We start from the raw sequence: 60,948 nt of genomic DNA on the forward strand, positions 1-60,948 counted from the left end.
TCAGATCTTCTTCTGCATCATTCGTGTTTTATTCCACCGGGACACAGAACAGCTGATTACGGTTTGTGATGCTTGTTCCTTGAAGGGCAGTTTATTAGATGTGAGCTGCAGCTCCTGGACCAGCAGCTCTGATGCTGCTCCGCTTTCACAGTGAGGAAAACTGACCCCGGACCAGGCGAGAGTGACATATCAGCTTTCTGAGCCAGCAGAGAACGAATAAACCAATGAGCTCCGTCAGTCAGCGGAAACAAATCTGATTAATAAATGTGAGCAGGACGGCGTCCCTGCTGCCAGCCTGCTCATAATACTGCTAATACCACTAATACTGCAATGAATACCACTAATACTGCAATGAATACCACTAATACTGGTACATTAATGCCAGTCACATTAATGTCAGTCACCTCAGAAATGGACTGAAGTTCTGCGCTCTAACAGGAAAATGCTGTTTGGCTGTGCTGCCCTCTGCTGGTCTGATGGCTTCACGTCAGAAATGTTTTGATTTTTATTCAGTTGTGAGAATCTTGAACCATGAACGATGGATTTAAGATCAATCAAACTGAAGCTTTGGCCTTTGACCTGTGCTCTTTCCTTCCTGACCTCCTGCCTTTCACTCCTCCATCACACCTCCTTCTAACATCTTCTTTCTTCTTAGCCATGATGCTCATACTCTCCTCCTCTCGCTCCTCGTCCTCCTCCTCTTCTTATGACCTCCTACGTTTTCTCTTCTTTTTCCTCCTCATGGCCTCCTCCTCCTCTTTATGGACCTAGTGCTCTTTTTATTCATCTTCTTCCTTCTTCCGGCCATCTTACTTTTCCTCTTCATCCTCCTTCACCTCCTCCAACTCTTCCTCCCTCCCCTCTCACCCTCCTATCACTGTTATCCTTCTTCTTTTTCCCCTCAACTGTTCTCCTCCCTTTCTTCTTTCCTCCTCTTACTTCTTCACCTCATGGACCACGTACTTCTGTTATTGTTCCTCCTCTCTTCTTCCTTCTCCTTCCTCCTGACCCACCTATTCTTCCTTTTCCTTCCGTCTAACCATGCTACTCCGTCTGCTCCTCCTCGTCTTCTCTTCTCTCGTAGCTCCCCGTTCTCCTCCAGGTGCTTCTTCTTCTCTTGTTCCTCCTCCTCCTGGCCCTCCTATTCCTCCTCTTCCCTGAGAGCCAGTGTCCCTCCTGGACCAGACTATTTATAGAAACAGGGCAAGCAAGTGACAAAGATAGACCAGGAAATGGGTCTGTGTAATCCCTGGGTCCACACACACACACGTACACACACACACGTACACACACACACACACACACACACAGGTCAGTGTCTGTCAGCTGGTTGTAACGAGCTGCTCTGATCGACACACTGAGACGTTTCTGTCTCTTCTCTGAGGGTTCAGAGCTGATGCTGTAACCCAGATCCTCATAAAGCTGCCAAAAAAAAAGTGTTCATCCTCTGAGGAACATGAACGATCATCTGCCGGCTGTTGAGACGTCTCGGAGGTGGACAGACGGACTGACTTTGCATTGATGGAGCGTCTCTGCTGTGATGTCTCAAAACGTCTTCATTCATCTTCATTTTCACTCTCGGGGACGATTCTGTTCTGTTTCTTCCTGCTGATGCCTGAAAATCCTCCGTAATGTTTCAATGCACCAGAACGTCACTTCCTGTTCGCCTCCACTGTTAAATGGCTTCATCTGAGCCCCGATCACACACTCACACTGATGGCTGTGAGAACCATGCCGAGGCATCGGTCCAGACACGCGGAGCTCAATGAAACCACCGACTAGTGGACGACCTGAGCAGACAGACCCGGACACACAAAACCAAAACGACTAGAAACCACAGATGTTAATGAGAAAATATGCTTTTTAATTTGGTGAAGGAGCTTTTAATCGCTGCATATAAATCAAAACCTAGAGACGTGAGGAAACACGCCGGTTTGTTGAAGACTCAGCAAGAATCACATCTGCATAATTATTGAAAATGAAAAACAAAAGTCATGATTCAACTAAAATCATGATTCACATCGAGATCACAATATCTGCCAAAATAATTGGTATTGATGCTTTATGAAGTCTTAAAACTACACTTTGATGAAGGTCCTGTGTACAAATGAGTATAAACAACGTGACACAGAGTGAAACTGTGTACTCTGATGCCTTAAGGAAGTAGTAATACAACAAAATACTCAATCACATGTTCTGATGTAAACAGCATTTACTGTACTGAACTGTCAATCATCCTGGTTCAATAAAGTTTTTAAACCTGAATGTAGGATCTACGTCTTGTTGACAGCAATAAACTGATGAGAACATGGAGCTAATTCAGGGTTTGTTTCACATCACTGATACTCAAACACTTTTCATCTTCTGTCACCTGCATCACCTGAACCAGGTGAGAGTTACTCTAACGCAGATGGTTTGAATCTTATTCAAAGGACACGGTTGACATGACATGTGGCGTTCCCCTGGGCTCCGTTCTCGGCCTCCTCCAGTAAACATCCACATGATCTACGCGCAGATTATAGAAAACAACACAATATCTTATCTTATGACGACGACACAGATGTTTCTACGATTGTGTGGAGCCAAAGAAGAAGGATTTAAAGTCGGGGTTCACCTCCAAAGACCACAAATCAGTCCACAAATCTTGGTTTAGTCCTGGACTCACACCTCAATTTTAACATCCCCCTTAAGACAATTAGAAAACCAGCTGATTAAGAGTCTATCAAGAATTGAAGGGTTTAGAAAAACAGGTCCAGTGGGTCTACAGGTGAGTGTGGTCATTTGGCCGAAAATCCTGCAGACGAGCTCTCATGAACTATTTTAATTCTAGAGAATGAGAGAAGGATGTCTGGATTTATGCGCAGCCTGAGAGACTGAACTCAGGGCAGAAAACATACTTCTGGCATGTTTGGCCCAATCAGAGATCTGAAGGTGAAAAAGTTGAACGACCTGCTGTGACATCATAATGAAGGCGTGGCCTGTGTCAGACTGGAGGAGTCTCAGTGAAACAGAAGAAGACCAGCAGTCCATTTCACACAACATTTGATCCAGACCCTGTGTGTGTGAGTGTGTGTGTGTGTGAGGAGCTCACAGTGACTGAACGTTATCAGACCGAGACGGACGGGAAACAAAAATAACTTGAAAGAAATAAAATAAGTGTCTGAGCAGCTGTTTCTTCAGCCAGATGTTGTCAGCTGACCTGCTCAAGGGATGCTGTTCAAATACTGCTTACAAGCAAAAGTACTGCATCCAAAAGTATTCGTGTCTAAAGTGAACATGCACGTCATGACGGCCGCTGTGAAGAAGTGCTTAAAAATTAGGTAATTAATCAAATAGTAAGTCAGCAGAAAAATCATCTACAACAATTTTAATGATCAAATTAAAAAGTGTGAAATATTCTGATTCCTGATTTGTAGCGTTTCCCCTTTTTTATATTTTGTAAACTGATTTTAACATTATTACATACATACTTAATGAGAGAGGAGAGATGAGGAGCGACACTACAAAACATACTGCAATGGGCTATTTTTAATATAAAACAATGAATTGATTGATCAGTAAATAACAGCTGACAGAACCATCTCACCACAGGTTCATTTATTGATGAGGTAAATATTTCAATTTCCTTTTTTATGAGCACTTCAATGACTTTGTGTGATCGTGTAAATGAAAAGCTTCAGAGCAGCGACTGGATGGACCTGAGTGGTGAAACTGGCTGTTTTAATCTCAACAATAAATATGAAATCAGCTGATTTATTAATAATGACACTAACTGTCAGCTGAGGCTCGGGTGTAAACATTTCTTTTAATGATGTGCAATGTTGTTGCTGCCAATTCATTCAATAAATCATATTTTTGAATGCCGTATGTTGTACAGCTACTTTATGTTTTGCATCTACATGAATCTGCAAAGACACGGGGCTTTCACACCTGCTCAATGAGGACTAACAAAGAGACAATACGCTGCTAATATGCCTGCTAATGAGCAGCTAGCTGATGGTGAATATGTGTGTAGCTTCACATATAAACTGAAACTGAAATTTGCTCTCACAAGCTTTGATGAGTCACTGCAGAAACTCACCTTAAATAACCAAACCTGCAGTCTGACACGACTGAGCTGAAGCTTTAAAAGTCAGACCGCAGCAGAAAAATGTCTCTCACTACTTTATAGTCTGAAAATTAAATATCTTAAAGAAAAACGTCATTGTTGCACAACCGAGTGAAAATCATTATATTTCTGGCAGAACCGCGGCGAGTATTTTCCAGCTGCAGCTTTTTTTGACGGTAGGCGTCTTGTGGTGTCCCTCAGGGGAACTGCTCGGGTCCACTTTTAGTTCATAGTTTTAGAAATGATTCACCAGATGATAAAAATGCAGATACAGTCATTTATGAACTCTGTGCCTCACCAGCATTAGTGGAGCAGAGGCAGAATCTACGTGTTGTGCTGCCTAATATTAAATTAGTGCTGAGTGTAAAAAGATGCATTTTCTGACAGAGGTTTGGTTAATCACATCCTGCAGCTAGAAGCCACTGCAGGTGACGCTGCTAGAAGCTGCTGAGCTGAGCCAGAAAGTGCAGCTTCTTCTCTGAATGTCACAGTTTAGCACAGACTGGTCCGCCTGTACGATGATGATGTCAGCGTGGCACGGGCATGACTGAGCATGAACGACACCAGACTGGTTCTATGCAGCACAGCCGACGTTCACCTGTTCACACCATGACTCACAGAGCAGCGTTCACGCGAATGTTAGCGCTCCAGATTCATCAGAAGAGGAGTTTAAACCAAACCGAGCGTGACGGTCGCTGCCTGTTGGGTGTTTTTAGTGTCTAAAAGAAGCCATGCTAGCAGCTCTGTAAGGCTGCACAGTGGTGCTTTGAGCTACATGCTAACACGAGCTAATTAGGGGTTAAAAGGTGCAGCAGAGGCTTATGGGAACGTGTTTAGCTCTGCAGTATTTGGTGATCATCTTCATCAGGCCTGAAAGAGCCTAATTATTGAGAAGCGTGAACTGTCTGCTGGGATTAAATCATACAATCACAAACCGGATTACGACGTTTAAGCCCGACAGCATCACTGCAGTGATGTCAGAAGGCGCGGATCCCGTCAGCGTCAGTCAGTGGTCACAGACTGAAGACCGACGAGCTGCCTGTCACATCTAATCAGGTTAGAGAGGGAAGCAGCAGGTCCACTCGTCATCCTCACTGTGGCTCTGACAGACCAATAATTAGTAATCTGTCCAATCAATCACATCAATCAGCCCCGTCGCTGTGGCAACACACTCTGCCACTGTGTGTCAAAGGAGTTCAAAACAGCTCGTCGTCGTTTCTTAAACCAAATGATCTTCATCGCATCGCTGTTTTTTTCCTCGGGTTACTGTGTCTTTAAATTTCATTTGTTGCGTCACATCAAACAGGAAATCGTCATGTCAGCGTCCATCGCAGCTCGCGAGCTTTCAGGAAACACGACTCGTAACATCTTGTGAAGATGACCTCACTGTTACTCTGACACACACACACATGCACACACACACACACACACACACACACTCCTGCTACCACAAACACTCACTACAGCACCAAATGTGGATTCATCCGCCGCTGAAAATAGTCCCAACAGATGCTCTATTTCTTCCTGCAGGTCTGATAAAAAGCAGCTGTTTGAGGAAATTAATGAAACTTTTTCAGATGAAACTTTGGTCCGGATGTGAGATGTGATTATAAGAAACAGACAGGACAGCAACACAGTTAAATCTTGAAGTATCTGAATCCATCGAAATATATTTGCTGATAAATGTGACGACTAAACGAGTCATTTTCCAGCTGAACACACAGATCACTGCTGTACTTTTACTGCATGAAACTGACAATACTGCTGTACTTTTACTGCACGGAGCTGGTAATACCTGTGTACTTATATTGCTGATACTTCACATACCAGTGTTCTTCATCCTTTAAAGCCCTTGACTGTTTCTAGAGAGGAGAAAGAGGAGAAAGAGGAGAAAGAGGAGCAGAGTCCTCGGAGATGTGCAGATTGAATCTTCTCCTCTGGAGTCAAATATTCCCATCAGGCTCTAAAAATGAACGCTTTTAATTAATTGCTCTGCCAATCCATTAATAGCAGCTATAATTAGAGGACCATGGGAGCTCACTTGGAGATGAAACGAACCACCTGACTGAACCTGAATCTGCACTTGTTACCTTTTAATTCACAGCGGAGCATATTTAAGATCTGACACCGGCCAGTCGAAACCTTTTATACTGTTAGTGCATGAGAGGGTCTGTGGGGGAGGAAGTACTCAGATACTTCACTCAAGTACAAGAGTCAGTACAACACTGTAGAAATACTCTGTAACAAGTAAAGGCCCTATGTTTTACTTACAAAAAAGTACACAAGTAGTAAAACCAAAATTTACCTAAAACATTAAAGTAAAAGTACACAACAGAACAGAACAGGCCCTTCAAATATTATAATGCATTATATTTTCCACTATATCATCTACAACATGGTGTATTATATTATATTATATCATTAAATATCTGCAGAGCTGAATTACTTAATAGAGTGAAAATAGCATCAAAGTATTTTCCTCTGAAATGTAGCAGAGTAAAAACATTAAAGAGTAAGCATTAAAAGGATGTAATCCATTACATTAAACTGTACTGAAGTAGAGGAGTGAAGGCACTCTGTTCATGAGAGTGCGACATGTTAGCTCGTTAGCAGACAGTTAGCAGCACTGACTAACACACACAGTGATGTTACTCACACGTCAAACAGGAAGTCAGACTGCAGCTCAGTTTGACCTCCTGCTGGAAACATGAGCTCAGCGATGATCCGAGAGCGTTTGCAGAATCTATGAATAAACCACGACTACAAACGAGGACCTCAAACGATCATCGCTCCGTCACCAGAACGATTTTAAAGAGCAGCTTCTGTCTCAGATCCACGCGCAGGTGTTGAACACCTGTTTCACTACCTGTCATCATCCTCCTCCTCTCATGATGAAGCTATGATGAAGCTTCAGCATAGCTTCATCATAGCTTCATCATAGCTTCATCGTAGCTTCATCATAGCTATGCTGAATAAAGCTAATACAGTAATAAATAACATCAATAATCCAACTAAAAATTATTTTCATTCTCAGTTAATCAATAAATTGTCTTCAGGTTTGCTTGTTTAAACATATTAAATGTATTAAGATGGAATAAAGACGAGTTAAAGCAGCTGGACTCAACAGTTTTGCATGAAAAATGACTTTTAATTAACCAAAAAAGCTTCCGATTCATTTTCTGACGATTAATTAAATCGACTAATTATTTCAGCTCCAAACAATTGATGAGAAAATGAGAAAATTATTTCCGCATGTTTCATTTTATTGGAAATATTTTGAAAAATCAAAGCAGATATTCGCCGAACAGAAACATTTCAGATTGGCAGAGTGCGAAGCAGTTCACACCTCAGAGCCAATGAGAGCTCAGTCAGCTCTGGCTTCTGATTGGTTACGATGTCAAACAGGTGGTCTGGCTTGTTGGGTCTGAACCTCGAGTAGAAACTAACAAGAAGAAGTCTATTTAAATTTGGAATATTTACACCAACCATGTGACGCGACGTGACGAGGCACCGCCGATCCGCCATCTGTGACAACAGCTGCAGCATTACAGAAAACTCACCTGCTTCACTCCTTCACACCTGAAGCTCCCGACGCAGAGAATTCTGCACCAGCATTGTGTGAGTGAGTGAAACATCAGCTGCTGTGTTCGTGTCGTGATGATCTGACAGCGAAGCGACTGACTACAGAGAGCAGCAGACGTTTTAATCAGATCAGCGACATGTGATGCTGCAGCAGGAAGCCCTATGGCCAATAATAAAAACAGATGTTATAGAGAAGTGATTCTCCACAGACCAAACAAGCACGTGTTCACATCTGAGACGCTGAATTTCACAGATTTCTGCTTAAAAAGTGACAAACACTTCATTCATTTTCTGTCACTCGACCGGATGACGGGCTGCTTCGTCTTCTCCTGCAGTTTTTCTCCAGCAGAAAAGCCAAAAATGTTTTTGATTCCTGAGTTTTAAATGTGGGAATTTGCTGCTTTTCTTGGTCTGATATCTGAAGACGTCCCCTTGGACATTTTCACTCATTTCTGATGGTTTTTAGACAAAATAATGATAATTGATGATTTAAATAAATGTCTGTCGCAGCCCTGCTCCCAAAGTCCCCTTTCAGTTTTTGCACGTTAACCCCCCAAAAGCAGATGTTGTCAGCAGGAGTTTGACCTTGAAATTAAACATCTGCAAGACGACACCAAATTAAATATAAACTGTGAGATTTGCTGCATAAATTTTTACAGCACATCTGGTTGATCATCATTGATTTGGTGTCTCAGCAAAAGACTAAAAAAAGACTAACGGTAGCCTGACGCTCACAAACGAAACCCACCAGACCGAAGAGAGAAAAACCACAGCTTCATCATTTCAGTAATCTATGTGAGATTTATTTTAGCAACACTTTCAACACAACATCCAGTAATATCCATCAAATGTCTCGTTTAGTCTGACCAACAGTCCAAAACCTAAAATCATTCTTTTGTAACATAAGACAAAGAAAAACAAATTCTCAAATCTGAGAGGCGGAAACCATCAAACTTAGTGAAAGCTGTGCAGGGACGGCTGCTGGTTCTGCTCTTTTCTGCTGTTTCTCTGTCGCTCTGGAGGTTAAATCAGTGTTTTTCTCAGAGATGAGAGCTGACAAACAGAAATGATGAAGCTGTGGCTGTTTTGTTTTGTTTCATTGTTCTGGTCCGGTTCTGACCGTCAGGCTGCATCGAGTCTTTCTCCGGTTCTTGACGATGCTGAGCTCAGCTCAGTGTCGTGATCCAGCTGTTTGATTGAACATCTGTATGAGCGCCGCTGCTGTAAACTGCTCAAATATGAAGGGAGCGTGGAGGCAGGAAACCAACCAAAGTGAAAGCTGAAAGTTAATTAATCATGCAGTGAAACGTGAAACATGTCCATCATGATCTCCAAAAGCCATCAAACGTCTGACCGACGCTGAAAGAAGGATTCAAGATTCAATTCACCAAAACAAAGAAAAGCAGCAAATTGTCACATCTGAACTGAACGAAGAAGCTCTGCAGAGCAGATCACTGCTGCTATCACGGCCAAAAACCAAAAACGTCAAAACAGGACAATCAGAACGTCTCCGGACTTAAAAGTCGTGTCCTTAAATGTCTCGTTTCGTCATTCTTCTTTTCTATTCAGCAAGCTTCTCACTGCTGCTGGAAGGAAAGAATGAATGAACTTTTCATTTCTTTTTCTTTGTGTCATGACATTAAAATGGTCCGTCCCGTCATGGGGGGTCACATGACACACAAAGATAGCACAAATAAAAACCAACTGTTGGCCAAAAACACAAATCACTGCTGCAAACCACAAACAGCGTTTCTCCCAAAGCGAAGAGGAGAAAAGAGAAAAGAGGAGTCCGGACTCTTGTTTCTCCTCTTTCTGTTTCACTCAGAAACTTGACAAACTAACTGAATTTCACCTTCACTGAGCTCATGCATCAGATCCTGTTCTTCAGTAACACATGACGCCTGTTTCCAGACCACAGCTCACTGATCTGAGACTCTCGGCTGGAAATGTGCTGCAGAATGCATCACTTCCTGCGCTCTGAGGAGCCCACTCAGCCTCATCTGGAGCTGAAGTGCTGCTGTCTGTGTGAGGAGGTGGAGGTGCGTTCAAGACACTCACCTCCTGCAGAAGATCCTCAGGCCGGTGAAGGTCCTGCCGGTGTGGTGGCAGCGGGGGGCGGGGGCCGCTGAGGGCAGCTCGGCGTTGGAGGGCGAGGAGGACGAGGTGGAGGTGGAGGCGGTGGAGGAGGAGGAGGCAGCGGAGGTGAAGGGCCCCTCTCCTCCATCCTGAGCGGGCTGCTCCTCCTCTGGCTGCTGATCCATGGCCTGCCTGAGTGAGCTCCCTCTCTGTCTTTGTGCTGCTGCTCTCACAGACTCAGCTGGTCTGAGGTCAGCGCAGAGCTCACGCCGCCTGAGCAGCGCTCAGCCATTCTGACAGCAGCCGCTGAACTTCCACTCACAGCTTCAGCGTGAGAGCGGCGACACAGGAAGTGCAGCTTCAGACCTTCCGTGTGTCTCAGCTTCAGTTCACACCAGGAAGCAGCACATTCAACACACAGCCAGCTGTCCTGCGTTACAGCCCGCGGTGGGAAGGAGAGGGAGGGTGGAGGTGGAGGTGGAGGAGAGGGGGGTAGTGTGTCTCTAAACTGGCTTCCTTACTTCCTTCCTTCTCCTAACCCTCCCAGCCTGAGGAAGCCTCTCTGCCCCTCATGCTCTCTGAACACAGCTCCTCTTTCTCCCCACAGCACACACTCACCAGCAAATCCAGGAAGTTTCAACCTCTGACAGGAAACACAAAGAGGAGTTTGTAGAAGGAGCAGCACTTCTTCTTCTTCTGCTTCTCCTCCTCCTCCTCCTCTTTGCCGACTTGTTGCTTCTCCTCTTCTCTTTCTTTGGCTTTCTCTGCTCGGTGTCGTGAGTCTCTGCCGCTCTCTTCACTCTTTACTTTTATCTCAGCTCTGTGGCTCTCCCTCTCTTTTTCCTTTGTCCCGCCCACTCCCGGCTCTCCCTGCTCTGATTGGCTGGGAGGCAGAGGTGAGCACTTTGCCACCTGCTGGAGCTTCTGAGACTGTGCAGCTGCTAAAAAAAGAGGAGGAAATGAACTAATTTTCTCCTCTCAGGAGCTGCAGCAGCAGCGAAGGACAGAGCAGGCAGGAGGCCAGCAGAGCCCCTCCTCTTCTTCTTCTTCTTCTTCTTCTTCTTCTTCTTCTTCAATTAATACAGCTGCCTAAAGAGGAATGCAGCATGTTTTTGGTGTTTAACAGAACAAATGGAACATATTGTGAACATGATTCTCACTGCAGCCTGCCTCTCACTTGGATCACATTTCTGAAGCCCTACTCTGCAATGTGCTCCCTCCCACATAGGTTTTACATAAAGATGGTGAAGCAGCCCACACCAGCAGAGAGAGAGAGTGTGTTTGTACTGCGGCGAAGCAGAGGTCGCAGGGCCGCACCGAGGCCCACGCAGAGCCCTTCAACACGTGCACGTGGCGGCTTCATCCCCTGGGTTCCCGCTCCGAGGTGGAACTGAAGGATGAGCCCGGGTTATTTTTGACAGCCAATTAAAAGGGAGGCGCAGCGGCCAAGAGGACGGTGCTGAGACTGAGTTCTGTCTCGGAGAAGGATCCATCCAGGTGCGCTTTAAAACAAATAGCCTGCTTTTAATGACTCTGCTCCTTTTCAGCACCAAATATAGCTTCCTTTAAAAACAACCAACGAACTTCTGCATCTTCTTCCTCACTGAGAAATGAAGAACGTCTCCATATTTCCACATGATTAAACCAAGGTTTAAACCGCCTGGGTCAGTTCAAAGAATTACTTTGATTAGGTTAAGAGGAGCTTTTGTCATCATTTTATTTTTATGTCTTATTTTATATCTGATCTTTTCATTTTCTTCTTTTCTTTGCATCACGCTGCTGCTGCGTGCGAGAAGATCTGAAATGATCGAGATGATGTTTGTTTGCATTGAGACTTTAATGTTTTCAGCTGCTGTTTGAATTGTCTTCTGCTTTCTGTGTGTGAGCTGTGTTCTCTGTGAAAGCTGTATTTGTAGTTGTTGTTGTTGTGTTGAGGTTAAGATGAGTGAACGATGGCGGCCATGTTAAAAAAAAGCAGCTTTAACTGGTGGCAGGAAACAGGATGTGAGCATCAGTCTCGGATGTTAAAGTCTTCTTGATCCATCCATCCAAAACGTCACGTGCCTCCCACCGACAGACGCGCATCATCATCATTACTGCGGCCACTAGAGGGCGCTGCTACTGCAACGTAAACATGTTGTTTTGGGATTGATGCTGTTGTTCTTATCAGTCTCCATCTTCACTCCTGCAGGCTGCAAGTTCCCACATCAGTCTATGTTTCATACTGAACCCTGATTGGCTGTGTTCTCAGTCCTGCAGGTAAATCCAGGTGTGTTTGTGCTTTTTACTGCACTACATTTACTTGTAGCCATAGTTACTGGTTACTTTATGAATAATGGTTTATTATAGATTAAAGGTCCTGCTCAGCTTCACAGCTGTTCTCACTTCTGTTCCAGATGTTGCCATCTGAGCTCACCAATAAGAACAATCAAGTTTGAACTTGAGCTGCTTAAATCATGAAAAGTTAGTAGTTTTTATCTGTAAAAGACAAAAGTTTATATAACAACCACATACAGGCCTTTCTGATTCTTTAATGATCTTCAGGACCTCGCAGGTCTCTGTAATCTATCACTCTGAATCATGAATACTTGTTGAACCTGAGTTCTTCCACCAATGAGCAGCCAGCACGGTGATGGCACAGCAGCTCCTGCTGGCAATGATGATGATGACTGAGTGTGAGCGCAGATGAAGGCTGACATGTTGTCCTCTGACTTGGTTTCAGATGAGAAGCTGTCGGTTCTCCTCACCTGCACACGAACCACACCGACAATCAAACCTCTTTTTATCGCTGCTGACGTCCACGTTTGTGCCTCCTCTCCAGCTTTCAACACCGAGATGCTGCTGTTGACCTTATATTTAACTTGTTTTATTTTAAAGCTAGTTGCATGCCAGCAGTGTAGCATAGGCAGCAATGTCTGTCTGTCTGACAGCCTGTCAGTTGGTCCTGAACTAAAAGGTCTCAAAAAGTATTGAATGAAGATGAGTATGTTAGCATGCAGATGTTAGCATTTAGCTCAAAGCCTCATAAAGCTGCTGGCATGGCTGAAGACTTACAAATTTATACTCACTTATATTAAATTGACACTGTAAGTTGCATTATATTGGATTGTATTGGTACTGAATAATGTGTCATTCCAGGTTAGTGAGAAAATGTGTCTCTCAGTCATTTTATGTGAACTCGTCTTTTCCTTCTCAGTCACCTTCAGATCAATACTCGGTCCTCGCAGCAGCACCAACAGACCTGCAGGTTTCAGCGGGAGCTCAGATCCTCCGGTTCCTCTCACTCACCTGCAGCTCGTAGCAGTACTTGTGATATTAGCGCTCGTGTTATCTAACACTGCGGAGGCCAAACTCTCAGCTCGGGGCTGAAGTGAATGTTCCTGATGCGTCGGCTCAGCCTCGAATGCTTTTAACCTTTATTTCTCCAGAGAAAACGTGTTCAGCGGCGGCCTCCTCTCCAGCTCCACACTCACACAGCAGCTCAGCGCCGGCCTCAACGCCACTTTCAAGTTTCCTCTTATTTTTCTTTTTTCACTTTTGCAACTATTTTTATCAAAGACGCCAATATTTGTACACAGAGATCAATGTTGGAAAAGTATAAATATGTTTAAAGCTGAATCTGCCATCACAGGAGTGACTTTTCTTACCTGTTTAATTTCACTTTAAACATTTTTTGGAGCCTGAAGAGTAAAAGTGTCGAAATATTCAGAATAAGAAGATAATATCCATGTTACAGTGAGTTGTAGAATAGAATAGAATAGAATAGAATAGAATAGAATAGAATAGAATAGAAGTCAAGGGAATGACAAGTGTTTCCACTTCGGATGAGACTGAAACGCTGCTCAGTGCTGTGAGCGCCACCTTGTGAAGGAAAGACACAACTGGAACTTCACCTCGAGCCACAGATCACAACACGTTCTGGATGAGCATCAGACAAACACCTGCTGCGTTGTGTTAAACTGTGTCTCAGCTTCTTCGGGCTGTTTTTTCTTGCTCTCTGTTGTCGCTCTTCTAGCAGAGCTGCTTGGTTTCAATTTCAGATTGAATATTTGACATAAATTTGACGTACTTGACATCGAACACGTAACACTCCTCTGAGTTCGGACGTTTACTGACTTCTGACCTTTTCATGTCGATTGTTGTGGACAGAAAATAACAGTAAATGTGATCAAAAGTACTTTGTGGTTTTTACACCCAGTTAAAAAAAAACATGTGAAACTCGTTTAAAAGGGGAAGACGTTGCTCAGGTCACTTCCTGTGTATCTGCATGCTGCTCATGCGTTACTCTGTTGCCTGGCAACTGATATATCAGGACTTGGCATTGAAGGGTTAAATAGGATCTACGTATTTACTATCAGCCAGATTCAATTGTGAAAACAGTGCATTTTAATGGCCAGTTTAATGGAGACCCATGGAGTCCATTAGAGAGGATTCTGGCTCTGAGATATTACAATCAGTGCGTTCATCAGCAGAAGAAACACCTCAGCGACAACAACACAGCATCAGTACGACAGCAGCCGGAACCGGCTTTCAAACGGGGGACAAAAGATTAACAAGTCAAACAGGTCCAGCTCCATTTCTGAGGCGGCACCTCCTCCTTCCTGCGGCCGCCCCCCCTGAGCCAGGACCAGCTGGACCAGGTTCCTGTGGCTGAGCTGGACTGGAGTCAGGGCTAAGAGGGAGGCAGTGGTGGAACTTTACTGAAGTACCGTACATAAGTACAGTTTTGATGTACTTTCCTGCTTATTTTTATTTCTACTCCACGACTTCTCAGAGTGAAATATTCGACTTTTTACTCACATTACAGATTCCAGTAAATAATGCTAATAAATGATGATGAGTAGTTAAGTTTACTAAGTAAAAGTAGTAATGCCACAGTGTAGGAATACTCGTACTATAGTAAAAGTACAAAAGGATTAAGATCAAATTTTGTTTAATGCACCAAAGTAAAAGTACTCATTATGCCTTTTTCAGAATGTAAATGTTCATACTCGTTAATGTGTTCAGTCAAATCATCATTTATCAGTAGATTTATGTGAATCTGCAAAGTAACTAGTAACTAAAGTTATCAAATAACTGTAGAGCAGTAAAAAGTACAATGCCGGCTTCTCAGATGTAGAAAGTAGCATAAAATAGAAATACTCAAGTAAAGTATTTCAAAATTATACGTAAGTACAGTACTTGAGTGAATGTACTTAGTTACATTCCAGCGCTGCCATGATGAGACGGTGTGCTTCAGTCTCTGGTTCAGTGTCCTCAGAGACTCCTCCAACAATCAAATCATGTTTTTCAGCCATGAGGCGACATCGTGTCCGGCTCCACAAACACACACCTCTGACCTGGTCTCACCTTTAACGGGTCCCAGAGCAACATGGTGATTAACATGGAGTCGTGTTTGTGTCGCCCTCTGAGCGTCAGTCCAGCGTTCTCTCTGTTCGAGCTCTGGTTTGGTCTCCTCCAGCTGTTCAGCAGCTGTTTGCTGCTCAGCAGGAAGTGAACTGGAGCCTCATCAGGGCTTGTTTGGTGGAACTGGAGCCTGCAGGACTAAAAGAGCTGCAGCCGTTCTTTGATGGTTCTTCACTAAGAGCAACATCTCTTTCTCTTTTGACTCGTTCTGAGAGAAAATATGAATTTACGAATCTCGCTGAACTTGCGTCTCAGATTATTAGACACGGTAGTTTTGTGCTGGTGAACTTCAACCAGAGCACCAATGAACATGATTCTGTTGTCGTACATGTTTATGTTCTGTTATTATTCCTACAGTCAGTTTTCCATCAGATGAAACACGAGCAGATCTTTTCAAAGAGAAAAGAATCTGTGTTGCTTCGACTCTTTGATTTGAGGAAGTCTTCATCGTCGGAGATGCAGTGAAGCAGCTCTGCAGGACTGTGGCGGCCTGCTTCAGCCTCGCTGTTGGAGGTTATGTGTCGCTGCAGAATACACCTCCGCCTGTAGAAAGTCTCCTGTAGGTTTCGGTTCACTGTCGACAGATTGTTGAGGTGTGGTTGTCTCGTGTTAACTTCTTTGGTGAGTCCAAATCACTGAATCATGAATATGACATGAGACATGGACACAGTCTGGTCTCAGTCCACATAATCACATCAGCCTGGTGGTTTTCAGGCTGATGGCCTCTCTGGCTGCTGCTGCTGCTGCTGGTTAGAGGCTGTAATAATTGGCCTGGAGGTTACTGTAATCTCATTACTTCTCCCAGTAACACGGAGGCATTATGTGCTACTGTTAGATCTTCAGTAAGTGTATTACAGATACTGACCCGGTGAAAAGGGCCACACAGCAAATATCAACAGAATTATGAATGAAAAACTTTAAAAATCAGATCCAGGAAAATGATTTGACCCCAGATCTTCGTCTGATCTGACTGATGCGACAGATGATCATCGCTGCTCACTACAGACGCTCAGCTGGTGCGTTCAGGGTGATGTGAAGTGACTCAATTAGTTCAAAAACTTTGGCAAATAAAAATATGTTTGGCGGATCAGTGGGAAAAAAGTGATAATAAATAAAGAACATCTTGAAGTGTTCTGCCTGGAACCAACAGCCAGAAATATAAACACAGAAGGAGGCGAGACGCTCTATCTGCAGCCATGCTAACAGTGCTTTGAGCTAAATGCTAACTTCAGCATGCTAACGAGCTCACCAAGACAATGCTAACTTGCTAGCATGCAATGCCCGCCATGGTCACCATCTCAGTGTAGCATGTTAGCATGCTAACATTAGCTAATTAGCAGCAAATCCAAAGTCCAGCTGGGTGTGGTGTGAACGTCATTAGTTCTGCAGGTATTTGATCATAAAGCAAAGTGTGGACAAATTAACAGGATGACCTGATGATGGCGCTGATGAGCAGAGAGAGAGAGAAACACTTTCGCTTCATTTCTCTGATGGAACGAAGAACATTTGGTGTCAAATCCCGGAGAATTTAATTGTGAATTGTGTGTTCTCTCACTGAGCCTCAGAACCTCCAACTAATACTTCAGTTTTATCCTGTTTGAGCTGTCGGACTCACAGGAAGTGACCCTGGAGGAGGTACAAATACACAACAGTGTACAAATACATACGTACATATCGAATTCATAATTGTCATAAAGTAGGGAAGTATTGTCAGATTCATGCAGTAGAAGTATCTACAGTAAAAGTACAGTAGTACTCTGAGCTGCATGTAGTAAAGGTACCAGCAGTAAAATACACACTGCTGTAATACATACAGTAATATTGTCAGCTTCATGCAGTAAAAGTACAGCAGTTTTTTTCAGCTTCATGCAGTAAAAGTACAGCAGTTTTGTCAGCTTCATGCAGTAAAAGTACAGCAGTTTTGTCAGCTTCATGCAGTAAAAGTACTGCAGTATTGTCAGCTTCTTAAACACATTCTATATAAGAGAAAATGTTGGTGACTTTTACTTCTGTGTGTGTAAACGGCTCTTTAAATGAAAGCCTGTGAGCAGCTGGTGGAGCTGGAAAACGTCTGTCAGAACTCACGAACCAAAAATTATTGCTGCGTTCCGTTAGCTTATCACGTGTTTTTATTCAAAGTAACAATCTGTAGAGTAATGAGGAGTAAAAAGTACCACTGCTGAGATCTACTGCAGTGGAAGTGAATGTAGGATCAAATTGAAAGTACTCGAGTTAAGTACCTCAAAGTTGAAGTACCTGTATACATGTACTCAGTTACTTCCCACCGCTGCAGCAGACTCAGAGCATGTGTCTGTCGACGTGCCGCTGGGGGGGGTTTCTACCTGAACCTGAGCCCGATGGAGGCGAGGCGCTTTGGATGGTTGCGTCTCAGCTCGCTGCAGCAGCTGTTGGGTGGAGCTGCAGTGGGAGTGGGCACATACAGAGGCTTCACCTCCACCTCCAAAACACTGCTGCCCTCCCTCCATCACTGCTGCCCTCCCTTACATAAAGAGCGTTACGAAACACCGTCAACAGTGTGCTTTGATTCATACGAGCGCGGTCATGAGTCACTTCCACCGCGGCTCGAAAAAGTAACAGCGGAGCTACGATTATGTCACCGGAGGCCGATATCTGACTGCACGGACTCGGCTTCACAGGCTGAAGCTCTGCAGCAGGACGAGTACTCAGGAGTACTGTGGGCCGATCTCTAGTACACTTTAGAGTCTTTTTCACTTTGCACTTCACAGGAACATTTTTATCTTACACCATTTCATAATATATCACAGAAATACTGGATATATTTGGCATTTTCAGCATTTATTTGTCATTTGTGTGCTTATTTACTGTTTAAATGTACAACTTTAAGTGTTTGCTGTTTCCCTGTTTGTGCTAATTGAAAACCTCTCGGTTTTTGAGTCTGCGCACGGCACGGCGTGCTGATAGTGCTGACTCTTCAGGCGTCGCTGCCGCCAATCATTTCCGTAACTTTCTGAAACCAATGATCTGAAATCATTCGACTCAGCTCGCTCCGGCTGACTTCAGACCGTCTTTAGCCCTCCGTGAAAAAATTGCAGCGCCCTCATTCATTTCAATCCAATGCTAATGGCTCTGTGAGGCTATACTGTGACGCTGTGGTGCTTTGGGCTGGATGCTAACATCAGCATGCTAACACGCTCACAATGACAAAGCTAACACGCTGATGTTCAGTCGGTAAAATGTTTACCGTGTTCATCATCTTATTTACCATGTCAGCATGCTAACATTAGCAAATTAGCACTAAACACAAAGTCCAGCTGAGGCTGATGCTAACGTTATGGTTCTGCAGGGATTTGCTCATAAAGCAAAGTGTTGGACGCGTTAACATGTTGACCTGATGGTGGCGCCACATGAACAGACATAAGATCAGAAAAGTTATCAGAGTTCATTCTGAGAGGAACGTGAACGTCTGAGCCACATTTCATCACGATCAACTGCTGTGGAGACGCTAACATCCACAGAGCTACGCTGCTAGCACGGCTAATAAAGGCCCTCAGTTCACTGAGCTGTGCGTCCGTGTGTGTCGTCATGATAAGTTCGAGCGCCTGAACGACATCTTGTGTCTGTTTTTCTTTCACTTTGAAGATGCTTCAGTCTGTTATACCTGCAGTTTGCAGCGGGACGGGTCTCCTGTCAGCTGACAGCCAGACGTCGCTCGCAGCAGCATGAAAGCCTCGCTGATTGGTTTAATGTGTTTAAATTCAGATCTGATCTTCCATCTGAGAAGAAGCTCCTGAGAGTAAAAAGCCAGAGCTGCTGTTCAAAGGAGAGCAGACGCAAGTGGAAAACGAATCAACACACAGAGCCGAGGAGAGCGCCGGGACATTAATGTCGTTAGCAGTCGCTAATGAGGCCGGGAAGTTATTATCCCGCAGATGATGGATTCACTGCTCTCTGATTGGGTTAAAGCATCCGGGATAACACGACTCACCTCGCACAGCTGTCAGTCACAGGACGGAGCGAGCTGATTGGTCCGATGCGCCCGGAGGAAGAAAAAAAAAACATTTCTATCGACAGAAACCATCAGAGATTGAAATAAAACATTTAGGCCACAAACAGCCAGACTCCAGATAAACGTTCAGACGCTTTTCAGCGTGGCGACTCACAACAAGTCGATTCAAACCTCGTGGGGGGCAGTTTACCTTCATGTAACGGCGATAAGTGACAGGACGGGATGCTCGTTATGGAATGAATACGTGCTAACGAACGTTGTTCAGATCTCGACCGCCAGCTCGTCATCCACGGTCACCTCCAGGTTCCTCCCGTCTGATTGTTTGTATCGCCACATTGCTGTCATGGTGATGGACGGGCCTCGGCGACGGGACCCTTGGGACCCCCTGGAGGAACACGAGCTCAGGCGGTTTAAACGCTTTTGTTGCACGAAGCTGTGTAGTTCTTGACGATGTTAATTAAAACAAATTTTCTTAAACTAGATAAAACCGCTCTGTCACATCGTTCGGCTCCGTCCAGTGTTTTCAACTTGCTGCAGATCAACCGTCGCCCAATCAGAGTGTATGAACAGCGATCTTACAAGTTTATGTTCACACTAAACATAAATATGTGGGAATATTTCTGTCCTGGAGTCTGGAAATCACACCAAGCATTAATAACAAGTGAATGGTTGATGATTGGAACACACCATTAAACAGCACAGACACCTGGCAGCTCTGTACAGTAAGAACGGTGATGAGCAGCAGGACAGAAGTAAGTGACTCAGGTGTGTCCAGGTAGCTCACCTGGTGGAGCAGGAGACCTGTACTGAGGCTGTGTCCTTACTGCAGACATGTTGTCTCCTCTGCACTCTGTGCTCTGCTGTCTAATAAAGGCTGAATAATTAAAATGAAAGAAACACGTGGCGGCAGAGAGAGAAGCCATGATGAGTTTAAACGTGATGGACTCTTCTGTCCAGCTGTGCTGTGTCGCCCTCTGGTGGCTGCTCTCAGTCATTGATCCAAACTCAAACAAAAGCAACAGAAAGTTTACCAACCAAACAAACCGTCTTCATTAAAGACTGCAGCATATTTTACATCTGATCATCACACCTTTTAAATTATAAAAACAGATTACCTCCCTGCTCTACGCTGTGGCCATGCAGGCTTTAGGAGGACCACATCCAGGTCTGGACTGTCACAACGTGGCCTTTGGGTCATCATGATGTGGGAGAACACAGTTTCAGTAGTTTAACCAAAGTTATTAATTTAACAAAGTGAATAAATTAAAGACATCAAGGAGGCGTAGAATCAGGGTGGATGTAGAAATGTGCATAAAAGAAGAAAGGAGTGGGAGGAAAGGAGGGGAAGCAGACCTATCAGGACCTCCCTGCTTCAGCCTGGCGACACCAGGACCAGGACCAGCTCGTCTGGATGATCCACTGACCAGATCACTGGATCAGCTTTGGAACAGATTCACGGTTTACCCGGGAGATCTAAAAATATCTCAACAGCTGTTGGATGACTGCGATGAAACGTTCACGTTCCTTCAGGAAGAATATTATTAACTTTATTGATCCTCTGATTGTTCATCTAGCGCCACCATCAGGTCAACATTTGAATGCATCCAGCACCTGCAGAACTAATGACATTAGCATTAGCATGTGCTTTGTGTTTGCTGCTAACTAGCTCATGCTAACATGCTAAAGTAAGATGGTGACCGTGTTTCAGGAGGTCATTGTGGATTTCAGGAGGTCCAGGAAGACGGATCACGCCCCCCTCCTCATAGATGGAGAAGTGGTGGAGCGTGTGGACAACATCATGTTCCTGGGCCTCCCCATCACATTTGATCTCTCCTGGTCCATGAACACCTCCCGCTTGGTGAAGAAGGCACAACAAAGGCTCTTCTTCTTTAGGAAACTGAAACGGGCTGGACTCTCCTCTCGGTTGCTCGTCAACTTCTACAGGGCCACAGTTGAAAGCATCCTCTGCCTCAGTGTGACAGTGTGGTATGGCAGCTGCACGGCACAGGAGAGGAAACAACTGGCACGGGTGGTTAAAACTGCACAGGGCATCATGGGCCGTCCCCTCCCTGACCTAGACTCTATATATGAAGGCCAGGTCAGGAAGAGGGCGAGATCCATCGCCACGGACCCCAGCCACCCGGGCCACAGACTGTTTGTACCGCTTCCATCAGTAAAGGTACAGGAACATCCGCACCACCACTAACAGACTGAGGGACAGCTTCTTCCCCAGAGCTGTCAGAGCTATCACCCCCAGCAGCCCCTCACTGCAGTGAGAGACTGTGAGGACTGTGAACACTGCACACCGCACTTTACACCTCCACCTCCACCTGCACCTTCTGTGTACTTAACTTTTAGGTACACACAGATACTTAACTAAATTATATACATTTTAGTATATTTCAGCTGCTGTTGGTACATCTCACTGGCATATTTTATTGTTTATTGTTTAGTATATTTTATTGTCTTAGTACATTTTCATTTCTGGTATATTTTTAATTGCATTTATGAATATTTTTACTGCATGTTGGTTTATTTTATTCTAGTATCTTAATTCTATTTTATAATCTTTCTTATTATCTTGTTTCTAACATGAGGTTACAATGCAAATTTCATTGACATGTCATGCTCAGTGACAATAAAAGATCTTGAATCTTGAACATGGTAAAGGATGGTAGGGTTAGCATGTTAGCATGCTGATGTTTAGCATCTGGCTCAAAGCACCAGTGTGTCCAGTTACAGCCAGCTGTTGACCTAGTGGTGGAGGAAGTACTCAGACCTTTGACTTATAAAGTAATTATACCACAGTGTAGAAATACTCAAGTAAAAGTCCTGCGTTCCAAATTTTACTGAAGTAAAAGCATCTTCGTCACATTAATGCTGCAGCTGGTTGAGCTAATAATAGATAATAAAATATAATTTATTGGTTAATTTTTATTTTCTGTGGATTATCTGAATCTGCAAAGTGACTCCTGCTGGTAAATAAATGTAGTGGAGGAAAAAGTGCAGCAATATTTGCCTCTGAGATGTAGTGAAGTATCATACAATGGAAACACTCAAGTCAAGTACAAGTACCTTAAAACACAGAACACAGTAAACAACTAGTGTTTCATTGTGTGTGTGTAAGACTGACAGGTAGCCATGGTAACTGGAGTGTGACGGTGCTGGCAATCAAACACATTGCACACACAGTCCTGACAGACGTGCTCAGGTAGCAGGAGAGGAAACACCTGTGTGTGTGATAATACGACGTCAGGTGTGCAAATGTGTGTTTTTGGGGTTTAGAGGAAATCTGAAATCTGTCCCAACCTCTCGAGTCTGTGTGTTTTCCATATTAAAACTTTCTGCCCACAACTCACCTCACATTTCTAACAGTCGTCAAGTTTTCTATGTGCACAACAAAAAAGTAAAAGTCTTCTTTTTCTAAAATAATCTAAAGCAGCAGCGACACAAACACGGGTCACCTGCTCGTTTTTTCCACAGATGACGCTGTCTGTCCAGTCTGTGTGGTGACAATACACAGAGTATCATACATTCAGACAGTGGTGGAATGTAACTGAGTATATATCTACTGTGAACGAGTGAGTACTGAAGTACTTTACTTGAGTATTACCAGTTTCTGCTGCCTTATATTTCTACTACACCACATTTGAGAGGGAAATATTGTACTTTTTACTGTGTTACGTGTATTTACCAACATTAGTTACTTTGCAGAAGTGAATATTAACACAAAATATAATCAGCTAATTAATGATGATGCATTATTTTAAAGATAAGACTTTATTGATCTCAGGGGGGGAAACCAGCTGTGTGATGAAAACATGAATGCATCAATAATTAGAATCCAGTAAGAATCAATGTTACTCTGAAATTCTTCATAACGAGCGCTTCTCTTGGTACTTTATGTTGTTTTCACAGTAATACTACAATACAGTAATAAAAATCTGACTTTGAGCTGTTCTCATACGGACGAGTTTGTTCAGGTTCAGAAGAAATCTGAAGACAAAACTGAGAACTTCTTATTTCTTTAAGAACAATTTGAAATAAAAAATAAATGTGTCTAAACGTGATCACAGACGAGACGCTGGAACGTGCAGAGAGGAAGATGACGAAGATGAGATTCATCTTTTATGTGACGATGAACGGCAAACGCTGCTTTTAAAATGTTCACGATCCGGATTTGGATTTGATGCCTGAGCTTTAAATTCCTTTGAGGCCGAATCTGAAGACGTCGTTTTTGTTCTGTGAACATGTTTCCGAAGCAGAGAGAAGGTGAAAAATAACTTCTGCTTCATTTTCAGTCCAGAGGATTCATTCCTGCACTGAATCACATGTACTGTGAGATAAAGTGATGCAGAAATGTGGATTTTCTGAGCTTGTTTGGGTCGTGTTTCTCTGTCTTCAGGTGTGTACTCATGTCTGTCGTTTCCAGTATCTGACAATAACAAAGGGAATAATATTGGTATAGTAACATTCGTCCATATTGTTGTTATCTCACATGACATCTCTCTCCTGCAGCAGCGACCCCCCATCTGCTGCCCCTCCTGAGGTCTCTCCCTCCAGTTCTTCTGCTTTGAATCGAGGGTCTCGCTCATTTTAACACTGTCACCTTCAGACTGTGGAAACCTCTGATGCAGATTGGTGACTTGAATAAAACACAGCAAAGATAAAAGGAGTAGTGGAGGGAGTACGCAGATCTTTTACTGAGGTAAAAGTAATAATATCACAGAGTAAAAATACTAGAGAAAAAGTCCTGCATTCAAAATTTTGCTTCAATAAAAGTATTATTAAGTGTATTTTAAAGGTCCAGTGTGGAGGATTTAGTGACATCTAGTGGTGAGGTTACAGACTGAAAACCACCTGAACACCCCTCCGAGCGCAGGAGAACCAGCAGACTGACGGAGGACGTGAACGTGTCTCTGGAGTCAGAGTTTGGTTTGTCCGCTCTGGGCTCCTGTAGAAACATGGCGGTCAGCATGGTGGGCTCTGTGGAGGCGGAGCTGCTCCCTCTGGACTCATTCTAAGGTGATGAAAACACTTTAATGTCACAGCTGGTAACTATGGAGCTGACGTCATTGACTGCTCGTTCAATCATCAATAATAATACATCATCTCTTAGAAGATGAATATATAATATGCAAATTCACTAAAGTCATCAAATCATTTGGTGGAGCGAAACATTTCCCTCTGAAAACTAGTGGAGTAGAAACATGAAGTACAACATAAAATACAAATACTCCAGTGAAGTACAAGTACCTGAACCTTGTACTTCGTCATTCCTGTGCTTGAACACCTGCGGCTCCACCTGCGGTGTCCAGAAGCTTCTTTCCAGTCTGGTTTGAAAGCTGAAGATGACGGATCGTCAAGTCTGACACGAAAAGCGGAAAAAACATGTCGACACAAACAAAACACTGAATTGAATACAACTTTATTGATCCTGCAGGTGAAGACAGGGATACAGGTGAGACTCACCTGGTTGCTTTGAAAAAACATTCCTGTTAGTTTCTCTGAGGTCTGTTGTGTTTGTCTGCTTTAACATCTTCAACTCTTTGTTGTACTTTTTTTGAAGCACCTTTAGAAACTGTGACTGTCCATCAGGATTTAAAGTTTCATGTGTTAGTTTCAGGTTAATGTTTCCTTCTGTTTCTCTCTAATTTCTCTGTTTGTCTTTGGAAACACGTTTGTTACTTTATCGATTTGTTTCTGTGTATTTTTGTGTATTTTCCTTCTCTGTGTTTGAGGCACTTTGTTAACACGTTTGTTTCATTGTGTTGTATAAATAAAGTTTCTTTGAGTCTTGCGGTCCACCTGGCTGATGGCAAAAAGCAGGACGATGACGACGAAATGACCAGAAGCAAACAAACTGAACAGAAGTGAGTTACTGAGTCCGGAGCAGCGGAGGACCTGGAAGTCTGGATGTCCTGGTGGTCCAGAGGACCACTGCACCGACCACCAGCCCAGTTTGAGTCCAGCTGGGGTCATTTGATGCTCATCATTTCACATCTCCATCCCCCTCACTTCCTGTCATCTCTCAACTGTCGACTCTCAGAAAAGGCAGAAGAAGAACTCAAACTTGACGAGCCAACGTGTTTCTGAGAACCACCTCCATCATCAGGGCTTCAGGTTTCAGTTATTCATCGTCCTGCAACACACAATGTGAAGTGCACGCAAACAGAAAGTGACTGAAATGGATGAATAGATGTAGCAGCATGACTGACTCTAACTCACAGGCCTCGTGCACACTGAAGGCCAGATGATCACTGTGTGTGTGTGTGTGTGTGTGTGTGTGTGTGTGTGTGTGTGAGAGAGAGAGTGTGTGGAAAGTAAACATTTCTCCTGCAGTCAGTACATAGAGACAGATAGATGAAAATAACTGCCTCAGGAAACCACTGACATCAGGAATGTAGTGCACTGCATTCCTACGCTCCTTGAACGCTCCTCCAGCGTTCCTGTAATGCTCCTGATCTCTGTCACTTAAATCACGACCCAAATGAAATACGTGAGCTTATTTACAAACACTGACACAGGAGCGCCACCAGGAGGCAGTCAGTGGTGGAAGATGTATTCAGATCCTTTACTTCAGTGAAATAAAGTCAAAGTTCTAGGAGTTCATTAAGCAAGGAGACTTTTCTCTGAGGAACACTTCATCCTTCAGTTTATCACAAACATCCACAGTCAAAAACACAAAATGTGGAGATATGTGGTTTTCACTGGACGGGGAGGGTGTAAAAAATAGTAATCTGGAAAGTAACAAGTAACTAAAGCTGCCAGACAAATGTGGTGGAGTGAGAAGTACAATATTTGCCTCTGAGGTGCAGTGGAGTAGAAGCATAAGGCAGCACAAAATGGAAATACTCAAGTAAAATACAAGTACCTTGAATTTGTACTTAAATACAGTAATTGAGTAAATGTACTAAGTTACATTCCATCACTACTAATCAGTATTTTTATATTAACATGGGATGAAATGAGCACATGTGATGTAAACAGTGTTGATGACGTGATGAAAGCAGACTCATATCTGACACACGTGTGAACGAGCAACACGTCATAAAGACTCGACAGCTGCAGGTGAACCAAGCGACGGATCACACCTGAGGTAAATCACAGCGTCTGATTAAAGCTGACACAGAGCGAGGACTACAGCAAACATCTCAACAAAATATAGAAACAAACTCTACAAGACAAAAAAAATGATAAAAATTCAGATATATAATATTATTTACAACAATCATTGCTTGTGTTTATATATATATATATATATATATATATATATATATATATATAATAGCAACAGAGCAGAAACACACTTCAGAATGTTATTATTCCATATTATTACATTACTGGACCTCAGTATTTCATGTTGAATTTGGTCATTGTATCTTTTTTTTGTTTTGATATAATATGTTTTCTATGTAAAGTCTTAATCTTTGAAGTAAATCGGACCTGCAGCTGTCAGATAGAAGCAGTCAAGGACAAAATACATTTGCATCTGGAATAGTGGAATAAGTATAAAACAGCATGGAAATATGTCAGTAAAGTAAATTACATATGTTCCTAAAAATGCTACTTAAGTTACTGTTCAGCATGTTTTTCTTGTGACTTTTGGGACTCACTTGAAACTAGATGACACATCTCAGGTTTATCCTGATAAAATACTACATTTGAATTGTACTTAGTTCCACTGCAGCACCGGTTTATGTATTTGTAAGGCAGGACACCCTGAAGCCACTGAGGCAGTGATGAACAGGCCGTGCCACCAGTCCTCCTCCTCCTCCACAAAGTGCAACAGCTCCAGCGGCGAGCAGCCGGACATGGAGCCTGAACAGCGGCACACTGAGGGCGGACTGCCCGGTGCTGGTTCCATGAAGGAGAACCAGAGAAGAAACGCAGTCAGTCCGTGTCACAACGCAACAAACTGCTCCGCTCCTCTGCTGAGTTGTGTGGCGTGTGTGTGTTTGTGTGTTTGTGTGCGCGTGGTATGTGTGTGTGTGTGTGTGTGTGTGTGCAGACTTTCTCTCCATAGAGTTTCACTGAGTTTACATCCGGGTTTTTTCCCTAGGCAATGGGAGTCGCAGCACCGCCGTTCCTTAGGCAAAGTGAAATAAATTCGCCGCACCGACACAAAAAGTAGTCCGCTTTTCGAACACATTTTCTCCGCACCTCGCGTCGCTGATCGGCTCGATTTAACGAACTTTAACAACAACACGCGCTAATATCAAACGCTTTGTCGCGGATAAACGAGCATTAGTTGGACGTGTGAGTAGTTTTTGTCTCCCTTCCTCCAGCTCCGGGGCGCAGGGATCTGTGCTGTGCTGCGGCTGAGCTGAATGAGATTGAAGAAGAGTTCTTCTTGTTTTGTAGCTTCAGTTTCTCTGATTTTTACACAAATTTACTAAAACTAAATATAAAATACAGCAACAAAATAAAGCTCTGCGGGAAGGAGGCAGCCGGACTGTTTATATGCTGTTATTCCATCGTGGATCGGCTTCTTATAGATATATATTTAATTAATCTAGAGGAGGACTGCTGCTGAGTAAGTGCACATTGGCTTTTTTAATTTCATAACTTTAATTTTCTGTGTTGTCAAACTTCACCTGTGCTCGGCTCTCGGCCTGCATCCATGCGTTCGTCGGTGTGTGTGAGCAGGTGTGTGAGCTGGCAGTCCGGGTTGAGCTGGATTCAGCTCTTCCTCTGTGTTTCTGTGTGTTTAGCTGGTGTGTTTCTTATTCTAGGAGTTGATATTCTGGAGGACAAGGGGCCGATATAACTTAGAGCCACCAACGCCTGCTCGGTGTCATAATTCTGAAAGATGGCGTCTTCTGGGACCATTCCCGCGCTGCTTTCTTTATTTCCACTCTCTTTTTCTTTCGCATCGCCGCCAACGACGCTATTATTTATCTTTGATGTAAGTTATCAGCGTGGCTGGTAGCGTTAGCCACAGCGGCTAACAGGATGGTTAGCATTAGCGGCTACGGCTAACGTTATCCACTTGTTCTCAGCCTCAGACGGAGCAATGTCGGATGTGTGAGGGTCGGTTTGGATGGTTTTACCAACACCGAAAACCACTCAGGACCCCGATAATCCCCCGAAACCCGCCAGTTTACCGCGCCGGGAGGATGGTACGAGGCAGCTCCGGTGAATTTAGAAGGAGAGGGTGAACCTCCGGACGGCCATAGTGGCTGAATAAGAAGGTTATAAAACATTTATTTCGCCGCCGAAACAAAAACACACTTTTCAGTATCTGGAGTCCCGCAGCAGAAGCACTTAGCGGCTCTCGTCTCGAAACCTCCATTTTAGCTTCATTTCTCGCTTTTTCGGGCCTCTGCAACGGCATGTGATGCCGATGGAAGTTTATCCAGACAAGTTCGCGTCCCACCCAGGGAGCAATTACTCCAATTAACCGGCAGCGTGTCCACAGTGCTGGGCCCCGGCGGAAGGAGACCCTGCGAGGGGCTCCAGAGGGAGCAGCTCGGCTTCAGAGGCTCCTCATCCAGCCTCGGCCATCCTCCCATCACCGACACATGGAGTTAGTCATAGAGGTCAGCCTCATGATATAACCAGTCTGGATGGTGTTCACACATGACCGCGGGTTCGTTTGCAGTGCTGACAAATACTTTTACACAAGTCCTGCACTGAAGAGTCTCCTTTAACATGCACGTTTTACTCTGCGTCTGCATGAAAACAGGTGATGAGCTGGTGAAATATATGAGAACTAAGACAGATTAAAGCCAGTTTCCAGCTGTGTGCCCCCCCCTCCTCACACCCGAGCCTCTCAGGTTTGGTCCTTCCAGCAAACAGCTGAACTTAGATCCAGAATTTCACTGAGAATCAGCCGTTAGAGGGACGATCTGTGAACCAGGACTTTGGTTTGTGAGCTCTGCAGGAAGCAGCTGAGCTCCACCAGCCGCTCACAGGCTTGCATGTCAAGGTCCGCTCATACACACAGAAGTAAAAGTCACCAGCGTTTACTAAAAACAGCAACAACGAGGGAAACGGCTAAAAAAAATCTGACGACCCCTCAGATTGATCCGGTGACCCTCTGGAGGGGCCAGACCCCCAGGTTGGGCCCCACTGGCCCAAACTAACTAACTGTAAATGACGTAGGTGAAAGTAGCTCCACCTGCAGCAGCTCCAACAGTAACATGCTGCTCTAACTTTGATGCTTCAGTATCAACAATCTAATAATATCAAATAGAATCAGAGATCAGGAGACATTTTACTGCACAGACAGTACTTTTACTGCATGAAGCTGATAATACTGCTGTACTTTTACTGCATGAAGCTGATAATACTGCTGTACTTTTACTGCATGACAGGAGAAACCAAAAAAAACAAGTCGAAACAAACAAATCACTGAATTGAATACAACTTTATTGATCCTGCAGGTGAACACAGATACAGGTGAGACTCACCTGGTTGCTTTAAAGAAATGTTCATTCCTGTTAGTTTCTCTGAGGTCTGTTGTGTTTGTGATACTTTAGCGACACGAAGCTGATAATGCTTGTGTACTTTAACTATGACACTTTAAATACATGGAGCTGAGAATACTTGTGTACTTTTATTGTGATACTTTAAAAACCCAGCTGTAGCGGGAGCTAGAATTGTTTAGAAGTACTCAGTCTTAATAAACACAGAAATACTACGAGGCTCTAAAGTGATCACCTGCCACTCGCCAGCTGCTGCTAAAAATCTACGTCAGCGATTGAAGTGGGAGGTCATCGTCGTCATCGGCAGGTCGAAACCGAAACTGGTCCGCTTCACTCTGAACTCTCATCTTCATCACAGAAGTTGATTGATGGCGTTGGTTTTGCGTCGACTCTGCACGCAGCGACGTGTGACCGTCAACAGTCGATCGACCTGAAAGCCAGAACATGGTGGAAGTAAAGAAAGTTTACTGAGAAGTGAAGGAGGAGAGATCTGGGGTCAAATTTTATGAGCTTATTATACTTTGAATTTTGCAAAGTACTAATAATTACAGTACAAATATGTACAGTACAAATATTGGAGTGAAAAGTGCAGTGAGGTGGAGTTAAAAGTGAAGTTTCATGAAGTGGAAAAAGCTCAGTTAAACTTAAGTTGCACTTTTCTGAAATATGACAGTGGTGCAGTACTTGAGTAAATGTACTCAGTTACTTTCCACCTGTAGATTCACAGTATTGGACAGCGGTGGGCAAACAGTGGCCCGTGGGCCACATTTTGGTCCTTCAACAACAACGTTTGATGAAAGCTGAAGTCTGAACTTTAACAGTTCCCATTAAAAATGACGCATTTACATGATTTTTCATGGCATCCCATAATCAAACTTGGCTGTGGTGCTTCTGTGCTCGCTGCCAGCTGCTGTCATCAAAGATTGTTTATGAGGCGAAAGAGGCGTCACTCTGTATCGTCACTGTACAGTCAGACCAGAGAGTGTTTGAGTAGTCCAGCAGAGTGAGACATTGTCTCTCTGACGGATCACTTTCAGGAAAGATGAAGAAACTCAGTGTGTCAGATCGTCTTTGATCAACTCTGAGTTAAATGTTCAGGATCAGACGAGACTCGGGATCAACAGATACTGAATATTAACGGGTCCGATCAGGCCAAAGCCGGCTGACCGTGACGTCCCTGCAGAAAACACTGTGAATGAAAAGCTTGTGCTGATCGTCAGCCTCCTCGTGAAGAGAGTCTGAACAGCACGAGGCCCAGGAAGAAACCAACAAGATCAATAACACGAGTGCTTCCGTTCAGTTCGCATCTGCGACCGGGCTAACACCGGCCGCTGCGCCGTCCTGCGCGTCGAGGCGGCGTGACACTCGAGGGTTAACAGGAATCTGTAGAGTCACTGGATTCTGTTTGTGTGGATCAAACAGGGATCTGTTAGATCAGCTGGGGACGCTGCATGTGTCCAGGTCAAATGCAGATGCTCTGAAAGTTAGTTTGGATTGTCTGTAAATGTGAAGTGATGGAAGAGATTTGAACACGCTGCTGAAAGACGAGTGTGAGCCATTTTACCTGCCGGATTAAGATCAAAGAGCCTGTTCGCTAAAGAAAACATGATTCATTTTTGATTTATTAGATGTTTCTGTTGGGTGTTTTTTGTAGAAACTAAGACTGATTATGTTTTGTACCTGGTGCCTTTGAAGAATTCGGTGATTGTTATGTTTTTTATGGACTCGCTGAAGTCACTGGTCAATGCAGCACCTGTACTGGGATCACCTGACTCCCACCAGAGGTGGACAGGTGAACAGGTGAAGCACATTGTGTTGAACAACAGTAAATATGTGACAGAACAGGATCTCAGTGAAATATGAATAAAAGTACACAAACTAACAGTAATATAAGAAATAACACCAAACCTGGAGCAAAACAAGCTGCTGGTTCTGTTTAAGTTAACCCAGTACTGTGTCTGAGGTCAGAGGTGGAAAGTAACTAAGTACATTTACTCAACCTCTGTACTTGAGTAGCATTTTGAGGTACTTGCACTTGAGCATTTGATGCTCTTTAAGGTTGGGCCCTGCTGCCCTAACTATTTGTATATGATGTAGTTGGAAGTAGCTCCACCTGCAGCAGCTCCACCTGCAGCAGCTCCAACAGTAACATGCTGCTCTAACTTTGATGCTTCAGTAACAACAATCTAATAATATCAAATAGAATCAGAGATCAGGAGACATTTTACTGCACAGACAGTACTTTTACTGCATGAAGCTGATAATACTGCTGTACTTTTACTGCATGAAGCTGACAATACTGCTGTACTTTTACTGCATGAAGCTGACAATACTACTGACAATACTGCTGTACTTTTACTGCATGAAGCTGATAATACTGCTGTACTTTTACTGCATGAAGCTGACAATACTGCTGTACTTTTACTGCATGAATCTGATAATACTGCTGTACTTTTACTGCATGAAGCTGGTAATACTGCTGTACTTATACTACATGAAGCTGGTAATACTGCTGTACTTTTACTGCATGACGCTGGTAATACTACTTTACTTTTACTGCATGAAGGTGGTAATACTACTTTACTTTTACTACATGAAGCTGGTAATACTACTGTACTTTTACTACATAAAGCTAGTAATACTACTGTACTTTTACTGCATGAAGCTGATAATGCTACTGTACTTCTACTGCATGAAGCTGATAATACTGCTGTACTTCTACTGCACGAAGCTGATAATACTGCTGTACTTCTACTGCACTAAGCTGATAATACTGCTGTACTTTTACTGCATGAAGCTGATAATACTACTGTACTTTTACTGCATGAAGCTGGTAATACTACTGTACTTTTACTGCATGAAGCTGATAATGCTACTGTACTTCTACTGCACGAAGCTGATAATACTGCTGTACTTCTACTGCACGAAGCTGATAATACTACTGTACTTTTACTGCATGAAGCTTGTAATACTACTGTACTTTTACTGCATGAAGCTGGTAATACTACTGTACTTTTACTGCATGAAGCTGGTAAGACTACTGTACTTTTACTGCATGAAGCTGATAATACTGCTGTACTTTTACTGCATGAAGCTGGTAATACTACTGTACTTTTGCTGCATGAAGCTGGTAATACTACTGTACTTTTACTGCATGAAGCTGATAATACTGCTGTACTTTTATGAAAGTAAGATGCTGAATGGAAGACTTTTGCTTGTAATGGACTATTTTTACATTGTTGTATGGATACTTTTACTCAAGTAAAGGACCTGAGTACTTCTTCCAGCGCTCTCAATGTTGTATTGACCCAAACTGGGAACATTTCTATCCCAGTGAATTTTAGTGAGTAGGATGTGATTTATTGATCATGTGACGGATCAATGAAAAGAGCCTCAGACGCTGTGATGAAGGTGAGGTAGTCGAGGTGGAGGAGAGATAAACATCTTTAAAACATAAAGGCCTGAGATGCAGGTGTTCGGATAGAAACATACCTGACAGGAGTAAATAAAGGTCCGGACGCAGAGTCGACATGAACGGCTGCAGATTCGTTCATGAATCAAAGCTCGTTATTGTCTGTTCTGTGCTCCTGAAAAGGGATTTGAGTTTTTGTTATTTATTCTAGATTTCTGATCACAGTCCACGTTTGTAACGATGTGCGTTTGTTCTGTTTGACAGGGCAGCACAGAGGGGTGGAGTCCAGTCCCACAGCCAGGTGGTGAGTCCTGGATTTACATGTAATAACATCAATGTAACACCAACCACAGTAATCAACATGGTTATCACCTTCAATACATCTGTTTTTAATGAAGTTACAGTTCATCATTCTCATTTCAAAGTGCAGTTTTTTCAAGGTTTTTAAGATAAAATGTGTAAATTATCATGAGAAGTTAAAGACTTCCTCCTGATTTCTGTAAATAATAATTTTAACTTTCGACACGTTTAATTTTCCAGACACGTTCAGCTGTTTCAGGCAGAACTCAGAGTACTGATAATGTGTTTGTTTTCAGTAAGTTCAGATACATTCACACTGTTTTACCTGTTCATGACGACACCTGTAACGAGTGGAATTAGTAGGAAAAGTTACTCGTGTTTAATATTTAAATGAAGTTTCATGTCAGTGAACAGAAACAAAATGAAGCTGCGTCTTGTTACTTTTAGAGTAGTTTTTAATGAAAGATATTTTTTAGTTACAAGACATTTTTTCCCTTTTAGTGTATTTTTTTAATTCTTTATTGATTATTTCAACAACATTCAGAAATACAAACTTGTATTTTCTCTGAAAACATAATACTTCAGAAATATTCAGTTAATGTAACTTGCTTGAGGACAGTAAGTGTATTTAATGCGCTTTAATAATGGAGTAAAATTACTTTGCTTTACACAATGTAGTTTGATTACTTGTACATGTATCTTGTACAGTTTAAACTACTATAGTTATAGTAGTTGAGTCTTTGTGTAAAGTCTCATATAACAGGTTTATTAATGATTAAATAAAGCTTCTGTGTACTTTGAAGGATTCAAGTCAGTGTTTGGTTTTGTTTCAGCGGCACTTTAATGCTTCAGTTGGATGGTTTTCCTACTGGAGACGGTGTTAAGGTAAAAATATCAAACACATATTACACAGTTCTGATTAGTGTACTAATACCTCTGCAGGACTTCCTGTTTGTGATGGCGAGGAAAACGAAAAGACTTCCTGTCACCTTGTTTGACCTTGACAGCGAAGTATGACTGTCAGCATCACACCGGAAGTCCTGACTGGGCTGTACTCCAGGTTACTATGACAACAGCCAGGACCATAACCCACGCTTTTTTGGTGTGTGTGTGTGTGTGTGTGCAGGCTGATCGATCGGCTGGCAGACTGACTGGATCCATGATGGAATTACAGACGTTACAGGAGGCTCTGAAGGTGGAGATCCAGATCCATCAGGTACGCGGGTCAGTGGGTTAGACAGTCGGGTTAGCTTGGAGAGGTCCGGACCGCAGCAGTGTCAGACCAACACGCTTCATGTCTTCACGGCGAAACGAAACACGTTACAGAAAACATCTGAATCAGACGAGTATGAAGCCAGAAAAACAACCAACATAAATAAGTACAGAAACAAAACCAGGCCCTCGTTCAGGCCTCCTGTGACTGAACTTTGAGATGAGAACCCAGTGAAGATGAAACTGCTTACATCACCGCTCTTCATGGAGCTCATAGAAAATTAATGAGTCTATCGGTATTTATCAATCAATAAAATTCATTTTGCTTAAATTTTCTTTTAGAAACTAAATTGATCTCCTCGTGTCCTTCGTTAGGGGGCCGTGTCAGACCTGAATCCAGTTCCTGAGTTTGATATTTAAATCTGCTGCAGTAAACACGAGGCTTCGAGGCGACAAGTGTTTAAAGAAATGTATCACTCAGCGTATGAACGTACTCTAATAATGTTTTATATTCTTCATAAAATTATAACAGCCTTGTTGTAAATACTAAAAGCTTTCAGCTGTTCAAAGTATAAATACAATATAAATACTTCAAACTGATGAGAAGAGCTCAGACAGAAGAGCAGCAGAAGTCTCTGAAAAACAATAATATTAATATCACTAATAATAATAATTATGAACAACTTGATTAATGCAGCACTTTTCAAAATAAAGTCACAAAGTTCTTTACATGGTTGAACCAGGATCAAAACATTACAGGAACAGACAAATAATACGGAAACAGAACGGATAAAAGATCCAACAATAAAATAAGACTGAAAAAAACAACAAGTGCAGCATCCCATCGATCGTAAAGAGCAGATTGAGGATGTAATATTTCATATTTCCTTTGATGCTGGAAACGGATCCTCCTGCTCCGATAAAACATGTACATCTGTTTCCTTATTTTCTTCGGCAATGCGTTTTCTCGTGTTATTACCTTCTGCATTGATTTGCATCGTGCCCGGACGAGTGCATCCCTCTGGTCGTTGTTCCTCGTTGTGGCCAGCAGGTGCCGCTGTGAGTCGTACTCTTCTGAATGTCTCTTGTCTTCTTCTGCAGAAACTGGTTGCCCAGATGAAGCAGGACCCTCAGGTAAAGCCACCATACGTGTTAATGTCTGAACCTTCTCGTGTTCGTTACCTCAGCGGACTGACGATGACGATGATGAAGCACACTCAGCTTTTCAAAGTTTACGTCAGTTTGTTTTGGCGCCGACTGACTCGGTTCTTGTTTTCAGAACGCAGATCTGAAGAAGCAGCTCCACGAACTCCAAGCAAAGATCACAGCACTCAGCGAGAAGCAGGTACATCATTACACACACACACACACACACACACACACACACAGACTGACACACACACACACACACACACACAGACTGTCACACACACACACACACTCACACTATCACACACACAGTCACACACACACTGTCAGAGACACACACATGCACACACAGACTGACAAACACTGACACACACACACTCACACTGTCGGACACACACACACTCACACACAGACTGACACACACACACACACACACTGTCACACACACACACACACTCACACTATCACACACACACACTCACACTGTCAGACACACACACACTCACACTGTCAGACACACACACACACACACACTGTCGCACACACACTGTCACAAACATACACACACACATACACTGTCAGACACACAAACACACGCTGTTACACACACACACTGTCAGACACACACACACACTCACACACACACACACACTGTCACACACACACAGTCAGACACACACACACACACACAGACACAGTCAGACACACACACACACACATACACACAGTCACACACACACTGTCACACAGACACCCACACACTGTCACACACACACACACACACACTCACACACACTCACACACACTGTCACACACACACTCACACTGTCACACACACAGTCACACACACTGTCGCACACTCGGTCTGCCTGCTGATTGGCTGAAGCGATGTCAGTAGCAGCTCAGTCCTTGTGTTGAAGCAGTGATGGAGGAGAAGCGTCACCGTTCTCGTTTCTTTCTGCTTCGTTACTCTGAAAACAACACGAGACAGCAGGAGAGAAACGTTTAGAAACTGGTTCTCTGAGCTCCAGAGCAGAGCTGACGCAGCAGCCAATCAGGAGAGAGCCATGAGCAGGACGCGCCCGCCATCGTTTGTGCTCATCCTGCGTCTCTTCGCAGTTATTTTCTGTCGTCTGTGTCTGAGGACTCTTTTGATTTTGCGCTCTCTCTCAGCCTTTTGTTGTTTCCGTGTTGTTTTTTTGTCTTGTGTCTTTATTTAACCACTTTCAGTGAGCTTCCTATTTTTATCTCCTCCCTTCATATTTTCCTGTTTGTTTTCATGTCTTCCAGTAAAACACAGCTGCTGCCAGATAAGTGTGGAATTAGAGCAACTAGTTGTCGAGTGAGGATTATTGCGTTAAAGCTACTTTGAAGAGCACTAATGCGTTTACGGGGCGTGCAGATGCGGCTGGATGTCTCTGAACGTTGTTTTGAAATTTGCTGTGGATACATGAAGCAGATTATCGGTGAAAACAGAAAGCTCGGTTCTCGTTGGTGCTCCCGGACTGCTTACATAACAATTCAAGGTGTTTTCAGACAATCGACGCAGCGCCGTCTCAACACCAAATTACACTCGCACGGCGCTCCGACTGTCGAGTCAAGTCTGGAGATGTTAACATGTAAATGGCTGAATGCCTTTCTCACTGGGAGTTACTGGAGGAAGATGATGAGCAGTCAGTTGTAGTTCTGCTGCCTTCTGTCTGCAGCTCTGCAGACGCACATCAACGAGCTGAGCATGAACACAAACCAGAGGTCTGGACAGTTTGCATCAGATTCAGGCTAAAAACGTGAAGGAAGAACTCAACAGTGTTCTTGTGTTCTTTCAGAGAGATGCGAATGGATTCTTCTACTCCCGACCCCGAAAACAATCTGCTCCGTTAGCCGGCTTGTTGTGTTAACTGGCTAAAACTGCCTTTAGTTTCTGACTTCCCCCTCGCCGAGTCTGTCGGCTCTATGTGGCGTTATGCAGAACATTTTGATGCACAAAAAGTCCTCGTCCAATCGGTTTCTGTTTGTTTCCTGTGAGCGCCGTCGGGCTGCAGCAGCTCGTGGCGCCACAAACGACACAAAGGTGAAGCAGGTGAAATTCTTTGTGGGGGACCTGCTGAAACTTGGTGTTGGTAGATGTAAATGAGACCCCTGAGGAGCTGCTGCGTAGACTAGTTTCAACTGGCCCAATGCCTGCAGACTGTTTTGCTGCAACAGTTCCGCGTGAGGAATTTGTCTGCTTTAAAAACCTGTTGTCAGACCAGTTATAACCCCAGAAGCTCTCTCAGAGTTTGTCTTGGAGCTGCAGACTGCCAGCTTCATTTATCTGTTTTCAAATGGGGGGGAGGCAAAGACCAGAGAGGAAAAGATCATGTGTGAGGTGACATTCAGATGTCAGAAAAACAACATGGTCAGCAGGCGGAGCTGCAGCAGTGACACACCACCCAAGAAGGACATTAAGGTGTTTTAAAAGACTTCGCTCGGCTCAAACATCCATAAATCTGCTCAGAAACCATCAGAGAGGAAGATGCTCCTCACAGCTGCAGAACTTCCCTGAGAATCTTCATGTTTTTAATTTTTCTTCAGCATCTCAGTGACTCACTTTGACTCAGTTCAGAACTTCTTTTAAAGGTTTAGTTTATGCTTATTTTCACAGGTTATGTCTGGTGATATATGGCGTCACAGATTCTTGAGGTTTTATTAGCCCAAGTTAAAATATCTGCCGCCACACGACAACAGAGGTGAAGAAAAAGTTGTTTTTAGCGCTGACAGCGTTGAAAATGACGTTTGAAACTAAAAATCCTTGCTTCTCTCCGGAAACATTTTCCTTGTTACTTGCAGTAATCTCGGACCTCACTAGCTGCGTTTCCATTACAGTTGTTCGCAAAATAAAAGTGATATTTCTGAAATTTCGGCAAAGTTCGAACGCGACTTGCAGGTGTTTCCATTGAACGGTGTTTTGTGAACCAGCCGAAATTCTCGGACGTTCCACGAGATGTGTGTGCGTGCTGTGCGTCGGTAAAACTTAACACAAAGCTAGAATTAAAAAGAACATGCACGCTCCTGGCCTTGTAGGATTGCGCATACTCTAATGCACAAATGCTGAAGATGAAATAAAGAAATGATCTGTTGACTTAGAGTGATCACTTATTTTAATGACCTATGATTGATCACTTTGTTATTACGCGAGGCTCTGACAGCGTCAGCTCGCGCCGGCGGAGCAGCAGCAGAATACAGGACTGTGAATGACTGAAGTGTCCTTTGAACATATTTTCTATCAGCAATTATGTGTAAATATTAAAGTTAATGGCGTACACTTCTAGTGGCAATGGAAACGCAGCTAATGTGAACAGCGTTCGTGTCCTGTGGATGATCCTGACTCACAGAAACATGTCCTGCTTACAGTGTCTGTAGATAACTGCAGATCTCAGAGGTGACTCTGTCTCAGAACCTCGGCTGGTGAAACTTTATCTGCGTGAGGAGATGCTGCAGCACTGGATGTTAAATAGAAAATGTGGTTTTCTTTTTGTGGTTTGGGTGAAGTGATCCTTTAAAACACCAGTTGACAGGTGCAGGTGGGGACTCCGCAGCTTAATCCTGAGTGATAAAACGTCCCTCAGCAGCAGATAAACTTGTGCACATTATTAACTGCAGGCTGCAGGTCAGACCGCTCTCTGAAAGGGGAAACGGGGCACTTTTCAGTCTGGTTTCCTTTTTCAGGCCTCTTTATGATCGTGTGTCACTGCATTAAGTTGCTGCTTGAGAGTCAAGTGTTGCTAAGCAACAGATGTGCTTTATCTTTTAGTCCTGAATTCGTACGTCAGTGCTGCCTTTGTGTGTGTGCTGATTGTCTGCGCGACCCTCTGCTTCTGTACTCTTCATCACAATGTGCACTGTGGTCCTGTTTCTTCTCCTCCTCATCTCTCCAGTCTCAGAATGAGTTGCAGTGGCAGCCAATCAGATCAGAGCAGCGATAGTAGCAGGGCTGAGTGTTACGTCTGCAACACTTATTGATTATTGACCTTTTCAGAAGAGTCACTGACGAGCATCTCACTCTGCAGATTAGTAAGATGCTCGGTCCGACTTTATGTTTGTTGTCTTTTTAAAATGGCTCATACAGCAGACCTGCAAGCCTTCACACTTTAGATTTGTCAGTGCTGCAACGTACAGAGAACGTCCTCTGCTTCTATTTGTTGGTATTCCTGCATGTCACATAATCTGAATGAAGATAGATTCATTAGACTCAGGTGAGGACACAGAAGGCAGCTAAGAAAGTTGTGTTGCATTTTGACACTAATTTGTAACGTATCAGTCTGGTAAATTTTTCTGGATCTGTTAATTTAAACACAAGATCCTTGTGCTCAAAAAGAGGATTCATTCTCAGTGAAGAACCTTGGAGCTCTAATCTGCCTCTATACAAAGAGCAGTGATTCCTAACACGTCTCTGGGGGTCATCAGGTAAAACCTCCCTTCAACGGTGTTTTGCCTACTTAATCCCACGACACCTCCAGGAGGCTAGGCGGTGAACTCCGGCATCCCAGAGTCACCCCCCCCCCCCTAGTGGCAGTTCACGCTGCTCCTACACAATCCAAACAGCACTGCCACGTTCAACTGACCCAGAGATGCTCCAGGTAGTGGCCAGTACCGATGCTACCATTTAGCTAATGCTAATGCTAACCGCTAAGAAGAACAGAAGAAGACAATACAGTTCCGATGCTACCATTTAGCTAATGTTAAGTGCTAACCGCTACCTGCTAAGAGGAACAGAAGAAGACAATAAAGCTAGATACACCTATACTGTTAATGCTAACTGCTAAGAAACTATCATACTACCACCACTTTAGCTATTGTTAGCCGCTACAATGCTACCACAGGCCTAGATGCCACATGTAACTGCCGATTGCCACACTACCATCATCTACACCTGCCTCTTACCAACTGCACCGATAAAAGCGGGGTGGGAATACAAACCCTGGTTCAGGTAGGGGGTAGAAAGTAAAGAGGTAGAGTCAAAGATGAAAGTAGGGATTGGATACAGACCCTTGTTCGGGTAGGGGGTAGAAAATTTAGAGGGTGCTAAAGGTGGAGGCCTAAGCCACAGACTAGATTTAACAGCCTCTTCTAACATTTCCTTCAAGAATGTATCTAGATCTCATGTTCAGACTCAGACAGCGAATGCTAACCGCTAACTTGCTAACAGTTCTGTGGATCACAGACTGATCGATCTGCTTCCTCTGAGCCACAGAGCTCTATTAAAACACATCAGTGAGCCTCACTGTTGTTCCTTCATCACCATGAACACACACACTGTAGTTGTTTTTTGACTCAGTCACACACACACCGTCCTGCTGCCACAAACACTGCAGCACCAAATGTGGATTCATCCGCCGCTGAAAATAGTCCCAGCAAAAGCTGTGTTTCCTCCCGTTTGTTTGATTAAACGCTACAGTGAGCAGCTGTTTGAGGAGATTAATGAACATTTTCAAACATGAAACCAAATATTTGTGAGATGTTTTTAAAAATGTCCGTCTTCAGCAGGAACCAATGAGCTGAGAGCCACGGACAGGAAATCAGACAGTCCCGAGAGATGCACTTACATGTTGTTGATTTAAGTTAGTTGACAAGATATAAGATAGAGAATAACATCCATGAAGTCAGATCTACAGCCTATATAAATATAAAGAATAAAGATTGCCTCACTATGTCCGATTCTGTTCAACAGGAAGTCTAAATCTGTTTTAATATTTCTCTTGATGTATATCATAATGGAATGTGAATTCGGTTGGGTGTTTGCTGCTTCTCTAACGCATCGCATGCAGGTATAAGTGTTGTTTCTCCCACAACCTCCAGGATAAGCAGCTTAAACAATGGACACATGGATTTTAGTACATCAGCTAAAGTTAAATGGACTGCTTTACAGCACATCATTCACCCCTCTGAAACAACTTTGAGAGAGTTGAGGGAATGCAAAGCGCTGTTGTTAACTTTTAGCCATGGTTTGTCTTTGTTTAACTTCTCGTTCTCTCCTCTTTTCTTCTACTGCAGAAAAAGGTGGTGGAACAGCTGAGGAAGGAGCTGTTGGTGAAGCAGGAGCCAGAGGCAAAGCTGCAGCTGCATGTCCAAACTCCTCCAGCAGGCGGCGACATCAAGCCAGCTAACCTGCTGCAGAGCCAGCAGATACCTGGAGGACTACAGCAGGTAGGAAACACACACACACACACACACACACCTTCTCTCTTTGACTCTAGATTTAATATTACACTGCTGTGAGCTTTTAGCTTTTGATTTACCTTGAACCAACGGGCTTTGGTCAGGTTTATGCAGCTAATTGTTTATGAGAAAATAATACATTTTTAAAATCAATACACACCCTATACAGAACAGTGACGCAAGATGTGGCTAGCTTGTGATGCTGCACTGATTTTCTTTGATTGGATGGCACTACAGATGTGTCCTGACAACTAATTTGCACATTAAATTCTTCAAGGTAAATGACATAAATTTACTGACATCCTGTGAAACCAGGAAATGTTGAAATCTTCAGTAATAAAGTCACGTTTTTGTGTCTGATACTGAAATTCACATTCACATTCCAGGGGTCATACGGAGAGAAAGTAGCTGCAATGTAATGCAACAAGCTCACAACCCTTCAGTTATCAAATTGCATGCTGGGAAATGTTGGAAATTGGTAGTTGGAATATTATATTCATAATCTCTGAATATTGTAGAACAGATGAGCATGAGTAGACTCAGAGTGAGTTCCTTTTGCCTCCCTCTGCTTTGCCTCATGAGTTAAATTCTCCCTCAGCAGACTCTGACAGTCACACCGGTCCTCACCACGAAGACTCTACCTCTGGTGCTGAAAGCTGCCGCCACGCCCGCCCTGCCCGGTTCTGTCCTGCCACAACGCCCGCCCACTGTCGCTATGGTAGCCACGGCTATCACCAAACCCGACTCGCAGAACGCCCCCATCAACCTGCAGGTGGCCAGCAAGCTGACCAATCAGAGCTCGGAACCCGTGCGACTGGTATCCAAGAACGCCATGGTGGTAAGACCATCCAGTTCCCGCCGCTGTGCATTATCATCGCCTTCCTCTAATCTGACTTATTGTACAGTATGTGTTGTCATCTGTAGAGCTGAGGAGAGCTACTGAGTGTAGACAAGCATTATGATGGCAGTCTGTTGACCTGTAGTTTTTAAAACTGCCTTCAGGGGGGGTTAGAGAGTTGAAAAGTGTCCCTGCTCTAAGTGAAGGATGTTTCTCTGATCAAGAGCTCGAGCACGCTGTGGTGTAAGTGGTGGCCTTTTAGCAGCCAAACTAACAGCACCAGTAACAGTCAAGTAGCTCCATTTTATCTCGTGTAGCCACGTGTTCATGTAAAACAACAGAGGACTAGTACTTTTCTAACGACAATATAATGACAATGTCCTGATTAGGCAAGTGTGAAATATAGTATCAGACGTCAGTGTAACAGTGGCAGACGTGTCAGATGTGTCAGCGTAACAGCAGCAGCGAGTCAGATTTGTTAGCGTAACAGCGGCAGAAGTGTCGGTGTAACAGCAGCAGAGGGTGTCGGCGTAACAGCAGCAGAGGGTGTCGGTGTAACAGCAGCAGAGGGTGTCCGTGTAACAGCAGCAGACGTGTTAGTGTAACAGCTGCAGACGTGTCGGTGTAACAGCAGCAGAGGGTGTCGGTGTAACAGCAGCAGACGTGTCGGTGTAACAGCAGCAGACGTGTTAGTGTAACAGCTGCAGACGTGTCGGTGTAACAGCAGCAGAGGGTGTCGGTGTAACAGCAGCAGACGTGTTGGTGTAACAGCAGCAGACGTGTCGGTGTAACAGCAGCAGACGTGTCGGTGTAACAGCAGCAGACATGTCAGTGTCATAGCGGCACGGATCCACATCTGCTGTGGTTTTGTCTCAGGTGCAGGCCACCACCACCACCACCGCCCAGCCAATCAAAGTTCCTCAGTTTGTCCCTCCTCCTAGACTGACGCCTCGACCCACCTTTCAGCCACAGGTGCGTCCTTGTAAGACCCGCCTCCAAACCCTAACCCCCTCAGACCAGTGTGTGTGGCTCGCTCACTCTCCAGCAGAGGGCAGGAGTGCACTAAAGCAAACACTCATGCCTTGCTCCGTGGCACTAAAACATTGTTTGCTCTGTGCTGCCTCTACTCATCTCTTCTCCTCTTGTTGTGCTCTTTTAAGTTTCCAACTGACCTGTGAGCGGGTTGTTTTGAAGGTTTCCTGCCTGTGAATGTGTGTGTGTGTGCGTGCGTGTGTGTGTTTACCTGTTGTGGTGAGAGCTTGTTTTCCTGCAGCTTCTTGGTATTTTGTGTTCCTGGCTGTTGGTGTGTTTTAACCCTCTAAGTGGAAACATGTTGGTGGTGTTTACCTGTGCTGAGTGATGCCACTGGGAGCTCTGGCTGGTTCAGTAGCTGGATCACTATTAGTAGTCGCTGTATTAGCAGTTGGTAGTAGCAAGCAGCAGTAGTAGTACTTGGACTTGTGGTAGTAGTATTTGTGTCCATAGTAACTATAAATCAACAAGGATTACAGACCAGGTCGCAGCTCACGCCTTCATTCACAATGAGGCTGTGTTTATATTTTAAGGGTTACTTTCAGAGTTTACAGCGCTTATTGAACACAAACTGAACTCTTCTGTCCTCTCTGATACGATAACACGTCTGATATGCCGATAAAAGGCTCTATATTTATCCAAGAGACCCTCCAGCATCACACCAGCTGAGGCCACATTAAAGGATAACTTTCGTTTTTTACAACCTGGACCTTATTTGTAGCATTGAATACGACCATTTACTCACTTAGACAACTTTGGTGGCATTTGGAGTCGTTTTGAAGAAATTAGCCCCAGAGGAGCGGCGCGTATATCCGTATAATGCGAGTACTCGGGGCATCCATGCGCAGCCTCTATATAACGCATAATCTGCGGCGAAACTCGTTCATATTCCAATATTTAGTTCTGATATGCTGGTGCTATTCCCCTCTGAGCCGGCGGTCGGCTAGTTTAGCTGTAGTTTGGCACAGCTATGGTTCGTTATTGCGTATTCGTAGCCGACCGCCGCAGAGTCAGCCGTGTTGTGGCTGGCTGCTTGCAGTGCCCGGCGTTCGGAAATGACATCATCCACGTCAGAGGTCGTTGTCTAGAGACGCCGGATGTTGATAACATGCCACCACGGGCTCAGAGGGGAATAGCACCAGCATATCATAACTAAATATTGGAATATGAACGAGTTTCGCCGCAGATTATGCGTTATATAGAGGCTGCGCATGGATGCCCCGAGTACTCGCATTATACGGATATACTCGCCGCTCCTCTGGGGCTAATTTCTTCAAAAACGACTCCAAATGCCACCAAAGTTGTCTGGAGGAGTAAATGGTCGTATTTAATTCTACAAATAAGGTCCAGGTTGTAAAAAACGAAAGTTATCCTTTAACAACATGTGTGTACAGGTAGTAGAGCAGCAGCAGATTAGTTGATTAATCCCTCAGTCAATCAGCAACTATCCTGATAATTGAACAATATTTTTAGTTTTATTTTTTAAGTGCTGAGCTGAATGTCTTTGGATTTTGGACTGTTGCTCAGGGGGATTTGGGGAACATGAAGCATTAGAGGAGAAGTCTGTGGGTGTAGCTTTGTCAGACAGACCTTCATTCACAATGAGGTTGTGTTTGCTTTAAATCAACTATGATTGTTAAATACCTGTTTCTGCAACTTTAAACTAAACTATGCTGAGTTTCATCACAGAGGTTTGATGAAGTGGGAACATGCTGTAAACACCCACAATGCAATGCAGGGGTGCACGGCGTGTTTTTACAGAAGAAGCATGCAGTGTGTATCATAGTTTAGTATTAGTAGTATTAGTAACTGTGATTGTTGGGCAGGAATTTTAATGCTTCTTACAAAAACATCCTGCTCGTGTCATCACAACATAGTTCTCATTAAATTTTAGCTTAAAACTTACAAAATATGTTGGTTGTACACTTAAAGTAGCAGCATGAATAGTAGCTGATGATAGTTGTAGTAGTAGTAGTATATGTACTGGAGTTGTATAGTCGTGTACCAGTAGAGGTATCAGTGGCAGTACTAGCAGAAACAGTAGTATTTGTACTAGTAGTAGCAGTAAAGCAGTGAGAGCTCCACAGTGACATTAACCAGCGTTCGGTCTTTGTGGTGTTGTTTTCTGATTGGCCGTCTGTTGTCACCAGGTCAGGCCAAAACCGGCCACACCCACCAACGTCCCCATCGCCCCGGCCCCTCCCCCGCCCATGATGGCGGCCCCCCAGCTGCTCCAGAGGCCCGTCATGTTGGCCACCAAGCTGTCGTCCTCGCTGCCGTCGGCGGCTCCCATCCACCAGGTCCGCATCGTTAACGGGCAGCCCTGCAGTAAGACCAGCTCCACCCCCCTGACGGGCATTGTCATCACCACGCCGGTCTCTGCTACCCCCACCCGCCTCGCCAGCCCCGCCCAGGCACCCAACCCCACCCCTATCCCTGCCCCAACACCTGCCCCGATCCAGATCAGCAGCCTGACCACTGAGCCCAAGGTAGGAGCACTACACACACACACACACACACACACACACACACACACACATATACACTCATCGGCCACTTTATTAGGTACACCTTGCTAGTACCGGGTTGGACCCCCTTTTGCCTTCAGAACTGCCTTAATTCTTCGTGGCATGGATTCAACAGGTACTGGAAACATTACTCAGAGAGTTCGGTCCATGTTGACGTGACAGCATCACGTAGTTGCTGCAGATTTGTCGGCTGCACATCCATGATGTGAATCTCCCCTTCCACCACATCCCAAAGGTGCTCTATTGGATTGATATCTGGTGGCTGTGGAGGCCATTTGAGTACAGTGAACTCATTGTCATGTTCAAAAAACCAATCTGAGATCATTCGAGCTTTATGACATGGTGCGTTATCCTGCTGGAAGTAGCCATCAGAAGATGGTACACTGTGGTCATAGAGGGATGGACATGGTCAGCAACAATACTCAGGTAGGCTGTGGCATTGAAACAATGCTCAATTCAATATCCCCCGCACCATTACACCACCACCAGCCTGAACCGTTGACACAAGGCAGGATGGATCCATGCTTTCATGTTGTTGACGCCAAATTCTGAGCCTACCATCTGAGACTCATCAGACCAGGCAACGTTTTTCCTTTTCTTCTGTTGTCCAGTTTTGTTGAGCCTGTGTGAATTGTAGCCTCAGTTTCCTGTTCTTAGCTGACAGGAGGGGCACGCGGTGTGGTCTTCTGCTGCTGGAGCCCATTTATCTCAAGGTTGGACATGTTGTGCGTTCAGAGATGCTCTTCTGCAAACCACGGTTGTAACGAGTGGTTATTTGAGTTACTGTTGCCTTTCTATCAGCTCGAACCAGTCTGTCCGTTCTCCTCTGACCTCTGGCATCAACACACAGCAACGCCCACAGAAGTGCCGCTCACGAGATATTTTCTCTTTTTCGGACCATTGTCTGTAAACCCTGGAGATAGTTTCTGAAATACTCAGACCAGCCCGTCTGGCACCAACAACCATGCCACGTTCAAGGTAACTTAAATCACCTTTCTTCCCCGTTCTGATGCTCGGTTTGAACTGCAGCAGATCGTCTTCACCATGTCTACGTGTCTAAATGCATTGAGTTGCTGCCATGTGTGTAGAAATTTGTGTTAACGAGCAGTTGGACAGGTGTACCTAATAAAGTGGCCGGTGAGTGTATGTACCACATATACATCTACACAACACATAAAACAACACATTATGTATGTTCTTCTTCATCATCGTTGTGGGCGTTTTTGTTTCGATGGTGCGTTTGAAGGCGTGTCGGAAACGATGACTTACAGCTGCTGTCGTCTTCCTCTCCTCTCAGCAGACTGTTAAATCAGGAGGCGGCGCAGAGCAGAAGGCCGTCGTCAGCCTCCCCTCTTCCTCCACTCCTCCGCTGTCTCCTCCTCCTCCTCCCAGACCCAAGAAAGAGGAGAACCCAGAGGTACCGCAGAGAGACGAGTGGCCTGCGATGAGTTCAGTGTCTCTGCTGTTCTGATGATAACACTGTTTTTCTCTTCTAGAAACTGGCCTTCATGGTGTCTCTGGGCCTCGTAACACACGACCACCTGGAAGGTGAGCGGCCGTTTGAATAACTTGAGGATCCGAAGCCGCTGCTCGAAGGTTTCGCCCTCACACTCTTATGTTTTGATTCCAGAAATTCAGAGCAAACGACAAGAGAGGAAGAGGAGAACGACGGCCAACCCGGTGTACAGCGGCGCCGTGTTTGAGCCCGAGGTACAAACCACGGCGAAATACGTTTTAAACAGACATGCACACATTACTGATGTCGAAGGAGAGAGGTGACACTTTAAAAAGACAGTTTGTTCAGATTTTCATGTTGTCCAGCTGGGTTTATTCACATGAAATGTTTGTTTTCCAGCTCACGTTTACTTCACTGAACGTCGTTTGTGACATTTAGACAAATTAAACATATTTCATGTTCTTTCATCAGGCGTCCGGACGGACTCTGTAGGTTCAGTGCTGTGAATAAAATCCATTAGACACATTAATACTAAACTGACATGTTTTTTCCACTTCTGTTTCAGAGGAAAAAGAGTGCAGTGAGTTACCTGAACAGCCCTTTGCACCAGGGGACCAGGAAGAGAGGTCCGTATGAAATACTGATCCACAGGTCAAAGACCAGCAGCTGCTGCTGGTAGACCAGCAACAACTGGTAGAAACAAACTGGAGACAGAGACAGAAACAGAGAGAGATACAAGAGAATAGAATCAGGTAGAGGTACAGTAGAGCCAGGAAGTAAAGGCCAACATCCAGCAGAGCGCGGCAGAAAGAGGAGAGCAGCAGCTTTATTGATGCTGGTCGAGTCAGTAGAGTAGATACACAGGAGATGTGCAGGAGAATAGAGATGAACATGTTGCTCAGTACTAATAACATGCTGTAAAACAAGTCTTCTTCCCTCCTTCTCCTGCTTCCTGTTTCCTGTTGCTTCAGTGAGGTTTAATGTCTAAAGCCGGGTTTATACTTGTTTGTCACAACGCTGCAGAGCTTACCTGAGCCGCCTGAGAACAAAAAGAGACGAAACAAGAAATATACAAGGAAAATATTTCAACTGCTGCGTGTTTCTCAGTATGTTTTCCTTTTCAAAGAAGGGAAGTTGATCTCTCAGGATGTAGAATCAGTGCAGCAGTGAACACAGGTGGGCACAGTTTACTCAGAGAAACGCACAATCTAAAATACAGACGTGACTGTGGTTAGTGAGGGTTAAAAATGTCAATGAGCAAACAAAACCAGACATTTTTAGATGTTCTGACATTTCAAAGATGAACCATTTCCTTTAGAAGTAATGAGAATGAACTTTGGCTGCAGCTGAGACACACAGTGAATCACTTCCTGCTCTGTGGTTGTTTATAAGCTCTGGAACACCTTGATGAAGAAGTATAAATCCGGTTGAACCTTCACACCTGTTCTCCTCCATGGGAACTGCTGAAAGGCACCCTGGGAATTGTAGGAATTTGCTTGCTAAAGCAGAAGTACCTGAATCAGCTTCAGTCCTCACACATTCACCTAAAATATGTGTTGAACACCACAAGTTAAAGCAGCTACAAGGAGCTTTCATGTTGTGTTGATTTTGGCGCCCCCTGTGGACAAAAGCGGTATGAGTTGCACGTTTGTTTGTGTTGGAAGCAAGTAAAGAAAGACGCTCCTCTGTAGTTCTGATTATAATAACTGTAACACGATGATGCTGAAGCAGAGTAAACCTGGATTACATGGAAGCCTCGCTCGCTAATACTAATTCATCAACGTTCCTCAGATGACACACCTGTGAACGACGAAGCCGGCCAATCAGGATCAGCTTTCAAATCCCGCAGTTTACTCCGTCTGTTGAATGAGCGGCCGCTGTGTTTTCACCCGTCTTCTACCACATAACGACGTAATGTCACCTGAACAATCGAACAGCGAAGAGGAATCTGCTCCCACCGCCTCTCGTTTGCTTGTGTCGCCATAGAGACGCGTCAGAATAAAACTGAGGCTGTCTCATAACCGGCTAAAAACTGCTTGTAGCTGCTTCAGTGATAGAAACAAAGTGTTTGAGCGTGTCGCTTTTATCCGAGTGCTGTTTTAAATCAACAGTTCGTCTGCTTTCACAGACTTTTGTGAACGTTAACAGGACTTCAGGGAATAACACGACTGACACGAATGAGCTCTTATTACTTCACACCTCAACACACTAAAAAAGATTCCAAGAAGTTTCCACTTATCAGGTTGCTTTCTGTTCTGTGACTAACTTAAGAGGTTTAACACTAAATACTGTCTCCACAACCTCCATCTGACTTTACAGAGAACAGACTAAAATCACATGTAACTCGCAGTGTCAGATCTGATCACACCAGCAGCCTGAATGTACCTTTTGGGAACCTGGGGGGAGCTCGTATGACAGAAGGACGTGGTGAGATGCCTGAATGTACTGTGAGCGTTGGAGCTGGATAAAAGTTTGATAGATATAACAGTGTCAGTAGAGACATGTCACATAAACAGCGTCTCCGGCGTGGAGTTTATCCTCCAGAGAGCTCTGACAGGTTGATTTGCACACTGTAAAAAGTCTCAGTTCACGTCTTTATCACGTCTGTCTTTTTCTTTGACACGTAGGATCCAGTGTTGTTAGACAGTAAAATCAGATTTGCGTCAGTCGTTGCAGTAAATAATGACTGGATTTTAACTTAAAGGATAACTTTCGTTTTTTTACAACCTGGACTTTATTTGTAGCATTAAATACGATCATTTACTCACCCGGACAACTTTGGTGGCATTTGGAGTCGTTTTGAAGGAATTAGCCCCAGAGGAGCGGCGAGTGGTGGCATGTTATCAACATCCGGCGTCTCTAGACAACTACCTCTGACGTGGATGATGTCATTTCCGGACGCCGGGCACTGCGAGCAGCCAGCCACAACACGGCTGACTCTGCGGCGGTCGGCTACGAATACGCAATAACGAACCATAGCTGTGCCAAACTACAGCTAAACTAGCCGACCGCCGGCTCAGAGGGGAATAGCACCAGCATATCAGAACTAAATATTGGAATATGAACGAGTTTCGCCGCAGATTATGCATTATATAGAGGCTGCGCATGGATGCCCCGAGTACTCGCATTATACGGATATACGCACCGCTCCTCTGGGGCTAATTTCTTCAAAACGACTCCAAATGCCACCAAAGTTGTCTGGGTGAGTAAATGGTCGTATTTAATACTACAAATAAGGTCCAGATTGTAAAAACGAAAGTTATCCTTTAACAAATCAAATATGCAGACTGAGAACGGGGCGAAAGCCGCGGCTGCAGCCCCGGTGACGGCCGCTAAGAGACTCAGCGGCTGGCTCAGGTGGCTGAGGTGTGTTGACATCTGACACTCATCCATGTGTTGTGCGCTCCATTGACGACTGCAGTAGGTTGTTTAGTGCTCGGCTTGGGCTTGCGTGGAGCCAGTCTCCTGCACTAACACTGCTGTCTGTGCTTCTGACTCCTCCTCTTCCTCCTCTTCCTCCCTTACCGCTCCCCTGTCTCATGCTAGCCAACGAAGACTCCCTTTCCAAGGTATGTCATACAGACTGTTTGTTTTTGTTTTCTTCCCCCCTCTCCATCTTTCTTTTTTTCTTTGTTTTCCGTCTTTGTTGTCTGTCTCATTTCACCCAGGTCGCCCACCCAAATACAGCAGCGTCCCGGAGCTGGGCAGCCTCACCCCGACCTCCCCCTCCAGCCCTGTCCATCCCCTCCCCCTGCCCAGCCCCAGCTCTGGGGATGTAAGTAACGATGGGGGAGACGGACAGTTCAGAGGGTTGGAACCCCGTCACACACAGTCCTATTGGCCCAGTAGCTCTGTCAATCATTTGCACCCCGAGACCTCCACAAACACGCTCATTAGTTTGTCGTCTCCATGTGATTACCATCAGTCATCAGTTGATTTTTACTTTGATTCAGCCTTACAAAGTGAACAGTGTCCTGTAGCCCAGAGCATCCATTAATAACTACTACTAGAACACATTCTAACTCCCAACTGTCGAGTAACTTTTCTGTGGGTTAATTAACACCATGTCCATTAGACATTAAAACAAGGCCAACTGTAAACTAAACCGAACCAGATGATGGTGCCTCCCCCTGCCTCTCCACAGATGGTTGGTGGGGCTCAGCTGGCCAGGGAAACTGATTGGTCCAATTCTTCCTCACAGGGAGACATCCATGAGGATTTCTGCACTGTGTGCAGACGCAGTGGCCAGTTGCTCATGTGCGACACGTGTTCTCGTGTTTATCACCTGGACTGCCTGGATCCACCCCTGAAAACCATTCCTAAAGGCATGTGGATCTGTCCAAAATGTCAAGATCAGGTAACCGCAGCAGCCGAGACTGATCCTGAGTCAGGGGGAAGGGGGTACCGCGGTCCAGAGAGGGGCCGATCAGGGCCGGTAGCTGTACTTGACTGTAAAAACTGCTTCTGCTGACACCGTGCTGAACATTAGGACTGTTCAATCCTTTGTAAGCATATACATGATGCAGTATTGTTTTGTTGTGCTTCTGTCCCATTCATTGTGTCAGTACAGATTGGCATCTCACATCCATCCACTCCATTGCTTGTCCCTTCTCAGCCTCACCACAGGGTGGCGGCTAAACTTGTCTTCTTCAGGTCTTCTCTAAGTCGCAGCCTGTATGACAACTCTGAGTCTCTATTTCCAGATCCTGAAAAAAGAAGAGGCCATTCCCTGGCCCGGTACCCTGGCTATAGTTCATTCCTACATCGCTTACAAAGAAGGTGACCTCAGATTATCTTCTCCTTCCAAACATCTGCCAGGATGAATGTGGACGTTGAACGGTGGCATTAACAGTGTTGTTTTGTTGTTCACTGCTGCAGCTAAAGAAGAGGAGAAACAGAAACTGATGAAATGGAGCTCTGAACTCAAACTGGAGCGAGAGCAGCTCGAACAGAGAGTCAAACAACTCAGCAACTCGATAACGGTGAGAAACGTAATCCAGCGGCTCAGCGACACAATGACAGCGTGAGCTTTCGCTCTAGAGCCGAGACAAACAAATCTCCCCAATCTGAAATGTTTAGTCACTGCAGTAAATGTACTAATACACACTGTGAAAATACTCCACTGTAACTACAAGTCCTGCATTCAAAGCCTGACTGGAGTTAAAGTAAAAGTATTATCATCAGATTGTACTTGAAGTACTTAAAGTAGAGTGTTGATGTATCAGTAAACTGTTCCTGTCAGTGTTTCTCATCATATCTGATGTTTGTGGATTAATATTCCTGCTGCATTAATGCTGCATTTTACTGCTGTAGATGTTTCAGGTTGAGCTCATTTGAACTACTTTATATCCTGTTGGCTGGTTTAATCTACAGCGATGCATCATATTCTATAAGATCATCATATGTTTGTCCTGTGAGAACCTCGTATCTCAGAAAAACAGCCTGTTTTCAGCTTTGTGACGATGCAATTCCAGCTGATCCAAGAGGCTTTTTGAACAGTTTATTTAGCTGAAGAAGGACGAGAATTTTCTCAACACTTCATCCTTCATCACAATCTCCAGGTGACACTTCCCACGCAAACGTCATGATCTCAAAAAGCAAACCACAATGTGAGCACCTGTACGTGAACTCTGACAACACCGATGTCGAGGTGGTGCACTGAAGCTGGATTGTATAATGATGCTTCTCATACTTCTAGTTTAAAGCCACCGGCAGCTCTCACACAGTCCTAAGCTGCTCTGGTCCCCATCGGTAGCAGACAGTCACTGCTGTGGCCACCAGACAACGTCTGACCTCCACCTCACCCACAAGCACCCCCATCAGCAGGCGTTTGGTTTCCACTGGACACAATAGGGATGAAAAATTGTAATCTGCAAAGTAACTAATAACTAAAGCTGTCCTATAAATGTAGTGAAGTAAAAAATGCAAAATTTCCTTCTGAAATCTAGTGGGATAGAAATATTAAATCTGATCAAATGGAAACTCTTAAGTAAAGTACGAGTACCTCGAATTTTTGCTTCAGTACAGTATTTGAGTAAATGTACTCAGTTACATTCCACCACTCAAACATTGCAGCAGATATCCAGTATGAGCTGATTCTGCTAATTAACATCAGCTCCATCATTAACTTGACCGAAGGCCAAAGTCAGTGTTGCCGATTGTCTCGTTCAGGGGGCTCAAACTGCAGGCCCGGGGGCCAGACAGTACATTTACCAGATTTACCAGTACATCTTGCAGGCAAATAATTATTTTTTTCATTTGGATTTATCCGCAGTCTTTCATTTCACAGCAATCTTTTTAATTTCCCCCTGAAAAACTGGAAAACTGGCAAATCTGGATGATAAAAATTTCAGGTGTGAAACTTATTGGGACATTTTAGACTTCAGACAGTAAAGAAAGGAAACGAGGGAGAAAGAGATGCATCAGAGTCACAGTTCACGGTCTGTGTCTTAACCCTCAAACAAGGGAAGAACTCCAACATTAACACATTAACTCACCCTGCTGCAGTGATGTACAGGTGTACTCCAGCACCCTGTGACATCACTGTCTCAGGCTTGTTGCATTTAACCAAAGAAGGCAGCAAAACACGGCATTTCAGACTGGTGTTTAATTAGGCTGCAGGTCACAACCTTCAGGCCACAAAATCTAATTTCAGCTCTGAATCTTTCTGTTAAATCACTGTAGTCATTAATTTTAGTACCAAATATATTCCCTATAGTTAGCGATTGAACCACAGCCATTATTACAGGCCTCCAAAACAGAAACAGTGTCTTCTAATCAAAATGAGGTGAACTGATAGGACACACTGCAAGTAGTAATAAAGACTGACTTTTTCTAGAAACAGAGGAACTTGGGGAAATAAATTATTTCTTGATAAATATTTTTTTGCCGTTCCCTCGGTAAGATCTGGTGTGTTGTTGTTCTTCCATCAGAAATGCATGGAGACCAAAAACACCATCCTGGCTCGTCAAAAAGAGATGCAGCTCTCCCTGGAGAAAATCAAACACCTGATTCGCCTCATCCAAGCCTTCAATTTCAACCAAGCTCTGGCAGAGACAGAGGGTAAGGACTTCAGTGCCAGAGTCCAGGACAGTGCCGAGGGGGCAGCCGGCTCTGCAGCTGCACCAGAAGCCAACTCTGTGGAGAAAGTGAAGGCTGGGAGCACCTCAGCCAGCAGCAACACTGATGGAAGCAACAAACAAGAGGAGCAGGGAGCCGCAGGGAACAACCAGACAACCGCAGCAGCAGGAGGAGACGCTGACGGCCAGGCTGTCCTAGAAGACAGCGCGGGCCTAACAGCGGATGACAGCCCCGGTGTGGGGGCAGGGGGTGAGGCAGAGCCTGGTGTCGGGGCGGTGGAAGGCGGAGGGGGTGACACGGGGACCGGTGTCCAGGCGGAGGCTGCGGCCAAGCCTGAGACTGAGGCGGCTCTGGCGGTTGACATTCCTGCTTCCTCAGCAGTCCCGACCGTTGCCACCACCAACGGTACGGCCGAGCCGGCCTGCCCTGACCGCAGCCCCGCAGGAGGCTGCCCCGCCACCGCCAACTCTGAGAACAAGATGGCTTCCGTCAACCCTCCAGAGACAGCGGTGGAGAAGAAACAGGAGGAGATCACTGACAGTGATGGCAGCAACAACAACAACAGCAAAACCTCAGAACCCTCCCAGCATTCTTTGCCAGCTCTTGTCAGCAGTTTGGACAATAAAAAGTAATGCTATGTCTCTTGAGTTGCGGGAATTCAAACATATATATTAAAAAAATGACTTTTGCTTGCACCATACGGTGCCCTGAAGTTGCCAATCTGTATAAATGTTGTTTGTTTGCATTGTATTGTCAGACTGTGTCAATGGTAGATATACAGCCCAAGTCACATGGCTCTGGGAAGACGTAGGCTGTTCCACTCACAAAGCTGGGGTACAGGAAGGCTTACGTACCAGTGTCATCATGCCAATTAGTGATAGACATCAGTGGTGGGAATGCTCAAAGGGAGATTTAATTCATCATCACACCAGTGTGTGCCTGTTATAGTGGCCCCTGTGTTCTCTTGTGGGGTGGGGAGATGGGCTCACATGGGTACAGAGAAAACCAAGAACATGAAACCAAACATCTGTCGGGGGTTACCGGTCTAAAAAGCAGTGTTTTGAGAGAGTACGCGTACTGAAAAGAGAACCTGTTCATCCCCTCGTCCCGACAAACTTAATGTGAACAACCTTTAGCTTCTGCAATCCCATGACCCTGATCACCTCTTCCTTTCAACAACCCTAAACCTTTCCCGGTCAACTAACCCCTAAACGCTGCTCCCACTGATCTTAAACTGACTTCCCTGATTTCCCAAGCTTACCCATTAACAAACAACTTAAACCATCTTTACTCAGCAAAATCCTGTAATCTTTCCCATCCTTCCCCAGTTCACCAACGATCCAATGTGGTGTACCGAAGGTTCAGTATGCTTCAAACGAACTAGTTCATGCTACGTGTCGAATGAACACATCTAAAGGCGAAAGTGTTTATAGCTGTTCTGAACGGCCGGACTAGATGAGAGGTGAAAAGCTGGCTGTTGACGGGACAGATGTGATGAATTCAAAAAAAGAAATAACAGCACACAGAATCAGTTTGTCCCCAAACGAATTTGTGGTGTTGCACTACATCAAAAGAGAAGTTGAAACCATGCTGACTTTCTCATAGCAGCTCACCTGGCCGCTCGCTGCTTTAAGTCTGTGTGATCGTTGGTTTCCATAGATGGGAATCTGTATCAGACATCCAGCAAATACTTTGTTTGAAGCATACTGACACCTTTAAACCAACTTCCCTAACTTCCCCATCAACCCGTGACTCGAACCATGTTCAGTATCAGTATCCTCCCTCTAGTGACTAAAACCTTAACTTTAACCTTCCTCAGTCAACCAGCAATCCAACGTGACCTAAATTCTTTCAGCTAGAAGGTTTCATTATGCTTCAAGTTAACCAATTTGTACAAAGTGTCAGCTGAATACTGGTCATTGTAGAGAAGAACGAGGTGCAATGAATCTTTGGGAATTACCTTCCCCAGTCCACCAAAAAACGGCTCAGAATGCTTCAGATGAACTAATTTATATGAAGTGCTGTTCCGAAGGCCCAAACTAGACGGCAACGTGAAAAGCCAGCCGTTGTAACGAGCAGCGAGATCTAATTAATCATTGATGTGGCGATAACGGAGTACATTTCTTAGTTCTTAGTTGTTCACAATCTCATCACCTTGTTGGAATGTCAATTTAAGAAAGTTACAAAATTAACAGATGCACTCCCCCCTCAGCTGCATGTCAGAAAGGTCTGGGGGGGGAGAGGTTTTTTAGATACTGGGCCATCCGACAAGTACTTCATTGGAAGCATTCTGGCACCTTTAAACTGGCGTCCCTACTTTCCTGTCAACCAATGATTTAAACTGTCTTCAGACTACAAAAACCTATCCTTTAGACCAAATGCTGTAACATCCCCCCCGTGACCAAAAGACAAATTTCCCCTGTCCATCAGCGATCTAATTTCTCCTCCCTCAGAAAAGGGTTCAGTATGCTTCAATCCTAGTTTGTGCTAAGTGTCATCTGAACACAAACAGAACATCAAACAGGTGTCAGACACAGCTCCTGCTCTACTCAGAAGTCGGGAAAGTTGTGAGGACGTGATTTTCAGATGTTGTTCGATGATCCAACGAGCACTGCGTTTGATTTGTACTGATGCCTTTAAAAAGAAACCCCCAACCTCCAAATCCTGCAACTTAAACTGTGTTTTTTGTACAAAGAAAAACTCAGCAGCCTTCCCCTAGTGACTAAAACCCAAACTTACCTTCCCAAGTCCTCCAACCTTCTGGAACCCTGACAACCCCAGGGAAGGTCCTACCCTCTCCCAGTTGACCAATGACCAAACATCCCCTACCAACCAACAATCCCAGCTTCCCCTCCCCCATCTCTGTCCCCGCTTGTATCCCCGAGCTCAGGCAGAAAAGACGCTGACGTTGTGTTCAGCGGGTATGGAGGACGAGGTCAAACAGGCGCGGTAGCCTAACAGATGTTTTCAGTGGTGTCGGTCAAGTGTAGTGATTGAGTTTTCATTCGTGAGTTAAGTGTGTCAACTGTGAGCACTAAATGTGAAATTGCAATATTGCAATGTCAACACACACAAACTATATCTGGGCTGTGTTTCTTTTTTATAGGAAAAGATATTCAGGTCTTCCTAGTCTTCAGAATAAGTGCTTTCTGTTCCTGAACCTGCTGGACTAGCATAATCAACACGGAAACGAATCCTCTTTTTGAAGTGGTGATCTTTGCATTATGTACATTTCTGTTGAATCCTGAACTGCCAAAATGATGTTGTATCCAAATTCAGCAGGGACAAGTCCACTTACTGTTTTGAAAGATCAAATCATTGGCATTGTAAGATATAGATGCTACCATTTCAGAAATTGGAAGTCCCCAGATTGAGACAGGAGAGCTTATTAAACAATAACATTAAAGGAACTTTTTTTTTCCTTGAAATGGAGGGATTTGTAGTATGAACCTGCTCCTTCAGATGGATCGCTAAGGAAAATACCACAAATCCTGAGATAAAAGCACAAGCTTGCTGCATTACAAAGAAGTGCTGAAGAGCTTTTTGTATGTTAATATGGAATTAAACAGAGTATGCATCTCTTTGTTGTGATGTGACTTATCCCCACATTGCCAATATTTTTCTAGGAGGAAATACAAACCTCTGTCTGACATTTACGCTCAAGTCTAGTTCAATATTTTTGGGGAGGAATTGCTGGGCTTCTGACTCAGAAACCCCTTCATCCCCTCACAGTTAGACTAGTGCATCTCTTCTTTCTGGAGCATGTCTGGGCTGAAATGTGATGCTGTTATTCGTTGGCTTGGTGGCTGTCAGTTCGGGTCTGTCTTTGTCTGGTGAACTGAACATGACTTCTGGCTTCTTGTTGGGTACGGGGCATTAACAAACTCTGGTCTGTTCATTAACGGTGCCTCTGGTTGTGCTGGAATGTTTTTCTTTCTTTGTTTCTTTTTGCAATATTGGAGCTTTTTTTTTTTGTGCTTAAATTGTAGTCGTCCAAAAGCATATTCACCCCTGAGTGGAAGGTGTTCAAGGTTCAACTCTTCAGAATAGATGTTTTACAGAGAAGATTATCTCAGAATGCTTTTATTTTATCTGTTGTACTGATGATGGATTTATAGCCTCGCTAGCAGCATGACTGTAGGAATAGCGCTGTCCGTCTGTCGGTCAGCCCAAAAGAGAGAAATGTCTCAACAAGTATTGGGGGAATGCCGTAAGTTTTGTTCAGACATTCATTCATTCGTGGTCTTCAAAAGATGAGTCTTAATTACTTTTCACTCACTTATTATCGTGCACCCCCGTGAGGTTTACACTTAGGCTGGTGAAACATCTCAACAACTGCTGGTTGGAATTTCATGAAATTATTAGCGATATCAAAGGTGCAAAGAGGACGAATCCTAATGATTTTTTTTTTAGACTTGTCGTCCGGCACCATCTTCAAGTCGACAGTCTAATTTGTCCCAAACCAAATACCTGGAAAACTAATGACATTCCCATCAGCCTCAGCTTTACTCTGCATTTACTGCTAATTAGCAAATATTAGCATGCTAACATGGTGAACTAAGATGGTGAACATGGTCAACATTTTACCTGTTAAACTTCAGCATGTTAGCATGTTGATATTAGCATTTAGCTGAGCTGAATAGAGCTGCTAGCATGGCTATAGGCTCAATGAGTTTTTTTATAGGTACATTTCTGCACAGACCTACAGTCACGTCCCAGCAAAGTACAAGTACACATGATTGTGGGGGTGAATACGCTGTTGGGCAACTATAAAATAAGCTGCTTGAGGTGTCTTTTTGTCATATCATATGGACTCTTTGAACTGAATCAACATATCTGATACAACACCTAATTTTCTGACATCAGCTGTACAAACTGCCTTCATTCAGAAGATCCCAGAAAAAGAAATCAGAGAAAATCTCTGGAACATTTCCACATGTTTGGCCACAGTGTTGTCTCATAAATGTAAGTTGTCTCTAAGGAAGAGTTTAGCCATTCGAAAATGGAAGGAAAAGACTGAAATTCAAGCAGAAAATGGAAACTAATATTTCCCCAATTCCTTTTCCATTCGTTGTGTGTTTTGTTCTTTGTCGGCTCACTCGGGCAGATGTTCTTCTTTCAACACATTAGCCTGCGTTCAGTCGCGGATCGAGCAGATTAGTCACCCAGTCGCTTCACTCGACGAGTTTTTCTCCGAACGAGCCCGAACTTGTGTTCCAGACAAACTGGACCTTTCCCTCTGTACAGTAGGTACCTCGAGTGCCTTTCTTCAAACAGCAGATAATATTTGTCTCTTGACTTGCACTGTGACTTGTAGAACCTTACTAACCCTCCAGATAATCCTCCCACCCAACCCGCCCTCCTCCGGCCTGTCCTATCCCACCAAGCTCCCCGAAACTCCGGAGCACAATCCCGGTCCCTTCACCTCAGGCTGCCAGTAGTCAATGCAAGTTGAAACTACATTTCATATTATGCCGTTTAGATTGACCAGATAGTGTTTTGTTGTTGTTTATTATAGGAGTTGCCTTAAATGTGTTTTATTTTCCTTTTTACGTGATTAACTTTTACATTAAGGAAAAAAAAATACTTCAGGCGCTGGCCAAGCTCAGAGGTCGTTTGGTGAAAATGTGGCGCCCAGCGGTCGTCGTGGTCAATAAAATGCTCCAAAGAGGGATTGTTGATGATGAGGTCTTGCTCGGTGTGACAGCCATTTGTTTAGTGATGCACTTTTGGTTTGACCAGTATTATTATCAGTGTGTAAAAATGGGATCCATCAGCAACATGAATCGCAGTCACAAATCTCGCTCCGGATTCGAGTTCCTCGAGGTGTGTTAGTCCCGACTGGTCCCGGTCAGGACTCGGGAGCTCTTTTCTTTTCCTTTTGACTCGTTCATCATTCCCTCTGTGCTGTCGTTGTTGTTCTTCTTGTGTTTGGAGGAGGGATGAGTTTGCTAAATCAGGTCACGTGAGCCGGAGCCTGTGTGCATTTGGAATGAACAAACTAACCTGCACCCTGATGGGCAGACTTAGACCCAATTAGCAACATCTGTCCACTCAGTCTGGTGGAACGCATGCCTTCTTATGCAAATTTTTATACAAGATTTGTCAAACCTTTTTAATATGCATTTGCTTTTGTTTTTTTTAAGTTTTTAT

The 60,948-nt window shown here is 44.2% G+C and overlaps 1 protein-coding gene across 5 annotated transcripts; it reads left to right on the forward strand.

Annotated features, from left to right (window-relative positions):
- Window positions 1-27,497: 27,497 nt before the first annotated feature.
- phf21ab (PHD finger protein 21Ab) lies at window positions 27,498-58,751 on the forward strand. 5 transcript variants are annotated; one of them, XM_041939432.1, is made up of 19 exons: window positions 27,498-27,696; window positions 33,267-33,306; window positions 34,136-34,187; window positions 34,429-34,518; window positions 35,616-35,648; window positions 35,794-35,859; window positions 41,697-41,849; window positions 42,460-42,699; window positions 43,576-43,671; window positions 45,882-46,220; window positions 47,557-47,676; window positions 47,756-47,807; window positions 47,890-47,969; window positions 48,281-48,341; window positions 51,384-51,490; window positions 51,917-52,072; window positions 52,419-52,494; window positions 52,594-52,697; window positions 54,648-58,751. In XM_041939432.1, the coding sequence occupies exons 3-19, from the start codon at window positions 34,146-34,148 to the stop codon at window positions 55,425-55,427; spliced, it is 2,595 nt and encodes an 864-aa protein (XP_041795366.1). In that variant the 5' UTR covers window positions 27,498-27,696; window positions 33,267-33,306; window positions 34,136-34,145; the 3' UTR covers window positions 55,428-58,751. The 5 variants fall into 5 exon arrangements, with proteins under 5 accessions (XP_041795366.1, XP_041795368.1, XP_041795367.1 ...); XM_041939434.1 differs by having other exon boundaries at window positions 47,560-47,676; XM_041939433.1 differs by having other exon boundaries at window positions 42,463-42,699.
- Window positions 58,752-60,948: the final 2,197 nt, after the last annotated feature.

This window comes from Chelmon rostratus, chromosome 6 (assembly GCF_017976325.1).
Source record: "Chelmon rostratus isolate fCheRos1 chromosome 6, fCheRos1.pri, whole genome shotgun sequence".
NCBI classification, from domain to species: Eukaryota; Metazoa; Chordata; class Actinopteri; order Chaetodontiformes; family Chaetodontidae; genus Chelmon; species Chelmon rostratus.

Excerpts from the sequence above, each read along its gene's own strand:
- phf21ab (XM_041939432.1), top strand. The coding sequence starts at position 34,146 with ATGCTTCAGTTGGATGGTTTTCCTACTGGAGACGGTGTTAAG. Across the intron at positions 46,221-47,556 it reads GCCTGACCACTGAGCCCAAG|CAGACTGTTAAATCAGGAGG; the intron begins GTAGGAGCACTA and ends CTCTCCTCTCAG. Across the intron at positions 52,495-52,593 it reads CTACATCGCTTACAAAGAAG|CTAAAGAAGAGGAGAAACAG; the intron begins GTGACCTCAGAT and ends TCACTGCTGCAG.